The 72,089-nt window shown below is 44.0% G+C and overlaps 1 protein-coding gene across 5 annotated transcripts; it reads right to left on the bottom strand.

Moving 5' to 3' along the window:
• Positions 1-29,636: 29,636 nt before the first annotated feature.
• LOC132386459 (zinc finger protein 850-like) lies at positions 29,637-65,703 on the bottom strand. Of its 5 annotated transcripts, XM_059958749.1 has the most exons (3): positions 62,772-65,703; positions 30,973-31,443; positions 29,637-30,888 (listed from the first exon to the last, which is right to left on the bottom strand). In XM_059958749.1, the coding sequence occupies exons 1-3, from the start codon at positions 65,257-65,259 to the stop codon at positions 30,362-30,364; spliced, it is 3,486 nt and encodes a 1,161-aa protein (XP_059814732.1). In that variant the 5' UTR covers positions 65,260-65,703; the 3' UTR covers positions 29,637-30,361. The 5 variants fall into 5 exon arrangements, with proteins under 5 accessions (XP_059814732.1, XP_059814736.1, XP_059814733.1 ...); XM_059958753.1 differs by having other exon boundaries at positions 29,637-31,480; positions 62,893-65,703; XM_059958750.1 differs by lacking the exons at positions 29,637-30,888; positions 30,973-31,443 and having other exon boundaries at positions 61,850-63,362; positions 63,444-65,703.
• Between the last annotated feature and the right edge of the window lie 6,386 nt (positions 65,704-72,089).

The following is a 72,089-nucleotide window of genomic DNA, read 5'->3' as shown; positions in this document are numbered from 1 at the left end:
AACTGTTGAAAAGAGGGGAGCATGTGGTTCATAAATAAAATCCCTGGATCAAAATCCATGGTTGTAATCTCGATTTATGTGAGCCAAGGGTTCGGGGCTGAATGCCTTTTCAAAGTCGAATCCGGTGAATTGAGCTAGCCGCTTATTTGGGACAGTCTTTGAAAGCAAAAACAGTCGATACAAAACTCGGGATTTCTATTGTTTATTTGGGACATTGTACCACTTAATTGGGACAGGAGACTGTTGCTGGCAGTTTCTAACTTCTGTCAATCCCGTGTTTCATAACTCTTTAACCTGGGTTTGCATTTTGCAGAGAGAAACGCAACTGATATGGGTGTCATAATTTCATGCTTGGAAACTCTGCTGGAATGTTTCACGGATAGAGGAGATGATCGTGACACAAAATCGAGTGACAGTGAACGAAGATATTTGATTGAACGTACTCAACGCAGAGGAAATCCAGACGCAGGAGACATAGCCATTTTTCATGAACTGTCTCCTGTCAGCAGAGATGTTTCGGAACCGTCTGAAAGCTTTGGAAATAGAGCAGGTTAGTAGATTGCAAGTAGTTTTAAATTAGCCATTAAGTGATTTGTCAAATAACACATAAGAATACTGTCTAATTCTGAAATTGATGGAAGGGTAGCATACTATGACAACAGACTTATCAAGGGCCAGACATGATGGATTAGTCTGCTGGACATTTTCATAAAATACAGCTGGTGAGGTAGATGAGCGTGAGTCAGTGGACACGTCATACAACGTAATTCTCCATCCCCTATTCTCCATCCGCTGCTACGTATAGCAAGTCGTAAAATCCATGCCGCTAATTGTACACGTATGTCAAACTAACCTATTAGCCCAAACGTCTTTGGAATATGTCAGAAAACCGGAAAAGTATAGACACTTCTGTTCTTACATCGTCGAAGTTGAAGACCTCGACACCATTTGATGATGGTGTCGAGACTAGCTCGGGATTTGGATTTAAGTGAGGGAGAGTTGCGCAACGTCAGGCTCAATCTCTCTTCCCAAATGCCATCTGGTTCCATTGGCAGCACAAGAGTCGAGACGGCTGGAGACCAGGACAACTTCTGTGTCTTGTGCTCTACGCGTTCCGCGACGCTTGAAGAGATCGCTTCTTGACCATTGGATCTTCCATTGGTCTCGTCGGCTCAGTCCGCCGGAGCCAGTCTTCACATGCTGGGAAAGACAACTCCCTATCTCACCGAGGGTTTGAGACCCATAAGCTATCCTTACCTGGTTTAGCCGGCTTGTCGAAGCCTTTGCCCGGAGTGTGGTCGCTGTCGCATGCAAACAGCTGCGGGGAGTCACAAGTAATAGTGTGGACCAAAGGTGGACAATGCTTCCTGAAATGGACGCGACATGTTCCCCCACCAGAGGCGCTACCCCTCCCTGACACCCCATGCACTCCCTGGCACAGTAGGACCAGGGATAATCACATGTCAAAGAATTAAACTGGCAGCTGAAAGGAGGAGAGAACTGTGTGGTGTTTTAAATAGCCGATATGGTGGCATTGTTGTGACTCTACAGTCCCATCAACGTTGGACAGGATACAGGTTCAAAACTCATCACGGGATTTGGAATAGTGATGTGAAGAAATATCATAAATCAGTGGTGAACGGTCAACGTCCATAATTTTCAGAAGCAAATTTGTTCATATAACCCACCCAAGGAACACGACCTGAGCCCGTTACCCCACATCAAATATAGCATTTAATCTAATGGCAAGAAATCTCAACTTTGCTTTAATCAGACTTAAAAACCTACGTCCAGTTGACTTCAGTCTCCCACATGCCTTTTGGCAAACTAGGTTAGATTTCATGTGAATTATTTTTTTATCAGTGCCTTTCTCTTTGACACTCTCCCATAAAGCTGTGAACTGTGAAGCTCCCAGGAAAAGGTGTTGTCTGCGCAGACTCTACTATCTCAGCCAGTAATGCTTGTGACTCCTCCGGAGTTGTCATAGGTCTGTTGGTGGCCTCTCTCACCAGTCCTCTTCTTGCACGGTCACTAAGCTGCTCTAGGCAGATTTACAGCTGTGCCATATTCTTTCTATTTCTTCATGATTAAGTTAACTGTACTCCAGGGGATATTTAATGACTTGGAAAGTTTCTTGTATCCATCTCCTGACTTGTGTTTTTAAGCTTGGAGTATTCTTTAGTCTATTGGGTGTAGATTTTGCCAGGATACTGACTCACCTGGACCTTACAGATACAGCTGTATTTTTCTACAATCAATTGCAACACCTGGACAACATGCATGCCTCCAAAATCATATATCCATAAAACTAATTATGTGAGTTCTAAAATCATTTGGCAGCTCCAGTATTGATTTGGTGTGTCATATCAGAAGAGGACGAATAATTACACAATCAGTTATTTTGTGTTTTATATATGTAATTAATTAAGATGACTTTGCAGAGATCTGGTTTTTACTTTGACATAAAAGACATTTTATGTTGATCAGCGTCATAAACACATGAAATCTACAGCAACATTACAGTTCCACAATGTTGTGCCGACCATGTGACCTACTCTAGCAACGGCCTACAACTTCAATACCTCATAGCGCTCAATTTTTCTGAGCTCCATGTACCTATCTAAGAGTCTCTGAAAACGTATTATTGTATCCCCCTCGACCACCGTCACTGGCAGTGCATCACACGCACCCTTCACTCTCTGTGTGAATAACCTATCACTGACAACCCTATTTTATCTGCTTCCAAGCATCCTATAACTATGCCCCCTCGTGCTAACCATTTCAGCTCTGGAAAATAGCCTCTGGCTATCCACAGGATCAAATCCTCTCATACCTCATACCTTTTACACCTCTATCAGGTCTACTCTCATTTTCCTTCGATCCAAGGAGAAAAGGCCATTCACTAAACTTTTTCTCATAAGTTACGCTCTTCAATCCAGGCAGCATCCCTGTAAATATCTTCTGCACTCTCCCTACGGCATCCACATCCTTCCTGTGTTGAGGTGACCAGAACAGAACACAGTACTCTGTGGGGCCTAACCAGGATTTTATATACTTTGAACATTGTCTCACGGCTCCTGAACTCAGTCTCACAATTGATGAAGGCTATCACACCATAAGCCTTCATAACAGCACTGTCAACCTGCACGACAGCTTTGAGTGTCTTATGGGCACAGATTTCAATCTCTCTCTGAACCTCCTCAGTGCCAAAAATCTTACAATTAATATTATATTCTGTCTTCAAACTTGACATTCTGAAAAGAACCACTTCATACATCTGGATTGAACTCCATATGCCACTTCTCAGCCCAGTTCCGCATCCTATCGATATCCCGTTGTAATGTCTGACAACCCTCCAGACAATTGCCCATCATTGCGTCATCAACAAGCTTACTAACCCACCCTTCTATTTCCTCTGAAAGAGGAGGGGTCCCAGAACAGATCCCTGCGGAAAACCACTGATCGCCGTCCTCCATGCATAATTCGAAACAGCTACAACTACCTTTTGTCTTCTGTGGGCAAGGCAATTCTGGATCCACAAAGTAAGGCCTCCTTGGATCCCATGCCTGATTACTTTCTAAAAGAACCTTGCATGGGAACCCTTATCAAATGTCTTACTGAAATTCATATACACTACATCCACTGCTCTATCTTCATCGATTTGTTTTGTTACATCCTCAAAATTTCAGTCAGGTTCAGTAGGCATGATTTGCCCTTGAAAAAGCCATGCTGACTATCATTAATCAGCTTATGCCTCTCCAAATGCTCATGAATCCTGCCTCTCAGAATCTTCTCCAATAGCTTGCTCAACACTGAAGTAAGGCCCATTGGTCTATAATTTACTGTCTTACCTCAATTCCCTTTCTTGAACAAGGGAACAATCTTTACAACCTTCAAATCCTCTGGTACGTCTCCCGTCAGAGGCTCAGCAATCTCCTTCTTCGCTTTCCAAAATAGACTGGTTTATATTTCGTATCAGCGGTTATCTAACTTAATACCTTTCAAACGTTCTAGTTCAAGCATTTTCCTAATGTCTATACACTCAAGTTTTCAGTCCACTGTAAATCATCCCCAGAATTGGCAAGGTCCTTTTCGTGGTGAATACTGAAGCAAAGTATTCATTAACTACCTCAGAATATTTAAAATTATCTGCAGATTCAGAAACAGCTGTTGAGAATGTAGCAATGAATTCTAACTAAACTAAGTTGCCCTTGCTGGCGAACCCACGGATTTATTACACTTGCATGACGTCCCATGAGCTCCAATAATGGTTGTAATAAAAGTCGATGCACAAGTGTAAGTTCAACGTATTTCAGTGGATAACAACTAAAGGTATGACATCCGTCAGTCCCCAGCTGTGTACCGCACAGAACAAATCACAAATATGTAACTGAGCAGCCACCCACCAGTCTGGGTGTCTTTTCACTCCTTTCTATCACAGGTTCAAATTCACATTTTTGTGATTGTATATATAGTATCTATTTCCCGGTTATTATTTAATCTAACTTGATATCCAAAGAATCAGAGTTCTGACACCTATCAGTCCTGTGATGTGTGAAAATTCAAACCCATTCTCCCTCCCACTCACCCGATGTTCCTCTCCGCTGAACTGATTCTCGGCCGTTAACGCCAGGCTCACTCCGTGCACCGCACCTTCCATCGCCTGCTCCAGCCTGTCCCGGTAGAAGTCCGTCAACTGCAGCAGCTGGAAATCGTCCCAGCTTGCCAGGAGCTCGGTGATCACTGAGCTCAGACCTGTGAAGGAAAATGGGGAGCATTAAAGAAATTACTGACACCATATAGGGAAGTAACTTTCTGTCTGGGACCTGAAAATGGTGCGCGCCAGGTCACCAAACACAGTCTGAAGTACATATGGGGGGAATGGGCGCAGTCAGGTGGGGGGGTGGTAGGCGGGGCGTGGATCGTGGGGTTATAGTTCCATCTTTTGAAGGCTGCTGTTTCTTGTCACCGAGAATAAACCACTCGGTTTGAAAAAGACTCAGCTTATTCCTGAGAATATCGAGACCCATGAACATCACTATCTTGGTACTGCCCATCGCCACCGCTTTGGTCTGGTCAGTTTCTAGTGCTCTGCCTGCCTGGTCAACCGCTTCCTCGGCAAATCTCTGGGATTTCTCACAAAATGCTGGAGGTACTCAACATGTCAGGCAGCATCTCTGGAACAGAATAAACAATCAATGTTTCGAACCAAAGTCATTCATTTGTACTGGATATGAGGGGACAGAAATTTTAGATATTATATAACCATATAACAATCACAGCACAAAAACAGGCCATCTTGGCCCTCCTAGTCCGTGCCGAACCCTTAATCTCACTTAGTCCCACCTACCCGCACTCAGCCCATAACCCTCCACTCCTTTCCTTTCCATATACCTATCCAATTTTACCTTAAATGACACAACTGAACTAGCCTCTACTACTTCTACAGGAAGCTCATTCCACACAGCTATCACTCTTTGAGTAAAGAAATACCCCCTCGTGTTTCCCTTAAACTTCTGCCCCCTAACTCTCAAATCATGTCCTCTAGTTTGAATCTCCCCTACTCTCAATGGAAACAGCCTGGTCACGTCAACTCTATCTAACCCTCTCAAAATTTTAAATACCTCGATCAAATCCCCCCTCAACCTTCTACGCTCCAATGAATAGAGACCTAACTTGTTCAACCTTTCTCTGTAACTTAATTCCTGAAACCCAGGTAACATCCTAGTAAATCGTCTCTGCACTCTCTCTAATTTATTGATATCTTTCCTATAATTCGGTGACCAGAACTGCACACAATATTCCAAATTTGGCCTTACCAATGCCTTGTACAACTTTAGCATTACATCCCAACTTCTGTACTCAATGCTTTGATTTATAAAGGCCAGCGTTCCAAAAGCCCTCTTCATCACCCTATCTACATGAGACTCCACCTTCAGGGAACTATGCACAGTTATTCCTAGATCTCTCTGTTCTTCTGCATTCCTCAATGCCCTACCATTTACTCTGTATGTTCTATTTGGATTATTCCTGCCAAAATGTAGAACCTCACACTTCTCAGCATTAAACTCCATCTGCCAACGTTCAGCCCATTCTTCTAACCGGCATAAATCTCCCTGCAAGCTTTGAAAATCCACCTCATTATCCACAACACCTCCTACCTTAGTATCATCGGCATACTTACTAATCCAATTTACCACCCCATCATCCAGATCATTTATGTATATTACAAACAACATTGGGCCCAAAACAATTCCCTGAGGCACCCCGCTAGTCACCGGCCTCCATCCCGATAAACAATTATCCACCACTACTCTCTGGCATCTCGAATCTAGCCACTGTTGAATCAATTTTATTACTCCAGCATTAATACCTAACGACTGAACCTTCTTAACTAACCTTCCATGTGGAACTTTGTCAAAGGCTTTGCTGAAGTCCATATAGACTACATCCACTGCCTTATCCTCGTCAACATTCCTCGTAACTTCTTCAAAAAATTCAATAAGGTTTGTCAAACATGACCTTCCACGCACAAATCCATGCTGGCCACTTCTAATCAGATCCCGTCTATCCAGATAATTATAAAAACTATCTCTAAGAATACTTTCCATTAATTTACCCACCACTGATGTCAAACTGACAGGTCTATAATTGCTAGGCTTCCTTCTAGAACCCTTTTTAAACAAAGGAACCACATGAGCAATACGCCAATCCTCCGGCACAATCCCCGTTTCTAATGACATATTAAAGATCTCCGTCAGAGCTCCTGCTATTTCTACACCAACTTCCGTCAAGGTCCTGGGGAATATCTTGTCAGGATCCGGAGATTTATCCACTTTTAAATTTCTTAAAAGCGCCAGTACCTCCACCTCTTTAATTGTCATAGGTTCCATACCTTCCTTACTTGTTTCCCACACCTTAGACCAGGGGTCAGCAACCTTTACCACTGAATGAGCCACTTGGACCCGTTTCCCACAGAAAAGAAAACACTGGGAGCCGCAAAACCCGTTTGACATTTAAAATGAAATAACACTGCATACAACGTTTTGTTTTGCCTTTATGCTATGTATAAATAAACTATAATGTGTTGCATTTATGAAATTGATGAACTCCTGCAGAGAAAACGAAATTACATTTCTGCATGCAACAAAAACTTTTTGAACTCCGAAAAAAAGACGTTGGGTTGAAGGTTACTTTTAAGTAAAATACTCAACGTCTATTTGAGTCCTTCTTGTATTTATGAAAAACGCCAAACTTAAATTTGTCGCCAGCAGCAAACCAAAAATAACGTCAGCCAGCTGTCAACCTGAAAAATAAAAGGACTATTTCACTGAACAATGAAAACATATGAATATACGTAAAATAATACGCAATTAAAATATTTATCATACTTCTTCAGGTTGACTCACACCTGACAATGCAGTCGTATTCAGTAGGAATGGATCGATGCTTAGGGGAGTGACCGGGAAGGATAATGTGTTTTTTTCCTCTCTGAACTCACAGAAGCGTTTCCCAAACGATGTTTGCATTGCGATGATTGCAGAATGTAAATACTCCGAATTTATCATGTCGTGACATTGTTTGAACTCTCTCAAATTGGGGAAGTGAGACAATGTGCCTTTCTGTAAATCTCTGGCAAGCAACGTCAACTTGCGCTCGAATGCAAAACATCCTCCAACATGTGCAGGGCTGTACGTCCTTACCCCGTTGAAGTGCTGTGTTCAGCGTGTTCAGGTGCGCTGTCATGTCTACCATGAAGTGTAGCTTTTCCAGCCACTCTGGCTGTTCCAGCTCAGGAAAGTTGAGCCCTTTGCTGCCCAGGAAAGTTTTCACTTCTTCCAGACGCGCGACAAAGCGTTTCAGCACCTCCCCTCTGGACAGCCAGCGATAAAAACACGTTGTAGCGGTTGCTACACGCAGTCAGTAAACTGCAGTCAAAGATAGCTTTATTCGAACTAAACAGCCTTGCTTTTAAGCCTCCCTCAACCCGCCCCCCATGGGCGCGGATGCTGCAAAAGACACGTACTCACAAACCCCCGTAGGCTATCTCCCTTAGCCTGAACGCTGGCTAATTGTGAGCCGGTTCGGATGTGTCAGGAAATGGGTCGCCACAACGTCTTATTTAGATTGTACAAGATCACCATAATCTTCAAATTTAGATTTACATTTCAAAAACTAACAAACTAACATAAAATACATATTAATTAAATACTGACCATGTCGCGGTGTGCTACACGCAGCGCTAAAATTACGACACGGAGTCGGTAACTGCAGTCGAAGGAAGAAAACTTTATTCGAAATCTTCAGCCTCACTTTTAAGCCTCCCTCAACCTGCCCCCCCCCCCCATGGCGCAGAGGCTCCAAAGCTCTGTGCTCGCAAACCCCCGTAGGCTATCTTATTGTGAGTCGGTTCGGATGTGCCAGGAAAAGGGTCGCCACAACCAATTATTTCCCAAAGCAACAGGGAGCCGCAGCACAGACGTAAAAGAGCCACATGTGGCCCCGGAGCCGCGGGTTGCCGACCCCCGCCTTAGACAATTCAATATCCTTCTCCTTAGTGAATACCGAAGAGAATAAATCATTCAAAATCTCTCCCATCTCCTTCGGTTCCACACATAGCTGACCACTCTGATTCTCTAAGGGGCCAATTATATCCCTCACTATCCTCTTGTTTTTAATATAACTGTAGAAACCTTTCGGATTTTCTTTCACCTTATTTGCCAAACCAACCTCGTATCTTCTTTTAGCTTTTCTAATCTCTTTCTTAAGATTCCTTTTACATTCTTTAAATTCCTCGAGCAATTCCTTTACTCCATGCTGCCTATATCTAATGTAGACATCCCGCTTTTTCTGGACCAAATTTCTAATATTCCTTGAAAACCATGGTGCTTTCAAACCTTTAACCTTTCCTTTCACCCTAACAGGAACATAAAGATTCTGTACCCTCATAATTTCACCCTTAAATGACCTCCATTTCTCTATTACATACTACCCATAAAACAACTTGACCCAATCCACTCTCTCTAAATCCCTTCGCATCCCCTCAAAGTTAGCCTTTCTCCAATCAAAAATCTCAACTCTAGGTCCAGTCCTGTCCTTCTCCGTAATTATATTGAAGCTAATGCTATTGTGATCACTGGACCCGAAGTGCTCCCCAACACATACATCTGTCAGCTGACCTATCGCATTCCCTAACAGGAGATCCAACACTGCCCCATCTCTAGTCGGTACTTCTATGTATTGTTGCAAAAAACTATCCTGCACACATTTCACAAACTCTAAACCATCCAGCCCTTTTACAGAATAAGCTTCCCAGTATACGTGTGGAAAATTAAAATCTCCCACAATCACCACCTTGTGTTTACTACAAATATCTGCTATCTCCTTACACATTTGCTCTTCCAACTCACGCGCCCCATTAGGTGGCCTATAATACACTCCTATCAGTGTTACTGCACCTTTCCCATTCTTCAATTCCACCCAAATGGCCTCCCTAGAGGAGCTCTCTAATCTATCCTTCCAAAGCACCGCCATAAGATTTTCTCGGACAAGCAATGCAACACCTCCTCCTCTGGCCCCTCCTACTCTATCACACCTGAAGCAACTAAATCCAGGAACATTTGGTTGCCAATCACACCCTTCCTGCAACCATGTTTCACTAATAGCTACAACATCATAATTCCAGGTATCAATCCACGCTTTAAGCTCATCCACCTTTCTTACAATGCTCCTAGCATTAAAATAGATACATTTAAGATACTCTACATCTCCTCCTCTCTTTCCATCCCTAACAATGCATTCAAATTTATTATCCTTTTCTTTCTTCTCCCCTACATCTTCGGGCTGAGCGCATCCCTTCTCCATCACCTGCCTTTCCTCCCTCACACACTGTCTATTTACTTGCTCCACTTGTGAAGGATATTGCCTCATAAGTTTCTGTTCCTCGTGGTCCTGATCCGAAACGTCAGATGTTTATTCCTTTCCATGGATGTTGCCTGACCTGCTGAGTTCTGCAAATATCCTCTGTGTCTTTGTGTTGCTCGAAACTTTCAGCACCTGCAGAATAACTTTTGTTCTGGAACACCTCACTGTTTTAACGTGCATCACTGTATGCTAATAGGAACAGGATGTAAACAGTAACGATACTCAACAAATTATTCCCTCAATTTGTTTAAATTCAAACAGACTCTGATCCCTCCCATCGATCAAATCCCACTCGAAGTTTACTCAGGATTCTCAGTGAGTTGAAAGGTAAGTGAACATGCGTTAAAAATTGAACAGTACAACAAGGGATTAGGCCATTAGATGTATAATATTGTGCCGAACCAGCTAAGAAGTAAATGAAACTCACCCAAACTCTAATCGCTCCTTCCTACACTATGTCCGTGCGCCTCCATCTTCCTTACATCCATGTGACTGACCAAACGTCTCTTAAAAGCTTCAAAGAATTTGCCTCTACCATCTTACCAAGCAGTGCGTTACAGGCATCAATGACACTCTGATTTAAAAAAAAAGATCCCTCACATCCCCCTTAATCCAACCCCCTCTCACCTTTCCTGCAGTCCCTCCAGTAATAGACATTTCAACCACAGGAGACTGATTATCTAACTCCCCCAGTTCCTGCAGATGATCTTTTTTTAGAGTTGGGCGTCCACCGAAGTTCCAGTCACAGAATAATAATAGTAGCATCACTTTAATTAGAAAAGCAGGTAACATTCCAACTGGTCTGTTCAACCACAGAGCAGCAGATGAACCCCTCTGTGTTCACATCTGCACTCCCTAGTGCAAACACTGCTGCAGTGTTAGAGAGGGTGAGACTGGGGGATATATTCCTCAGCTCAGTCCACAGAAGCTGAAATTCCTGTCTGCCGGTGTTGTGTGATGGACACTGTGGAAGGGTGAGAGATGGAAATTAGGACAGGGAAACCGAGGGTTGTGGGATCGCGGCAAGTAAGGTGGAAAGGACTGAAAATATCTATAAATAATATTGCAATTAGTTAAATTGTGACCATCTGGATGGGAAGCTCACTACATCCATAAGCCCATCATGTCTGTGAAAATGGAGCCCGGGGCAGTGCATGGGCTCAGAGATCGTAAGACATCATCATCGCAGACTGAGTTGAAACACTCAACTGCACACTTAACAGAAGAGAGAGCGTAGGAAATACAAATATCTCAAAACTTAATTTTGCATCAGCCCATGTTGTTTTTTCTGATTATTCGAAGCTTTTAACAGAAATATAAAGATTTTCGGTCAGAACCTTGGTTCAGTCTGTCTCATTTACAAGAACAAATCCCAAAGATGATAATTTAAATATGGGACCAGAGCCATGTGAATCAGGAGGTTTACAAACTACTCGCGTCTCTCTCACTCCTGTTAATGTTGTTCCAGTCCACATACGGTCAATGACACCCCTCAGTGTCCCTAAACCATAGATTTGGTAAATCGCTACAAGCTTGTTCTTCACTATTCCTCATGTTGTTTGCCGACGGAACAGACACGACGTAAAATTCCCATACCCATTTCTGAATATGAAATAGATGCACTCCCTGATTCATTGAACATCATTACTGCCACATTCTCAAAAGTAAATATGTCCACAATCAATGTATTTCTACGTTCCCTATCACAACCGAATACATTGAATGGAGTCCCCACACATACCCGGCAGGGTCCTGACACATCTAAGACCCCACACACTCCCAGCAGGGTCTTGACAGACTGTGAGACCCCACGCACCCCTGGCTGGGTCCCGACACACTGTGAGACCTCACACACCCCAGACATACTGTGAGATCCCACACGTCCCTGACAGGGTCCCGATACGCTGTGAGATCAGACCTCAGCAGGGAGATTAAAATAAAATAATATTAATGTACTTCCTTTGGAGACAGCTAGGGACTGCATAAAATAAAAGGAAACGCAATATAATGTAGCAAAAGTGAGTGGAAAGTTAGTTGATTGGGAATATTTTAAAATCTAACAAAAGGCAACAAAAAGCATAAAGAAGAAATGAAGGCAAAAGAATTAAAATTATCGGCGAACACACAGAAAATGATGGAGAGACTCAGCAGTCCAGGCAGCATCTATGGAGAAAGTACATTCAACTTATCGGGCCGAGAACATCCGGTGGGGCTGGCGAAAAAACTTGGTGGTGGAGGGATGAGCTAAGAGCTGGGAAGTTGGTTGGTGAAAGCGACAGAAGGCCATGGAAGAAAGGAAAGAAGAGGGAGGTGTAGATGATCTCGGTGTGGCCTCTTGTATATCGATGAGACCCCACGTAGATTGCGAGACCGTTTCAAGGAGCATCTGCGCTGTGTCCGCCAGAACAAGCGGCATCTCCCAGTGGCCACCCATTTTACTTTCACTTCCCATTCGGATACGTCAGTACAAGGCTTCCTCAAATGTCGGGATAAGGTTGAAGGAACAACACCTTATGTTCCGTTTGAGTAGCCGCCAACCTGACGGAATGAATATCGATTTCTCAAACTTCCAGTAAAGCTTCCACTCCCCTTGCACATTTCCCTATGCAAGGGCATTTCCCTATGCCCTTCTATCTATGCCCATGCCGTCTCATGTTATCTCTTTGCCTGTCCATCGCCTCCCTCTGGTGCACAGCCCCACCCCCACCCTTTTCTTTCTTCCAGGGCCGTCTGTCAGTCAAGAATCAACTTCCTAGCTCTTTGCTTCATCCCTTCCCTCCAAGTTTCACCGATCGCCTGGCATTTCTCTCCCTCCACCTACCCCCCACCTTTCAAATCTACTCCTCAGCTCTTTGTCTCCAGGCCTGCTGAAGGATCTTGTTCCGAAACGTCACCAGTTCTATAGATGCTGCCTGGCCTGCTGAGATTCTCCTGCATTTTGTTTGTGTTGCTTGGATTCCCAGCATCTGCAGATTTACTCCTGTTTATTAAATTGTAGGCCAGTTTGTCTCACCTAACTAATTAGGAAACTGTTGGAGTCTATAAATTATTTTAAATTACTATAATTGCACATTGCAGATTTAGATGGTGACGTAGCGTAAAGGTTTTTACTACTCATGTATGTGAAGGATGTAAGAAATAAATCAATTTAATTAAATTATTAATGTAGAGGTTTCGAGATATTTGGAGCTTAATGATAAAATAAGTCAAAGTCAGCACAGGTTATATGAAGGAAAATCTTGCTTTACGAATTTGCTACAGTTCACTGAGTAAATACTGAGCAGGCTGGACAAAGGAGAGGTCGTGGATGTCATTTACTTGGATTTTCAGGAGACGTTCGATATGTTGCCACACATGAGGCCGCTTAACAAGTTAAAATACAATGGTGCTTCAGGAAAGACACTGGCATGGATAGAGGAATGGCCGACAGGCAGGAGGCAGGGAGTGGGAATAAAGGGGACCTTTTCTGGTTGGCTGCCAGTGACTGGTGATTTTCCTCAGGGGTCAGAATTAGGACCGCTACTTTTCACATTGTTTTGTCAGTGATTTAGATATTGGAACTGATGGCTTTGTGGCAGAGTTTACAGATGACTCAAAGATAGGCGAAGGGTAGGTATTGCTGAGGAAGCAATGCGATTGCAGCAAGACTTAGACAAATTGGGAGAGTGGGCAAAATGTGGCAGACGGAATACAGTGTTGGAAGATGTATGGTAATGCATTTTGGTAAAGGAACAACAATTTCTTCTGAGGAGAATGGGGAGAATGTTTAGACATCCGAGTTTAATGTGGCAACATGCTGACACCAACGTTGTGGGCCGAAGGGCCTATTCCAGTACTGTTCTGTGTTCTATGCAGGTCCTGTGACAGCTGAAATCCTGTACCACCTGCTACCGAAATTCCTCGGTCTCTGCTCTCGTCTACACCACCCGACCTGTATTCAGCATGGCTTTAAAACGTATTTAAAGTCATGGAACAGTAGCATCTCCCCTTTCTCTCCTTTCCACAGACGTTGTCTGATCTGTACTCACATCTACACTCCAGTCCTTTTATAGCTGTGCTGCGGAGGGCAGGTCAACATGCTGTATAACTGTGGCGGTCTGGAACGCCCGACAGCGGGTAGTCAAAATTACCCAGCGCGTCACCGGCGTGCCCAGCCTACCATCCATCAGGGACGTATATGCAGAAAGGCTCCGCAAAAGGGCCAGCAACATCAGGAAGGATCCCCCCTATCCAGCCTATGGGCTGTTTGCCCCTCTCCCATGAGGTAGGAAGGATTCCACCTATCCTGCCTGTGGATTGTTCCCCCCTCTCATGAGGGAGGAAGAAGTCCACCTATCCTGCCTGTGGGCTGTTTGCCCCTCTCCCATGAGGGAGAAAGCTACTTAGCATCCACAGCAGGTCTACCAGACTCAAAATCAGTTACTTTCCTCAAGCAGTAAAACTGATCAACACCTCCAATGATTAAGACACCCCTCCACAACTAACAACCCCTATCCCCCCACCTGCACGATTTAAAAATTTTCTGTCAGAAGCACCTGTCGTCAGAGTGACTCCTGTATCGTGTGTATTTATTTTTATTGTGTTTTCCATTGCGCTCATTAACTTTTTGTGCTGTACCATATCCGGGATAACAATTATTTCCTTCTCCTTTACACTTATCTATCTTGAATCTGTTGAGCGTTTGGAACACATATTGTTTTTGTGACACGGGCAGCATCTGTGCTGATGAAAGGGGGAGGACTGTCTGCATTTTGTGTGAAAATGCTGACTGTCTCAATCTCCCTAAATAAGACGTTGACATTTTCTCCCCCAATTACCCATGCACAGCGCACATGCTGATCAACAAAGGTAATTCCTGTTATTTTGAATCTGTGACGGTGTGATTCCCTGACCTGCTCCTTTGCCAAATGTCCACTACCCTCTTCTCTATCTCCATCCATCACATCGGCACTTGGCTTTCAATGTGTTGATGCGGCGTAAGGATAACTACCAGGGAAATACTCACCTTCACAGCACAATTATTGTGGAAATGTGATGATCTGGTGCTTATCTAGACCAGAATTCTCTGTCCAGTCAGGGGTCTGTTAATCAAATCTACTTTGCTGTACGAACATCCATTCATGAGTCCTTTAATACAATAGCTTTGAGCTAACTCCTGTGTGCTTAAATACTGAGTTCTGAGCTGAGGCATCTGACAGTTTGTCCACTGTCTGTTTCCATGGAAGATGTACAACAGAAACACAAGGAGACTCTGCGGACACAAACTGAAACACTGAGAGTGAACACGATCCTGATGAGGGAGAAGGTGAAGGTTTTCCAGCTGGTTGATCGATACGCTGAGCTCACGGTCATTTCTACTGTTCGAGACCGGAGACTGGTAGAACATGAGCTGCTGGCAAGAGGCAGAGACCACGAGGAGTGGAGAGAGAAACATCTCCGCGGAGAGCTGGAAAACATCCGGACTGATCAGTTGTTCCAGAGCAGCATTTCCCGGAGTAAATCCAAATCGGGGAGTTCGACAGCAGTGGCCGGAGTCCCGGGGATCGGGAAAACAACAATGGTACAAAAGATTGTTTATGACTGGGCCGGGGGGAAAATATACCAACAATTCCAGTTTGTCTTCAGTTTCAAATTCCGGAATTTAAACTCCATTAACTGCAGAGTAAACCTGAGGGAACTGATTCTGGATCAGTATCCTTACTTTGGGAATATCCTGAGAGAGGTCTGGAAGAACCCAAAGGGATTGCTGTTTATATTCGATGGTTTGGATGAATTCAATGACAGAATTGATTTTGCTGACAGTCAGAAAGACACAGAACCTCGGTCTACATGCACAGATCCTGAATTCAAGTGCAAGGTGTCTGACATTGTGTACAGTTTAATCCAGGGCAAGCTGATCCCAGGGTGTTCAGTGCTGGTGACCACCCGCCCGACATCATTACATTTATTGGAAAAGGCAGAGATCAATGCCTGGGCTGAAATCCTGGGATTTGTTGGTGAAGAAAGGAAAGAATATTTCTTCAGGCATTTTGAAGATCAGACGGTGGCAGCAGCTGTTTTCAAACACGTGAAGGAGAACGAGATCCTGTACACCATGAGCTACAACCCCTCCTACTGCTGGATCCTCGCTCTGGCACTGGGTCCCTTCTTCGCACAAAGAGTCAGGGACCTGCAGCGAGTTCCCAAGACCATCACCCAACTGTACTCCTACTATATTTACAACATCCTGAAAAACCACGGCCATGATTTTGAGAGACCCCGTGATGTGTTACTCAGGGTTGGTCAGATGGCCTGCAGAGGAGTGTCCGAGAGGAAGATTGTGTTTACAGATGGAGATTTGATCAAGTTCGATCTGCAGCCTTCCCAATTCCTGTCCGGTTTCCTGATGGAACTTTTGGAGAGAGAGGATTCTGCCCGGAGTGTGGTGTACACATTCCCACACCTCACCATCCAAGAGTTTGTAGCTGCACTCGCACAATTCCTGAATCCACATCCCGGGGATATCCTGAAATTCCTCACTGAAGCCCACAACACGACCGATGGGCGATTTGAGGTATTTCTCCGTTTTGTTGCTGGTCTCTCCAACTCAATGACAGCTCGGGGCCTGGAGGAATTTCTGGGTCCATTTCCTCATCAAACAACCTGCCGGGTGATTGACTGGGTGAAGGAGGAAGTTAAACGCCAGAGTGGAAACGCATGGAGTGAAGCTGGTAAAAGGAGCCTCCTGAACACATTGCACTACCTGTTTGAGTCTCAGAATCGTGGACTGGCTCAGGCCGCTCTGGGATCTGTGGAAACACTTTCATTCAGTGGAAGGACACTGACCCCGATTGACTGCGCGGTCCTGTCTCATGTCATCGGACTCTGTGATACAATAAAACACGTCGACCTGGGGAACTGCCACATTCAGTGTGAAGGAATCCAGCGGCTGGGACGCGGGCTGCACAAGTGCCAGGAGTTGAGGTAACTTAATTCGTTCTACATCTCACTCTGAACTGTGAAACTGTTCCATTGTGCTGTTTCAATGTTAAGGAATTGGTGTAAAACTGTAGTAAATGAGATTGTGAAGAATTGTGACAAATGCCCAGGGGATTAGTCAGTAATTCCCCAAGGACGGGAGGGTTCTGGTTCCTTGTGAAGGGATGGTGGAGACTTCATCAGATCAGTGAACAACAACCATTGGTTTAATGGTAGTAAATCACAGGAATCGCCGTGTTTCTCGCTGCCTGTGACACGTCCATTGACAATGTTCCTTCTCACTGTTACTGATACCCAGACCGACACTGACTGCAGCAGGTGGGTCAGAGATTCACACCCTCTTCCCGGTGAGGGACAAGAGACCGACGGCAGACTGTCCCAGCTTTACACCTGCGTGAATGTGCTCACCAAGAGATACCCAAAATCTATGGTGGTTCTCCTCTCCCGATTGTGGGCTTCAGTTCAGTCCAACTTTCCCGTGCAATCTGTTTCTGCATCCTCTCGTCTTCTGGGATTAAGATTTCCCAAATTTTATCCTCCTGTGGGATCTCTCTTCCGCAACCCCCTTCCTCCTGCAGATCCTCTCTTCCCCATCCCATGTCCTCTGCTGGAATCTCTCTTTCATATCCCCCTTCCTCCTTTAGGATCACTCTTCCCCATCCCCCTTCGTCCTGTGGAATCTCTCTTCCCCATCCCCCTTCCTGCTGAGGGATCTCTCTTCCCCAACACCCTTCCTCCTGTGAAATGTCTCTTCCCCACCCACTTCCTCCTGTCAGATTTCTCTTCTCCATTCCCTTTCCTCTTGCAGGTTCTGTCTTCCTATCCCTTTTCCTCAGGTGGAATCTTTTCCACGGTCTCCCGTCGGTACTTTCCCATTCACTAATCTTCTTCACTGTGGGACATTCTCCCACTGTTCGGGACAATTTTCAAACCTTAGGCCCTGTCCCTTCAGGTGCTCTCACATCAGGAACTGTTTTCTAACTATCAGGGAATGAGTTAAAATATGTGGAGTTTAAAGAGTCACACCGACAGACTAAGGATTTCGCCTCCGCTCTCAGTACAAACCCATCACTGACGGAGCTGGACATGAGTGAGAATAAACTGGGAGATTCAGGAGTGAAACTGGTGTCTGTGGCTCTGAGGAACCCGGAGTGTAAAATACAGAAACTGCGGTAAGTACCGGACTGTGGGAGATTGTGTTTACAGTCACTGGGTGTCTGACACTGAACATTAATGTGATCAGTAATAGTGTTACTGATAAACATTGGGGATTTGTACCGTCTCCTGTCTCTGTGTCCTTCACCCTCACTCTCTCTCATCTCCAGACTGTGGGAGATTGTGTTTACAGTCACTGGGTGTCTGACACTGAATATTAATGTGACCAGTAATTGTGTTACTGATAAACACTGGGGATTCGCACCGTCTGCTGTCTCTCTGTGTCCTTCAAACTCACTAGATCTCTTCTCCAGGCTGAGCAATGTCGGTCTCACTAATTCTGGTGCAGAGGATCTCGTCTCCGCTCTTAGTTCTAAACCATCACTGACGGAGCTGAACCTGGGATTGAACTATCTTACAGACCGATGTGTCCCCGCTCTCCGCCACCTCGTACTGACACTCCCGAGTCTAACATGGATCGAGTGAGTGTGTTAATGTTCAAAGTGATAAAATATCAGCGGATATTCTGGTGATATTCTGGTTCTCTGATGATATTTTACTGCCACTATTGTGCAATCTGTTTATTTCTTCTTTAATCTTCCATCTGTTTCAGGCTAGTGAGGAACCGGTTCAGTGAGACCGGGGAGAAGAAACTGAGATCTCTGCAAGTACCCAGACCTGGACTGACAGTGTTCGTGTGAACATCTGAATGTGTGAACATCCCCGCCTGCGGGATGATTTCAAATTGCAAAATACCTTGGCAGTGACTGAATCTACAGCGATCTCGGACTCAGCCCTGAAGTGTGATTTTATAATCATCGGTTCCCCGATGCAGGATGACGGTGAGAAACGGGACTGATCATTCAACCGGTCAATCGTTGTCGCCAGTCAGTTAATTGTGTGTGACTGTGAGTGAGTCGGGAGCAGCTTATTTATTCCCGCACGTCAGCAGCTCACACATTGTTTAATTTACATTTGTCATAATGAAATGAATAAACCGCTGTAACTTCCTGTCTTGCAGTCGGACTTGAGTCTCATTGGAGGAGAAACAGTGACCTGGGGTTGCTGGTCGCACCCCTCGCCCCCGCACCCAGTGAACTGCAGTAATAACAGGTCTGAGCTCCTCACACTGGTACAGCAGCGTCTCAGCTCCAGGCTGAGGGACATCAGTCCGATGGTGTCTGCTCCCCAGGATATCCTCACTCCCCATCACCATCCAGGCTGACCACCGCCTCCTCGCACTCCAGATACGTGCACTATCCTGGCCCCCACTTTCCTGCGCGCTCTCCTTGCTCTCACGGACAAAAATGATAAAAGAGCTTGGAAGCTCATATACTGTATAATATCTGACCTGTGTCCACAAAGGTCACAAAATAGAGAATGGAACAGAAGCAATCAACATGGGGTGTCAGACTCAGACTGCAGCTCTGTCTGCCTCGTCCCATCAATCTCACTCCGGGATGTTGAATTGCAATATTCCTGAATCAAACACAGAGTGAAGATCCCTCCTCATCATCACATCACACACTCACTGGCTGAGAAGAGTGAATCTCCCATCGCAACACCTTACCTCACACTCCCCGGATCTGAGCGAGAGTGAAGCTCCCTCCACACTGTCCCATCTCACGCACCCCAGCTCAGACGCAGAGTGAATCTCCGTCAAGTCCGTCCCATTTCAGAATCCCTGGATTAGACACAAAATGAATCTCCTTTCACATGCTGTCATCACACTTAGAGGCACAGACACAGAGAATTCCCTCCACACCTTTCCATGTTACACTCCCAGGATCAGACACTGGGAAAATCTCTCTCCAGGCTGTATCATGACAAACGTCCTGCGTCAGACACAGAGTGACGCTCCCTCCAAAACGTTACATCACACAGTGATAGTGTCAGACTTTGAGAGAATCTCCCACCACACCGTCCATCCCTAGATCAGACACAGGGTGAAGCTCCCTCCATATCTTCCATCAATCATTCCTGATACAGACCAAAACACTCTCCACAAAGAGCAATCAAACGTTCCCGAGGTCAGAAACAGAGTGCAGCTTCCTCCGCCATGTACCGTCACACGCTCCGAGGGTTAAAACACAGAAGCTCCCTCTGCATCATCACATCACACACTCCCTGGTCAGAAACCGAGTGAAGCTCTCTCGACGCAGTCCCTTCACACATTTCCCGGATGAGACACAGAGTGAATATCCCTCTGTCCTGTCGGATCACACAGTCACAGGGTCAGACATAGAGCGAGCTTCCTTCCACAACGTCACATCACACTGTCACAGGGTCAGACATTGACCGGATCTCACTCCGACCGGACCCATTACAATCCTCCTGTGTCAGACATAGACTGTAGCTCACTCCACACCATTCCATCACAGAGTCCCCCGATTATACATGGAGAGAATATCCTTCCACAGCACCCTATCTCCAGTCCCCGGATGAGACACAATGTTTAGCTCCCTCCGCACCGTCCCATCAAACTCTCTCTGGATCAGACACAGAGTGAAGCTCCTACCACACTCTTCCATCTCTAAGTATCAGCGTCAGACACAGAGTGAAATTCCCTCAACACCGTCTCATCACACAGTCACGGGGTCAAGTATTGAGAGAATCACTCCACACCACCCTACCTCACACTCCCTGGATCAGACACAGGATAAAGATCCCTCCACACAGTCCGATTACACACACTCGGGATCAGACACAGAGTGAATCTGCCTCCACACCGTCCCATCACACGCTCCCAATGTCAAACACACAGTGAAGTTCCGTCTGCACATTTCCATCACTAACTCTCATGGGTCAGACACAGAATGAAGCTCCCTCCACGCCGTCCCAACACACGCACCCACGCCTGTACCCAGAGTGAAATTCCCCTTAAACCCGTCCCATCACCCACTTCAGACTCAACGTGCAGCTCCCACCACACTGTCGGATCACACACTCACAGGGTCAGACACAGAGAATTCCCTCCACACCGTCCCATGATACTCTCCCAGAGTCAGACTGAGAAATTATAACTCCGATTCAGCCCCTTACAAAATTCCTGTCAGATACTGAGTGAAGCTCCCTCCGCACCATCCCATCACACAGTCCCGGAATCAGTAACAGACTGAAGCTTCCTCAACACAGTCCCATTACACACTCCCCGGATGAGACGCAGAGTGAAGCTCCATCCACACCATCCCATCACACAGTCTACGGATCAGACACAGCATGAAGCTCCCTTTAACCCGTCCCATCACATACTCCAAGGATTCGACACAGTGTGGAATTCGCTACACACAGCCCATGGATCACACACAGAATGAAGCTCTCTTTAACCCGTCCCATCATCCACTCCAAGGATCAGACACAGCGTAAATCTCGCTCCACACTGTAGGATCACACACTCACGGGGACAGACACAGAGAATTCCCTCCACACCAACCACTCCCATGGCCGGATATTGAGAATATATCACTTCGGCCTCTACCATTACAAAATTCCTGTGTCAGACACAGAGCAAGCCTCCTTCCACAACGTCACATCACACAGTCACAGGGTCAGACACAGAGCGAGCCTCCTTCCACAACGTCACATCACATAGTCACAGGGTCAGACACACAGCGAACCTCCTTCCACAACGTCACATCACATAGTCACAGGGTCAGACACAGAGCGAGCCTCCTTCTACAACGTCACATCACACAGTCACAGGGTCAGACACAGAGCGAGCCTTCTTCCACAACGTCACATCACACAGTCACAGGGTCAGACACAGAGCGAGCCTCCTTCTACAACGTCACATCACACAGTCACAGGGTCAGACACAGAGCGAGCCTCCTTCCACAACGTCACATCACATAGTCACGGGGTCAGACACAGAGCGAGCCTCCTTCTACAACGTCACATCACACAGTCACAGGGTCAGACACAGAGCGAGCCTCCTTCCACAACGTCACATCACACAGTCACGGGGTCAGACACAGAGCGAGCCTCCTTCTACAACGTCACATCACACAGTCACAGGGTCAGACACAGAGCGAGCCTCCTTCCACAACGTCACATCACATAGTCACGGGGTCAGACACAGAGCGAGCCTCCTTCCACAACGTCACATCACACAGTCACAGGGTCAGACACAGAGCGAGCCTCCTTCTACAACGTCACATCACACAGTCACAGGGTCAGACACAGAGCGAGCCTCCTTCTACAACGTCACATCACATAGTCACGGGGTCAGACACAGAGCGAGCCTCCTTCCACAACGTCACATCACACAGTTACAGGGTCAGACACAGAGCGAGCCTCCATCCACAACGTCACATCACACAGTTACAGGGTCAGACACAGAGCGAGCCTCCATCCACAACGTCACATCACACAGTCACAGGGTCAGACACAGAGGGAGCCTCCTTCCACAACGTCACATCACACAGTCACAGGGTCTGACACAGAGCGAGCCTCCATCCACAACGTCACATCACACAGTCACAGGGTCAGGCACAGAGCGAGCCTCCATCCACAACGTCACATCACACAGTTACAGGGTCAGACACAGAGCGAGCCTCCTTCTGCAACGTCACATCACACAGTCACGTGGTCAGACAGAGACTGTAGCTCCCTTCACATCATCCCATCACACAGTCCCCCGATTATACACGGAGGGAATCTCCTTCCACATCGCAACAACCTCCACTCCCCGGATCAGACACAGAGTGAAGCACGCTCCACACCGTTTCATCACACGCTCAAAGAGTCAGACCGTCTTATAGAGCTCCCTCCACAGAGTCTCATCAGACTGTCACAGGGTCAGATATTAAGAGAATCTCCCTCCACTCCAACCCACAGGATATAGCTCATTCCACACTGTCCTGGAGCCCTGCACCCAGAACTTAGCAGTTAGTAGTAAGCAAAGGTATTGAATAATGTAAACAGAGAGGAGACCAGGCTCTTTCACTCTCAGCAGGCTGCCAGTGGATCCCTAGGACCTCCGTTGCTGGAGTCCACCTCGTACCTGCCTCCTGGGGAGGGTGATATACTCTGCAGGCCGGCGCCATGAAATTATGGCTCGCAGGGAGTTATTGGGGATTATCCCTCCATTGTTGTAACTGTGGATAAGACTGACGCGACGGGGGAGCGGGAAGGTTAGAGTGAGGTACCCGCTGCGCAGTCTGGGTTACAAGTGCAGCTACCTTCCAGAACACACGAGGAGGAAGATGGGGAATCTGTCTGCAGTGAGGGGTTGGAGGCAGACTTCTTTGATAGTGAGACAATGGACATCCTCACCCCTGCTGAGAAATCCCTGTTGATACCTGTAGAGCAAATCAGAGAGTTCATTCTCACCTCTGTGGGTGCAAAGCACCGGCCTAAACTAGCCTCGCTTCGTTGGTCTAGCATGCCGAGGCTGGTGAAATCTCTGCGTGTCATCCTCGGACGGAAGGGGAAGGGGAAGAGGAATGCTGTATCGGGGAAATGACAGACGGCAGCTGAAATCCTTTCTGGATGACCTGGTGAGGGACATCACAGTGGGAAGCAGCCTCGCTCCTTCGGGAGACGGTGGGTCACAGGGTGACGTTGACACCACTCGGGCCCGGAAAGCAAAGATCATTCGTGCTTCTTCTCAGGATAGTGTGGTTGAGGGCGCCTCCGCTCTCACCGGGAAGGGTATTGTTGCTGAGGCCTAGTAAACTCCCAACATGAAGCTCACTGTAGCTGGTCTAAATGTCAATGGTAGCAATGGTTCTCTCCGCAGAGAAAACAATTTCGCAGTCTTCAGGGATGGGAGATACGCGGTGAATTTCCTGTAGGGAACCCATACCATCCCGGGGGTCGAGTCCGCTTGGCTACTGGAGTAGCAAGGAGGGGTCTACATGAGCCTCCTCAGCTCCATCTCTAGCGGGGTGACGATCCTGTTGTCCTCGACCTTCCAGCCGGAAATGGTTAAAGCTGGAGATGTCGAGCCCGGCCGCCTGCCCCATCTGGCCGTGCGCCTGGCTGCTGTACCTCTGCATTTCAACAACGTGTCTGCCTTGAGGGGCGGGGTGATGCTGACGCACCTATTCCCTATTCCGTCAGCAGTCCACTCTACTGAGCTCCATCGATCCTGGGGTTGGGGACTTCAAATGTACCTTCGAGGTGGGGAACCTCTGCAGTCTCCAGCGCGACACAGCATCGGCAAAGAAGCTGAAGGAGTTAGTCGGCTCCTTTGACTTGGTGGACGCCTGGCGGTATCTACTTCCTGACTCTGGAGCCTTCTCCAGAAGGTCTAGAGGGGGAGATTCCCGAATAGATCGCCTCTATGTTTCTCTAGCATACAGCTCCCTGCGATGGCAACCTGAATGTGGCAAATGCCGTCCTCGAACCATCACCTGGTGTGGATGGAATTTGCCCCTCGGCACTCCGAGGCGGGGCCGACTGGTGGCGTCGTGGACTCAGCGCCGGACTCTGGAGCGAAGGGTCACTAGTTCAAGGCCAGCCGGCTCCCTTGCACGCTTTCCATCCGTGCTGGGTTGAGCGTCGAGCTGGCAACTCGACCCCGTAAAAATAAAACTGGAGAATGGCACAGAAACGCCATGAGCAATCACCAGAGAGATCGGTACAAAAGCTTGTCATGACGGCGCCCGATGACTCCACCAGGAGTTAAGGACATTCTTCCTCATCTACTCTGAGCTGGGATCCAGGCACTGGCGCTGTGAGAACCAGCTGCTGGAGGAAAGCCGTCTCCGAGCGTTCTTGGTCGCCTGGAGGGAAAGACAGGGTTAATTGTTTTTATTTCGGGAGTACACAGAGACTGAACGGTTTGAGAGAACTTTGCCTAACCCAGTGTATCGGAGGGGTCGTGACTGTCACGTGACATCACTGCCCACTGCCCGGTCGGAAGGCACGTCACCTGCCAATCAAGGTTTAACCCCTCCTCGCCTATCAATGCACCGTTACGGACCCGCAGGTTTCGTTCACTGTGGACTGTCATTTTAACAGAGCGCTTCAGTGAGGCAGGACTATGATGTTGTTCACTGACCGACTCGCAGCTTGTTTACCTTTAAAACAAGGACACAGACAGTCGCGGTCAGGAGTCGGAAGAAGAGAGAGAGAGAGGAGCGAACCTGGAAAAGGCAGCAGTTCCAGCTTGTCGAGGCTGGGGATTTGGAACTCTGCTACACCCACAAGGGTGGGGTGATCATCGATCCGGTGCACTTCGGATGTGTGGCTGTCACTCCGTATAGTCCAAAGGAGTGGATCTGGGAATGTCCTGTGGGGCCACTCGAAGTTACCCCCTGCCTGGGTGAGTGATGTGGTAACTCCTTGAAGACGGCATCCCTGTGACAGATCACTCTGGTGGTAATTCGTGTGTGGCTTTGGAACGGCTCGGCGGAGGATCTTCCACCACTGATATTTATTAATTACCACCGTGGAATTCGGCGTGATTGCCTTCTCTCTACGTTTTACCTCTCGTTATCATCGCTGTGTGCATGTTATGCTCTGCTTGCCAAACCATTCCGAGCACGTCTGCCTTTCTTTAGTTCTGGACAGTCACATACAGCGTTTACCTTAGAAATAGTTAAGTGTAAGACTTCCATTAAGATATAGCACTTTCCTTCTCACTCTGTTACATGTAATGCTTGGCGAGTGGCGTGGATCCGAGGGGTAGACTGTATTGGAGGGGTTGTGACTGTCACGTGACAAACCTACCCACTACCTGGTCAAGGCACACCACCTGCCAAATACACACCTCACCATTGGCCCCTTTAATTAGCCTTGTACTTGGCCTCGAGCAATTGGCCTTTGTAATCTGCTTAACTCTGCTGGCACGGAGCCTTTGGCCGCTCTATAAATTACCTGGGCAGGACCCTCCATCCCTGTGCACTATAAAGGGTGCCGCGTGTGCTTTCCCTTTGCCATCTCCGAGAGACCACCCTGCTTCACTCCAGGCTGAGAACCGTGGAACGGCGCTGGAGAAATTGTCAGTGAGCTGTGCATTGAATAGGGTTGGGAGCGTTGATTACTCTCTTTAATAACACAGAGCTGTGCCTGCACAGGGTCAAGGGCTGGCGGATATCGTATAGAATTTTCGCTTGTGTGTGCGGGTGTTATGCGCGTGCACTTTGTTCCCAGGCGATTTTCCCACGTTCGTTAGTAATTGTCCGTGAGTGCTTTATTGCCGAACCGACTTTCCCCACGACAGCCGTAAATTGTGCGTGTTGCTTCTGTTGCCGTTTTCCCACGTTTGCCTTCTGTAAATAAAATCATTTTCTGTCCAAAGTCCTTGCTTCTGAGACATATCGAATCTGTATCCCCACTTACAACACTTGCTCAGCCAATTTACATATCATGCAATATGGGTGTTGTTTAATCGGTTTGGCTTGACCAATATCTACGTCATGTACTGCAACCGCGGTTTGCTTGGGAACATCGGGAAATAAATCCTTAAACTTCAGAATTAATTCTTTCAGCTGTTGTTGCTTTTGCTGCAGATGAGCCAACTTGTTATCAATGTTTTCCAGAAAAACCGAGTTCATTAGCCTAACTGGGACCATGTTTGGCTTGCGAAAAGTCTCAGATGAGTCAATTGTTTCATTCTCAGGGTTACCAGATTCATATGTTTTGACAACAACACTCACAGACGGTGCCTGCTTGTCAAAATTAGGCTTTATCATATTTATGTGTACCAACTGTGTTAGTTTATGTCAGTCGGGCGTTTTAATAACATAATTCACATCATTAATTTGAGAGACTATTTCATACGGTCTGTTGAATTTCGCCTGAAGTGGATTTGTCAACATTGGAGAGGAGGTAAGCACCTTATCCCCCACCTGGTATTTTCTTTTGCAAGCCCGCTTATCAAACCAACACTTCATTTTGTTTTGAGAAATCTTTAGCTTTTGTCTCAATAGACTACAGGCTTGATGTAGTTTATTTCTGAACTTCAAAACATAGTCTAACAAGTTAACATGTACATCCCCATCAATCCACTGTTCCTTTAACAAGGTCAAAGGTCCCCTCACTCTCTGACCAAATACAAGTTCAAATGGACTAAAGCCCAGTGATCTCTGTACCGACTCTCTTACTGCAAACAAAAACAAATATATACCTTCATCCCAGTCTTTTCCATTTTCAACATTTTAATGTCATAATCATTGTTTTGAGGGTAGAGTGAAATTTTTCTAAAGCCCCTTGTGATTCTGGATGGTATGCAGATGTTGCAATTTGTTCAGCTCCCTGCTGATAAACTACCTGCTGGAATAATCCAGATGTAAAATCACGTCCTTGATCAGACTGGATTTCTTTAGGCAAACCAGAAAATGTAGAAAACTTGGTAAGAGCCTTCACCACAGTTTTAGCTTTAACATTTCTGAGAGGTATTGCCTCTGGGAATCCGGATGCAGTACACATAATAGTTAGCAGATATTGATGGCCAGCTTTAGTCTTTGGCAATGGGTCAACACAATCCACTATAAATTTTGAAAAGGGTTCACCGAATGCAGGTATAGACCACAGTGGGGCACTGGGGTGACCTGATTAGGTTTACCCACAACTTGACAAGTGTGACAGGTTCTGCAAAAGCTCGTAACATCTTTCCACAGATTAGGCCAGTAGAATTATTTCGTAATCCTGTTTACCGTTTTATTCACTCCAAAATGGCCACCTAAGGGTATACTGTGGGCCAAAGTTAAAATTTCAGCCCTATAAACTTTAGGAACTACAACTTGGTGAACAATTGCCCATTCCTCACTCGCTGGTATAGCAGGTGGCCTCCACTTCCTCATTATCACTCCATCCTTGAGATAAAATCCAACTGGCACTTTCTTATTCTCATCATCTGAGAGAGCTGTTACTTTTAAAGCTTCAATCTCAGGGTCTCGGTTCTGTTCTGCTGTTAGCTCGTCTGCGTCGGCAGACATTTTAGCCATACTTCGAGTTCCTGTGCAGGAAGGATAAATGTTAAAATCCATCTGTGGGTCGTCAGTGGTTGGGTTAGTTGTCAACTGCACTGCAGGAACAACTTTACAATCTGCCAGGTCATTCCCTAACAGCAAACTAACATCTTCCACCGGTAAACTGGAGCATAATCTGATCTTAACAGGTCCTGAAACCAACCCTGACAGTAAAGTTACCTTGTGCAATGGCACGGAAACCATGTCGCCCCCAATGACTTTAATAAGATTTACCTCACCAGTGTTAGAATCATCTCCAAACTTTAGAACGCTGTCTGATATAAGTGACTGAGAAGCCCCAGTAACTCAAAAAATATTCACTGTTACCGGGGTTGACCTTTCCTTTACTAATATAAACCCATCTGACATAAAATGATCTAATCCCTTCTTAACTTGGTCAGACCTCTCAGACCTCAAATGAGCCTCAATAGAATGTTCAGGACCCTGCGGATTTATAGGTGCTTCAACATACTGACCACGGGCATTTGGGACTGACTCCTTTTCCTTTTTCATCTTCAGGACAGAACAATCAGCCATCACATGACCAGCTTTCTTACAATAGTAACAAGTAAGACCAGAATATTTCTCCTTCAACTGTTTCCCAGACTCCTGCAAAGTGGCAGCATCCTTTCTATCTAAATATGTCTTTATGTCATCAGGGACGCACCTTTTGAATTCTTCAATTAAAGCCAACTCTTTCAAGCTGTTAAAATCATCATTCACATTTTTATATGTGCACCAGCAGTCAAAACACACTATCTTCTCATAAGCAAATTCCATAAAAGTCTGGTTCACGGATTTCCTCAAATTTCTAAACTTTTGCCTGTATGATTCTGGGACAAACTCGTAGCTTTGAGCACAGCCTGTTTCACTATGTCATAATCAGCTGCTTCATCAACTGTCAAAGCAGAATAGGCTTGCTGAGCCTTCCCCTGAATTACACTTTGTAAGAGAATAAGCCAAACCCCTTCTGGCCACTTTAAACTCTGAGCAACCTTCTCAAAATGCTGAAAGTATTTATCAATCTCTGCCTCGTCAAATGGAGGGACCAATTTAACTTCCCAACTGGCCTCAAATTTATCACCAGAGAAAAACGCTGGACTCCTTTGCTGCAACCTCTTTATCTTTTCCAGCTCAAACAGCCTCTGTCTTTCTGTTTCCTCCCTCTATTTTTCTGCCTCTTCTCTGTTTTTTCTGCTTCTATAGCCTCAAACTGCCTCTGCCTTTCCGCAGCCTCCAGTTTAATTTTTCTCACTTGTACTGGAGCTCAAGCTCACTAGGTTTACTTTCAGGAAACACCTCCAACTCCTCCACTTTAAACACACCCTCAAATTCATAATGTTCAGCTATTATCCTCTGCATCTGTGCCCTCCATTGTCAATTTCACCTTAGCAAGTTTTAACCTTCTAGCAAGGCTCAACAACTCAATCCTTCTGGCGTCCTCCAATGCCTCAGAGGCTGGTGCTTCCAGACATCTATCAACATCCATTGCTGCTGATTTTCCACACACAAATAAATGAAAAGGGATGAAATTGATAATTAATGAATACGCCCCCAAATCTGTTCATATACTGGATGCAGGCCCCAATTTTGTTACGAATCATAATGTTTTAGAAACGAACCAGCAGCAATAGACTATACCTGGAGTCTGTTTTTAATGTTAAAACTATCTTTATTAGAATCTACTTGTAATATAGTAACTTATGCAAGATAAACAAAAGTTAATAATGTTATGTGTATATATGTGTTTAAATAAAACTCCCAAACTATTGAGCTCTGGAGAAACAAGGCTTGGATTCTTGAGATAGCAAAGTATGAAAGTTCAGGTGATGAGAGAGATATTTGTAATCCAGGGTAAATGTTGAGAGAAGGCAATTATGTTGAATTCCACAGGTTCCATGGTGGTAAACCCACACAACAGTCGCTGTCGATTTTATTTGTCGTCATTCCAAACCCTCATAAGATTTATCACCGAAAGTGACTTGTCACAAGCGGTATCGTCTTCAAGTGAATTACCACACCACACCCAGGGAAGGGTTAACACATCTGTGGTCTTCATAGGACACCCCAAATCAGATCCACTCCTATGGATCAAACGCGGTGACAACTACACATACGATGTATGGTGAATCGATAATTAACCCACCCTTGTGGGCATAGGAAAGTTCCAAACAGTGACCCTTGGCCTCTAGTTCCCTGGTTTCGATCCTTCCATTTTTCCTCCTTCGTCTCCGTCTGACTCTGATTGTCTGTGTCCTTGGTTAAAAGGAAACAAGCTGCGAGCAATGTAAACAAGCTGCAAGTCAGACTGATTCACCTTCTTAATCTCTCTCGCTCTCTCTTAAAATGACAGCCCACAGCAAACGAAACCCAGGGATTCATAACTATGGCCACTCCCCATTGTGAATTGACTGGTGAGCCAGTAGTTGGGACGACTGAGTGAATCCCTTCCCACAGACTGAGCAAGTGAACGGCTTCTCCCCAGTGTGAACTTGCTGATGTCTCTGTAGGTTGGATGATCCAGCGAATCTCTTCCCACATTTTGAGCAGGCGAACGGCCGTTCCCCTGTGTGAACTCGCTGGTGTTTCAGTAGTTGGAATGACAGAGTGAATTGTTTCCCACAGACTGAGCAAGTGAATGGCTTCTCCCCAGTGTGAATTCGCTGGTGTGCCTGTAGGGTGGAAGATTGAGTGAATCTCTTCCCACATTCTGAGCATTTGAATGGCTTCTCCCCAGTGTGAACTCGCTGATGTCTCTGCAGGTGGGATGACTGAGTGAATCCCTTCCCACATTCTGAGCAGGTGAACGGCTTCTCCCTAGTGTGAACTCGCTGATGTACCAGTAGGCAGGATGAATCCGTGAATCCCTTCCCACATTCTGAGCAGGTGAACGACTTCTCCCCAGTGTGAACTCGCTGATGTTTCTGCCGGGTGGATGAATCAGTGAATCCCTTTCCACAGACTGAGCAGATGAATGGCTTCTCCCCAGTGTGACCTCGCTGATGAACCTTCAGATGGGATGACTGAGTGAATCCCTTCCCACATTCTGAGCAGGTGAAGGGCCTCTCCCCTGTGTGAACTCGCTGATGACTCAGTAGGCTGGATGACTGAGTAAATCCCTTCCCACATTCTGAGCAGGTGAATGGCCTCTCCCCAGTGTGAACTGGCTGATGATTCTGTAGGTTGCATAAGTGAGTGAAGCTCTTCCCACAGTCTGAGCAGGTGAACGGCTTCTCCCCAGTGTGAACTCGCTGGTGTCTCTGCAGGTGGGATGACTGAGTGAATCCCTTCCCACATTCTGAGCAGGTGAATGGCTTCTCCCCAGTGTGAACTCGCTGATGATTCTGTAGGTTGGATAACTCAGAGAATCTCTTCCCACATTCTGAGCAGGTGAACGGCTTCTCCCCAGTGTGAACTCGCTGATGACTCAGCAGGTGGGATGATTTAATGAATCTCTTCCCACAGACTGAGCAAGTGAATGGCCGCTCCCTGATGTGAACTCCCTGGTGAGCCATTAAGTCAGATGACTGAGTGAATCCTTTCCCAGAAATTCAGCAGATGACCAGCTTCTGCCTGGTGTGAACTGACTGGTGTGTCCACAGGTGGGAAAACTGAGTGAATCCTTTCTCACCCACAGAACAGGTGAATGGCCTTGCCCAGTGTGAACTTGCTAATGTACCTTCAGTTGAAATGACCGAGTGAATCCATTCCCACTGTCTGAGAAGGTGAATGGCCTTTCTCCTGTGTAAAATGATGGACATGCCAGTTGGTCAGTTAACCGAGTGAATCTGTCCCCACTGTCTGAGCATGAAGAATGGTCGATTGGATCCCTTGCTCCACTTCTTAAATATCTAGACAGAGAGAGCAAAACTGGCATGTCATGTTTGAGCTTCCTGGAGACAAATTCCTTCTTGTATTTAACCTGTAAAAAGATTTGCAAAATCCATCAATGGGTGTAGGACAACATTTCAGATGAGATTACTTGAGTTGCCAAGGTTTGATCTGGTATCACACTGTTACAGTGAGGTTCAAAACAAGCTGGACAGAGATATCATCTCCTGACTGGGCAGAGTGCTGGTATCTGGAATGACCATCAATTCTCTGATGCTCTTCCTGTCTCTATAAGAATGGGGCTTTTGGCCATCTCCAATTTGAACCTACGCTCAGTTTGACTCTCTCCATTGGTATTATTCCCTCCTCCTGCTGAGCTGCATGGGTGCCTGGCCCCACAGTAACTGAAACAGTCTCACACAAATAGTCTTTCTTGACGTGCAACTGGGATTTTCTTTTATGTATTATTAACTTAACATGCCACAGTTTTAACACCACATAAAAAATTCCTGCTGAGATGAACGGTTGGTCTGCACGTCTGTTAAAAAGGATTTAGAGTGAATTTTTGTATTATTTCAGGTTCTTGTCACAGTCATAGAAAATTACAACACAGAAACAGGCACATTGGGCCATCTAGTTTATGCCAAACTATTTAAATTGCCCACTCCCATACCCTTACCATCCAGGTACCTACACAAACCTCTTAAATGTTGAAATCGATCTCGCATGCACCAGTCATGCTGGCTGCTCATTCCACACCCAGATGACTGTCTGTGTGAAGACGTTTCCCTCATATTCCACATAACATTTCACCTTTCACCCTGAACCCATGGCCTCTGGTTGTAGTCCCACTCAATCTCAGTGGAGAAAGCCAGCTTGCATTTACTCTATCTATGCCCCTCTATCACAATCAAATCTCACCTCAATCTTCTACATTCCAAGGAATAAAGTCTGGACCTGTTCAATCTTTCCTTATAACCCAAGTCCTCCAGACCTGGCAACATCCTTGTGAATTTTCTCTGAACTCTCTGAACCTCTTTTACAGCTTTCCTGTAGGCAGGTGAACAAAACTACACACAATACTCTAAATTAGGCCTCACCAATGTCTTCTACAAGTGAACATAAAATCCATCTATTGTTGTCAGTACTTTGGTTCATGAAGGCCATTGGGCTGAAATCTTTTTTTCCATCTCTATCTGACTGTGATACCAATTTCAGTTAATTAAGGACCTGTACTCCCAGGTCCCTTTCTTCTACAACACTCCTCCGTGCCCAGCCAGTAACTGTGAAAGACCTCCCTTGGTAGGTCATACCAAAGTGCAATAACTCACACTGGTCTGCATTAAATTCCATTTTCCCTTTTTCAAACCATTTTCCCAGCTGGTCCAGATCACACTGCAAGCCATGATAGTCTTCCTCACTGTCCACTACACCACCAATCTTGGTGTCATCCACAAATCTGATGATCCAGTTAACCACACTATCATCCAGATTACTGATATAGATGACAAACAACATCAGATCCAGCACTGATCCCTGTGGCAACCACTAGTCGCAGGTTCCAGTCAGAGAGGCAACCATCTGCTATCACACTCTGGCCTCTCCCAAAGACGGTGTCTCATTCAATTTGCTATCTCATCTTGAATGCTAAGTGACTGAATCTTCTTGACCAAACTCCCATATGAGACTTTGTCAAGTGCCCTGCTAAAGTCCATTTAGACAACATCCACTGCCTTGCCTTCACCCACTTTCCTGATAACTTCCTCGAGAGACTCTGTAAGATTGGTTAGACATGACCTATTATGCACAAAGCCATGCTGTCTATCCTTAATCAGTCCACATCTATCCAAATACTTATATATCGGGTTCCTGCACATAACATTCCAAGACCTTTCCCACTACTGATGTCAAGCTCACCAATGTACAATTTCTCAGTTTATTTTTAGAGCCTTCCTTGAACAGCAGAACAATATCGGCTGTCCTCCGATCCTCCAGTACCTCACCTGCCACTTAAGATTATTTAAATATCTGTGCTTGTGCCCGTACAGTTTTAGCACTTGTCCTCCGCAGGATCCAAGGGAACAACTTATCAGGCCCTGGGGATTGATCCACACTAATTTACCTGAAGACAGCAAAACCCTCCACCTCTGTAATCTGTACAGGGTCCATGAAGTTGATGCTGCTTTGCCTCACTTCTACAGACTCTGTGTCCATCTCCTGAGTCAATACGGATGCAAAATAAATCTCCCACATCGATTTTGTCTCCTCATATGGATTATCATTCTGATCCTGCAGAGGATTAATTTTTTTCCCTTGCAATCTTTTTGCTCTTAACATATCTGCAGAATCCCTGAGGATTCTCCTTCACCTTGTCTGCTGGGGCAACCTCATGCCTTCTTTTATTTCTTTCATATGTGTTCACTTGAATTTCCTGTATTTCATAAGTACCCCATTTGTTCCTATCTGCCTGCACCTGGTATGCACCTCCTTTTTATTGATCTGGGAGAGGAAAGCCAAAGGGGTGATAGATCTGCATGGTGGGAGGTGGGGGTAAGGAGGGTTAAACCAAAGTTGCAGGGGGAATGGGAGCCTGAATAACAGAACAGGTAGTGGAGAGGTTGTGGAGACAGATGTTGTTCAGTCCTCAAAGTCAGGAATGAAAACGTTGAGCATGGTGCAGTGAATATGCCGAGCCCTGTATATTTCAATACAAGGAGCAGCGTAGGAAAGGCAGATGTGTTCAGGACATGATCAACACCCGGAATCAACACTAGAATCTGGCAACTGTGGATTGGGACAGGCTGCCTTATGGCAAAGGTGTGCCTGGTAAATGAGAGGCCTTCAAAGCAAAATTTTGAAAGTACAAAGCGGGTATCTCCTTGCCAGAATAAAAGGTAACGATAGAAAATGTAGGGAACTTTCGTTTGCAAGAGATATTGAGACCCTGGTGAAGCACAAAATGGAATTGCATAACACGGATCGACAGGCAGCTTCTTATGGAGTATAAGAAATGCAAGAGAACACATAAGAGATAAATCAGGATGGCTAAAAGAAGGCATGAGGTTGCCGTCATAGAAAAGATGAAGGATAATCCTCAGCGATTCTAGAGATAGATTAAGAGCAAAAGGATTTCAAGACACAAAGTTGGTCCTCTGGAAGACCGGAATGGCAATCCACGTGTGGAACCAAAGCAGATGGGGGAGATCTTAAATAATCTTTCATCTCTATTTACTCAGGAGATGGACAAAGATTCTATGGGAGTGTGGAAAAGCCGCATTAAAATCATGGACCCTGCACAGGTTAAGGAAGAGAAGTTAATTGGCTGTTCAACATAGAAATCTACAGCATATTCCAGGCCATTCAGCCTAAGATGTTGTGACAGCCATGTAACTTTCTCTAGAATCTGCCTAGAATTCCCCTCTAGTGTTCTGTGCTATAAGAAATAAATCAGGATGGCTAAAGGAAGATGCCGAGCGCATCATTGGAGCCTCCCTGCCCTCTATTGTGGACCTGTACTCTTCCAGGTTGAAGAAGAGGGTGGGGAACATCATAAAGGACTCCTCCCATCCTGCGCATGGACTGTTTGAACTGCTTCCGTCTGGTAGGCACTTCAGATCCCTCCAGACTAAGACTAATAAGCACTGGAGAAGTTTTTTCCTTACTGCGGTCACTTTGCTGAACAGTTGACTGCCAGCTAACTGTCGGCTAACTATTACTTGGATTGCACTACTTGTATGTATAATCTATATTTTCATTTATATTTATCATTATTATTGTTATGAGCAGAGAGGCAACATCTGCTGGAAGTAAATTCCTTGTGTGTGTACAGGTACTTGGCGATTAAAGTCTGATTCTGATTCTGAGGTTGCCCTCACAGAAAAGATGAAGGATAATCCTCAGGGATTCTACTGATAGATTAAGAGCAAAAGTATTGCAAGGGAGAAAGTTGGTCCTCTGGAAGACCAGCGTGGCAATCCATGTGTGGAAACAAAGCAGAGAGGGAGATCCTCATATTCTTTCATCTCTGTTTCCTCAGCAAATGGGATACAAAGTCAATGGAAGTGTGGAAAAGCAGCATTAACATCGTGGACCCCGTACACACTAACGCAGAGGAGGTGGTTCCCATCCTGAGGCAGATTACGGTGGATAAATCTCCAGGGTATGGCCAGGTGCTCCCTCAGACCCTGTGGGAGGCAAGAGCAGAAATTGTAGGGGCCCCAGCAGAGATAATTAAGTCATCTTTAGTGACGGGGGTGTTAATAGAGGATCGGCGAATAACCAAAGTTGCTTTGCTCCTTCACATAGAACAGAGATATCTAGAGCACATTACAGGCTCTTTGGCCCACAGTCCTGTGCCGACCATTTAACCTACACTAGAAACTGCCTAGAATTTCCCTAGTGCACAGCCCTCTATTTTTCTATGTTGTTTTCTATGTTGTTAAAAGACCCCATTGTATCTGCTTTGTCAACCACTGCTGGCATACATTCCACGCACCGACCACTATCTGTGTAAAAAAAAACCTTACCCTTGACATTGCCTCGGTATCTATTTCCAAGCACCTTAAAATTATGCCCCCTCGTGTTAACCATTTCAGCCCTGGGAAAAAAAACCTCTGGTTATCCACACGATCAATGCCCCTCATCATCATATGCAGCTAAAAAAGGCTCCAAACATACACAAAGAAATTATATATTGGACGGACGACTTGTTAGAAGTATAGAATACCATGAGAGTATAGATAGGGTAAATGCAAGCAAGAGCTGAGTGATCAATATATCCCAAAGAAGTGAAAACATTGAGGACACAACAGTGGCTGGAATGAGAAGCCAGAGCCAACATAAAAGTCAAACAGAGGGCAAACAAAAGAGCAAAAACTATTCGGAAGCTTTTAGAACCTAACAGAAGATGACAACAAAAAAGTCAGATGAGCTCAGTGTGTGGAATTGTGATTTGTAGTCATTAATGGATCTCAGTAGCACCCAACATTCTGAGGCTTTTAGAGGAACAAAATATCCGGGGCTTCAATTTCTCTTGAAAATCAAGGTTCCCTGGACCAGTCACCTTTCAACTTTTACTTTGGCTGGCACATGCAAGCTCTATATCCTCAAAATTTCACTTCTGAAGGCCTCCCACTTACAAATACTCCGTTGCCAGGAAACAGCCTGTCCCAAACCACACTTGTCAGATCCTTTCTGATACCATCAAAATTGACCATTCTCCAATTTAGAATCTCAACCCGTGGTCCAGACCTCTCTTTTTCCATCTTTACTTTGAATCTCATGTTACGATGTTTACTAAATTCTGTCAGCAGCCCTGGATCATTTCCTAACAGCTTATTGCACACTTCTACGTCGGGAATTCTACGTACTAAGGGCACATTTGACAAACTTTACTCCATCTAGTCCTTTTACAGTATGGGAGTCCCAGTCAATATATGGAAAGTTAAAATCACTTACTGAATTATCCTTTGTTCCTTGGCATGGTATGTGATCTCTCTACAAATTTGTTCCTCTAAATTCCTCAGACTGTTGGGTGTAAACAAGTCCCAATAATGGCTACAATATCACAATCCCCTGTCCTGAGCTCATCTGGCTTTCTTACGAGGCTTCTTGCATTGTGCTATACACAGCTCAGCACATTCATCGCACCATGCTCAACCATTTCATTGCTGACTCTGCCAGCAATTATTCTGACTGGTGTCAAGAAAACAAACTCTCCCGCACTGTCACCAAAACAAAGGAGCTGATTGTGGATGACAGGAGGAATGGAGACAGGCTGATATCATTGGATCTGCGGTTGATACTGACATCATTGGATCTGCGGTTGAGAAGGTGAACAGCTTTAAGTTCCTCGGCATAAACGTCAGCAGGCATCTCAGATTGTCTGTACATACCGGCTGTGTTGTGAAAAGAGCACAGCAGCACCTCTTCCACCTCAGATGGCTGAAGAAGTTCCGGATGGGGCGAAATCCTAGGAATTTTCTACAGGGAAACAATTGAGAGCACCCTGACTGGCTGCATCACTGCCTGGTATGGGAACTGTACTTCCCTTAATCACAGGAACCTGCAGAGAGTGGTGTGGACAGCCCAGTGCATCCGTAGTTCTGAACTTTCTGCCATTCAATACATTTACACAGACACGTGTGTAAAAAGGGCCCAAAGGATATTGGGAGCCAAATTCACCACAACCACAAACTGTTCGTGCTGCTACCATCCAGGAAACGGTATCACAGCAAAAGGACCAACAGGCCCTGGGACGTCATCTTCCACCAGGTCATCAAACTGATTAATTCATGCAGATACAATTGCATTTCGATGTTATATTGACTGTCCTATGTACAAACTATCTATTATAAATTACTATAAATTACACATTGCAGATTTAGAAGGAGATGTAATGTAGTTTTCTCCCTCTCATGTTTATGAAGTATTTATGTAATAAAGTGAATTCAATTCGATTCACCCTCTCCACTATCTGTTCTGTCATTCTGGCTCTCATTCCCCCTACAACTTATTTTAATCATATCACCCCCCCCCCACCCCACACACCACGCTACATCTAGCAAGCCTAAGATATTAGTCGCCTTTTGTTCTGTCCCCCTAACTAACGAATCCCCTATCACCCCTTTGATTTTCCTCTGCCAGTTAATTCTCCCCACAACACTTTCTAAAGTGGTCTACCTGTTGTTGTGGGGGATGGCCATAAGATTATTCAATGATGACCATTTAACCGCATTCCCCTTCCTGACTCTCACACAGTTTCCTGTGCCCTGCACCTTAGGTGCAACTCACCTCACTTCATGTCACATCCATCACCACATCCAACTGCCGGATGATGTGGAATTCATCTACCTCAAGTTCCAACACCTTAAAGTGCAGGGTTACAAGCTGCAGCTGGATGCACATCTTGTCAGTGAAGGCATCAGGGACACTGGATGTCTCCCCTCCTTCCCTCTAATATCTCCTCTAATTTGGAATAACCAGTGTGCACATAAATCTTGTACTGTGCATTTTGTTGCCAGTGACAATATGTGCACAGTGAGTTTTATACAGAGAGGTATTCATCTTATGAGCTAGCAAATCACTGTCAATAGGAACTTTGATCTCCTCTGGGTCCAGTCTAGTTCATCTGCACTCTCACACAACCTATGTAGCAGGCTTGTAACTGGAAATGAAGGATTTTCTCAACAAAACTTTTGCATACTGTCCATATGTAGTTTGCTTGCTAAATTATGTTTAAAAAGTCAGATTTCCAAATATAACTCCACTTCTTCCACCTTGCAAATTCTCCAGCAATTTTTCATCACCAACAATGCACACAGGTATCACCAGTTTCTGTATTCTACATAAATATTTTCCCTGAAGTCTCCCCCATGTGACTTACAGTGATGGTAAAGCCAATGAATATGAAGGGAAGGGCAGTAGTCTGTCTCATTGGAGTCCGGCACATTTGTGATGTGAAAGTTACTTGTTGCCCAGGACAAAGGTGTTTGATATCATTATGTACCCAAAGAGAATGGGACAAAACATATTCTCACCGGTAGAAAAGTCCAGAACAAGAACACACACAAAATGCTGGAGGAACTCAGCAGGCCGGGCAGCATCTATGGAAAAGTGTACTAAAGCTGAGTTCATCCAGCAATTTATGTTGCCAGCAATCCAGATGCAATCCAGCATCTGCAGATGTTCTCTTGTTTGTGATTGAGGAAAGAACAAAGGTGATATTCTCAACTGGTGATGTAAAAGATTTTGTTCCCTTTCTCCGAGTTCCTGATCCTTGCATTTAGATAGCTGGAGCTCAGCTCTGTCTGAGAGATCCATCGGTTCCCATTCCCTCATCAGCCGGAAGCATCCCGGGGTCCGTGTACGGATCGTGGGGCTGAGAGAGGGGAGAGAGCAGGACTGTCCCGGGATTGCGGGTAAGGGTGTCCGGATTTCACAGGAATCGTCCCTCAGTCGCTGTTTACTTAAAAACGTAGAGGATCGCTCTTACCTGCACCCGGTATTTGCAAGGCCTTCTGTGCACTGTGCGCATGCGTGATACTTGGGGACGTCATCAACCCTGACGCTTGCGCATTTGTTCGGTGCTTCAGAGTAAGCGAAATTTTAAATGCACTGCCTTATGGGTAATCACACTGCCATTAAAGATTTCTGCAGGCACTGTTTCAATATACATACCTCATTTTTTTCGTGTGTGTATAGAAAATTCTGCAGCTGTTTTAACGCAGAAAGCGGCTCCCATAAACAATATACTCAATATCAACGTGTATCATATGCCAAAGTAAAATGCAGTTATAAAACACAGGAGATTCTGCAGTTGCTGGGAATACAGCGACGCACACACACACAATGCTGGAGGAATTCTGTAGTTCAAGCAGCAACTAAGTAGCGGAGTACACAGCCTAAGCGTGCAGAAGCGGCGCGGCCTAAACGTTGTCCATTTCTTCCTCTCCACATTTGCTTCCGGATCTGTTGATTTCCACCAGAGTTTTGCAGAAATTAACCACATTTCTTTAGGTCAACCAGTTTCCAAATGTTTCTGATCTTTCTTTTGTAGCCACATCCTGCTGGTTTGACTCCTCCTCTTAAACTCTAGACCCCATCTCTCTCTGGAGCCCCAAAGCCCCGACTCAGGCTGGCAACACTTTGGTTTCTGACTCGAAGTTTCACTCGCTAGTCTGCTGTCAGAATTTAGTGGAGCATTGTGTTGCGAGACCGCAGATTCGTTCACTGTGAATGTCGCTTTAAGTGCCTGAGTGAGGCGGGACTGTGACGTCAGTCACACACTGCGGCAGCGAGAGAGAGAGAGAGAGAGAGAGAGAGAGAGAGAGAGAGAGAGAGAGAGAGAGAGAGAGAGAGAGAGAGAGAGAGAGAGAGAGAGGAGAGACAGACACACACACAGGCACAAGCTGTTGGAACTTCAGCTTGCCACTTCTAAAGTTGGAGCTCTTCCACGCCCAGAAGATTGGGTTGATTATCGGCACGCAGTGCACAACGGATGTGTGACTGTCACTTCGTATCATCCATATGTGTGGATTTGCTGGAGTATCCTGTGGTATCACTTTTGTTGGCCCCTACCTGGAATCGGGGTGTTCTGTGGTAACCACTTGGAAACGATATTCCTGTGACTGTCACCTGGTGATATTTCTAAGTGGATTTCGGAACTAATCGACGGATAAGATCATCGGCGACTGTTATTTTGTTTACCCAGCGTGGAATGTGTGTGGAATTCTTCGTAATTGCTTTCTCTCTACATCTTCGTGTGGATTTACAAATCTCTCCTTTCACTCACTTATTCCGTGGATTACTGAACTTTTCCACGTTACCATCTGGAGACATTAAGCATTGTTTCCCAAGCTTGATAGTTTGGGAGCTATATATACGCATTACACTGTTAACTTCTGTTCATTTCGTTTAATCTTTTATATTTGGAGTAGATACTAATAAAGATAGTGGGTTTCACATCGAAACCAGACTCCATTAGTGATCTATTGCTGCTGGTACGTAACAATTGCAACAACCCAGCTGTCTGAGGCACAGTCCTTTAAAATTGGTGAAAATGACCCAAAACGTTGAAAAGAGCGCCGAAGAAGGAGTTTAATCAACTTCGTCCGGAGCCCTGAACAACGTCACAACCACAGTGAGCTCATCGTCTTGTTCAGCCCGGAGACAATCATGCAGGGAATTCATGCTGGTGTATAAGATGATGAGAGGCATTGGTCGTGTGGATAGTCAGAGGCTTTTTCCCAGTCTGAAACAGCTAACGCGAGGGGGCATAGATTTAAGCTGCTTGGAAGTAGGTACAGAGGAGATGTCAGAGCTAATTTTTTTAAGCAGTGGTGTGTGTGTGGAATGCACTGCCAGCGACGGTGGTAGAGGCGGATACAATAGGAACTTTTAAGAGACATTTAGATAGGTACATGGAGCTTAGGAAAATAGGTGGCTATGCGGTAGGGTAATTCTAGGCTGTTTCTGGAGTAAATTACATGGTCGGCACAACATTCTGGGCCAAAGCATCGGTAATATGTTATAGATTTCTGTGATTTTATGAAATTCAAGGGAAATCTCCTATCCCACAGAGTGGTGACTAGTTGCAACCTGTAATCTCAGAGAGAGTGAAAGGGGAACGGCATATACTGATATGGAAATGAAACTTGGGCAGGAACCAGATGGGCCGAGTGGCCTTCCTAGTATACAGTGTGAGTGTGGTGGAGACAGTAAGTACCTGAGACGCGGGATTTGATACAGAGCTGATTTACCTTTCACAGATCCACAATATTAAACACCAGTCTAGTTTAAGGCTAACATCAGCAGAACAGACTCCTCCAATGCTCAGTGACCAGGGTTCAGTCCTGGGTGCGATGAGCAGCCGCCAGAACTGCAGAATCTGACAGTAATCCCTCATGAACCTGCAGCTGTCTTCAGTCACCGTGATGGTTAAACATTTAACACGGAGCTGATTTGAACTTCCTCCCTGATGTGAAGTTGCTGGTGTTGCAGCAGCTGGGATGATTGAGTGAAACTCTTTGCTCACTCCGGACAGAAATGTGGCCTCTTTTTATTGTAAACACACCGGAGCGTCACAAGGTGGGTTAACTGAATGAGTCTCTTCCCACACACGGAGCAGGTGAACGGCCGCTTCCCAGTGCGATAGCTGTTGGTGTATCTGTGATGGCCAACTGAATCCCTTCCAAAATGAGAGCCAGTGATTGACGTCACTGTGCTCGGAACGTCATGGCGATGTATCCAATCAGATCACGGACATGGTCACGTGTTCGGGCTCTCCTTGTCGCGAGTGGGGCGCTGTCTTCTCCAGCATCTCCGCCTCCACATTCAAGGATCGGCGGCATTCAAGCGCTGGTGAACTGACAGATACAGCGGAACTAACGTGTTGTTGTGTTTGTGATTCCCATACACAAATCCTTTGCCTTTTCTACACTGTTAAAAGTTTACAAAGCACGTCAGTGGGTGAAGGACAACATTTCAACTCAAATAACTTTAGCGTCCATGGTGCCTTCGTATAAATAGAACATTTTCACAGTTCAAAACAAGTTGGAGGAACAAGACTTCTAACTGGCCACAGTTCCGGCATCAGGCACAACATCAAACTCTCTGCTTCCCTCTCTGTATCAAAATGGATCATTCCTCCCCTTCATCAGTCTGTGACTTGGCTCAGTCTGTCTCTCTCCTTCGCATTCTGAGCATGCGCCACACACCCACTGAGATCACATTTTATTTACACGGCTGTGACTAGAGACTTTCTGATTATTATGACCCTCCCGGCATTTGACGGTGGTAAACTCAGAGACAGCAATGGTATTAAACATCGGGAATAGGTGATTAGGCGTTTTCGTTGGAGATGATAAACTGCCGGTAGTGTGTGTCTGGATGAGTGAATCGTTTTCAGACTGGAAGGAGGTAGCGTTTGGAGTACCCCAGAGATCAGTCCCTGACCACAGTTGTTCACAATTTAATATCCTGGCGGAGGCAGCGAGATGTGTGATGCCCCAGTCTGCTGGTGACGCAGAAAGAGTGGAGTTGGGGGAGGGGAGGCTATTCACATGCAATTTCGTAGCTTTGCAATCAGTACATAGTGCACTGTGGGTCTGCAGTGGCGGGTTCCAATCTGCTAATTAGATTTGCTGACCACAAAACATTGATCGACCGAATCCCAAATAATAACGAGGCAGCCGACAGAGAAGAAGTCATCACCCCGACACAGTGGTGTCAAGAAAACAACCTCTCTCTCATTGTGACTGTAACGTTCTCCTTCGGGTGTACTAATAACGCCGAATTCAACGTCCGGATAAACCACAGTCAATGAAACCAGATCGCAGTAAGATTAACCATTTACTGTTCACTCTTCACATTAACATATGGTGAAAACTGTTGATAAAACAATACAAGATTGATACAGTATTTGTTCCTTCCTTAATATCACATTTCAAGTGTAAATACTTGCAAAGGTGACTATAACTACATTACACTAAGGTGCAGTATACAGGGAGAGTTTACCTGCTCCATTGACTACTTTAAATACACTTCCATGCAAACTATCCGCGACTCTTTAACTAACGAAAGCATAAACATTATCTACCGTCGTTACTTCTAACAGGATCGGCATTAACATCTTAGTTCAATATATCGATTATCTATTAACTTACAGCGTTGCTCTCACTGTGATTTCTCATGCCTGCAAAACTACTTGTGCTCAGGTGAGCCTCGTGGAAAGCCCCCACCCTCGCGCTAATTTCAAACCGGTATTTTCCCACAAGACGCGGCGAAACCGGATGTGACGTCATCACATGCCGATATATTTTACATGCAATGAATATACTTTAAACACTCCTAATTCTAACTAGAAAATACTATTGAATGAATTACTAAGCGAAAATATTATAAACTAAATAACTGTCGTAAAGACAGCACACTCCCCGCTTGACCTTCGTAAGGTCACAATGAGCAGAGTACAAAACTTAGTCTCTTAATCAGTCATTGGGTAGAAGTAGAATAACTTCTGTAACTGGCCCTTGGTAAATTTTCACATCGCCTTGGTCGGTAGTCTTCAATTCGATCTTCCTGACATGTCCATCCCCGCTAGGGAATGTAGCAGTGATTCTGGCCGTTGGCCAGCTGTTGCGGGTGGCTTGCTTGTCCCTGAGCAGGACTAAGTCTCCAACTTGAAGATTCCTGCGGGGTTCTGTCCACTTTCGTCTCTGTTGCAACGAGGGTAGATATTTCTGTCTCCAGCGGGACCAGAACTGATTTGCCAGAGCCTGGACTTGTCTCCATTGCTTTGTGTACAAATTCTTGTCTGAGAAGTCTCCTGGTGGAGGAGGTGCTCCTGCCTTCTGCGTAAGGAGCGTTGATGGCGAAAGTATAAAGGGGTTTTCTGGGTCAGAAGACACAGGTAGGAAAGATTGTGCGTTTATAATGGCTGTGACCTCTGCCATTAGGGTGCACAGTACCTCGTGGGCCAATCGGGTGTGTTGCTGCATCTCAGGTTTCCTTTTCCGGGTTTTCCGTAAGGACGTGAACCGTTTCACTGCCTGCTCTTTGTTATCTGGTGAGCGCTGGCATGGTTCTCTGATAGGCAATGGGGCAACCCCATTATTTGCTTCATCTCTGAAGACCTTGGTGTCTTTGGTTTTTAAAGAAATGGTATCTTGAGCTGATTGTGCAAGTTTGTTGTCATACTTCGTTAGAGCGAAGACTGACTGGCCCAGCGACTCGTCGCTTGCCTCGCGCTTGTTAACGCCTTGTTGTGCTTCCTTGATGCACGGGACACTCGGGCAGAGTTGAAAGATTGAATGGCGGCCACTCTCTAGCACATTGGTCTTGAGTGTGTTAACCATCGGTTTGTGTACGTCACCGAGACACACCTCTCCTATCACCACCCAGCCCAGATCCAGACGTTGCGCGAATGGGGCGTCGAGTGGTCCATTGATCTGCTGTCTAACCATGTGTACCTGGATAACATCTCTTCCTAATAGCAGGAGTATTTCCGCTTTCGGATCCAGTTCTGGGATGTGTTTGGCGATGTGGTGGAGATGCGGCTGGTGTAGCACCGCACTTGGTGTCGGGATCTCAGCGCGGTTATTCATGATTTCATTGCACTCTAAGAGCGGAGGGAGACAGAGGACGACTTTACCATCCAGGGACTCGATCTGGACGCCTTCTGCCTTCCTTCCTTGGGTTTCCATGTTGCCTGAGCAAGTTTTGAGGTAGTATGGGAACCGCTCACTCTCAATGTTGAACAATTTAAAGAACTCTGGACTGACTAGTGAACGATTGCTCTGATCGTCCAGAATCACATAGGCTTTGATGGCCTTGTGTTTGGCTCCTTTAGGGTACACCTTAGTGAGGCAGATCTTGGAACAAGAACGACTTGACTGAGCTTGACCACAAACTTCTGTACAGTTCGTGCTGACAGCTGTTAACCTAGAGTGAGCCTCTCCCTCCCCGCCGTCCTGTTGTGGGGGTGAAGGAGCGCTCTCGGTTTGCGGTGACAGGTCGGGATGCATGGCCTCGACGTGATCTGGGCTATCACATTCCGGACACTTCACGGCGATCGTACACTCTCTGGCGAGGTGAGAGGTTGAGGAACAGCATCTAAAACATATTCTTTTCTCCTTGAGAAGAGCCGTCCTCTCTTCAAGGGGTTTTTCCCTAAACATTCTGCATGCTTTCAGGGGGTGAGGTTTGTTATGCAATGGATAATACTTGCCAGGGTCGTTGTTAGTTGTAAGGGCTTCGGTCTTGAGCACTGACACGGGTTTATCAATGTTGAAAACATTCGAAGAGGATCTACCTGGACCCACGAGGCTAGGGTCGTTTCGCCTCTTCGCCTCCTTGCACACAAACTCAGTGAGGTGCTCAAAGGGAGGAAATCGACCACCGTGTTCTTCCTTGTACTCTGAGGCAACAGTCAGCCACTTGTCCTGCAGCCCAAATGGAAGTTTGTCCACAATTGGTCTAATCCCGGATGGAGTATCTAGGTATACTAGACCAGCTGAATAGCCATCTTCTTTGGCGCCTTGGATCTCCATGAGTAAATCTCCGAATTCTCTTAACTTAAAGTGGTCTTTGGCTGACACCTTAGGAAAGTTTTCCAGACGTCGATATAGCGCCGCTTCAATAATGTCGGGGGCCCCATATCTCTCCCAAAGTCTCTCCCACGCTTCGCTTAAGGCTAGCTCAGGTTTGTTGATGTACACTGAACGCATGCGTCTCACCTGGTCGCATGATTCTTTCCCCAGCCATTTCGCCATAAGGTCCAACCTTTGGGTTGCACTGAGCTGGACCCCGTCGATCACGTTGGTGAATGTGGAGTGCCAAGCACGGTAATTTTCGGGTTTATCGTCAAACTGGTACAGTCCCGAAGTGACGAGATCCCGTCGTGCTAAATACTGCAGCGTGGGATCGGCTGCAAGCGGCATGCGGGCTGGAGAAGTACGTTGGCGCCTATATGACTGAGAACGCGCGTTTCTCATGGAATTTGCCATCCTGGATTCAACCTCCGCGTCTCTTCGCATCGAACTTCGTAACTTTGGTGTCAAAGAATATCGGTTGTCAGCTCTTTCATTCTTGACTTCATCGCGGAGCCGCGAGGGTAAATTCTCTTCCTCGTAGCTGGGGAAGTTATCGAATAGGTATGGAGAGGGGAGACGAGCCTGCCTGTCTGCTGATATTGTACATAGTCGCTTGTGCGTTCCAGTCTGGTCCTTTCTAAAGCAGAACTTGTTTCGGTCAGATCACGCGACCCTTCAGCTTCTTCTATGTACTCTGCTTCCACCATGGCAGCTTCTCCTTCTCCTTCCAGCTGCAGCACATGCAACTCTGTCGATATTTTTGTCATTTCCAACTGGGTTTCAGCTTCTCTGGCGGCCTTTTCGGCTTCTTTGGTGGCCAGTTTCATTTTCAAAACTGCTTCTTGTTTGGCGTAATGCAGTCGCACCTTGGCGGCTTCTGCCTTGGCTCTTGCCTGTGTGGACTTACTTGATGTCGTTCTACTGTCCTTGTCGCTGGGCGCCATTGACTTGATCCCGGATCGAGCTGACATTGCAGCACTTGGAACACCTGATAACGCCCGGGGGGCTTACCACGAGGCTCACCTGAGCACAAGTAGTTTTGCAGGCATGAGAAATCACAGTGAGAGCAACGCTTTTTCACTGTAACGTTCTCCTTCGGGTGTACTAATAACGCCGAATTCAACGTCCGGATAAACCACAGTCAATGAAACCAGATCGCAGTAAGATTAACCATTTACTGTTCACTCTTCACATTAACATATGGTGAAAACTGTTGATAAAACAATACAAGATTGATACAGTATTTGTTCCTTCCTTAATATCACATTTCAAGTGTAAATACTTGCAAAGTTGACTATAACTACATTACACTAAGGTGCAGTATACAGGGAGAGTTTACCTGCTCCATTGACTACTTTAAATACACTTCCATGCAAACTATCCGCGACTCTTTAACTAACGAAAGCATAAACATTATCTACCGTCGTTACTTCTAACAGGATCGGCATTAACATCTTAGTTCAATATATCGATTATCTATTAACTTACAGCGTTGCTCTCACTGTGATTTCTCATGCCTGCAAAACTACTTGTGCTCAGGTGAGCCTCGTGGAAAGCCCCCACCCTCGCGCTAATTGCAAACCGGTATTTTCCCACAAGACGCGGCGAAACCGGATGTGACGTCATCACATGCCGATATATTTTACATGCAATGAATATACTTTAAACACTCCTAATTCTAACTAGAAAATACTATTGAATGAATTACTAAGCGAAAATATTATAAACTAAATAACTGTCGTAAAGACAGCACAGTGACAAAAACACAGGAGCTGGTTGTGGATTACAGGAGGAATGGAGACAGGGACCAAATTCAACATTTCCAAGTCTGTTATTGACACAAATGCACATTTTAGTATTGATCATGACACAATGTATTTTAAATATCGTTAATGACATAAAACATATTTATAAACTGTTACTGACAGAGAATCGTATAATTTGTGTTCCGCGTGTTATCTGAATGTACTTGCCTGTGATGCTGCCACAAGTCAGTGTTTCTCTGTACCTGTACCTTCCCGTACTTGTGCACTTGGCAATAAATTCAACAGGACCTGAGAAATCTCAGTGAGATTTGATTAGTGATGATCATCTTGGCAGCTCGCAAATGTATGCGACAGTACACTGTTAAACGCAAAACATTGAACATTGTCGATGATCGTATAATCGTATAATTGAATCGTATAAGAGAATCGTATAATTTATGCTCCGTGTGTTATCTGAATGTACTTGCCTGTGATGCTGCTACAAGTCAGTGTTTCTCTGTCCCTGTACCTTCCCGTACTTGAGCACTTGGCAATAAATTCAACAGGACCTGAGAAATCTCAGTGAGATTTGATTAGTGATGATCATCTTGGCAGCTCGGTAGGTCGAATGTATGAGACAGAACACTGTTAAATGTAAAACCCTGAACAGTGTTGATGATCAGAGGGATCTTAGACTCCAAGTACATCGCTCCCTGAAAGAGTCTGCACAGATTGATCGGGTGGTTAAGAAGGCAAATGGCATGGTTGTCTTTATTAGTTGAAGCACTGAGTTCAAAGGTCGGGAAGTTGTGTTGCGGCTGTTACGAGCCTGCGGTCGTACTGTGACTGTTTCTTTAAGAGCGCCGGCGTGAGGAGGCGGGACTATGACGTCAGTCACAGGCTGACAGCGCTGACTGTGGACTGAACCATCAGAGAGAGAGGGAGAGAGAGAGGAGAGGGAGGGGGAGGGAGAGGGAGAGAGAGAGACTGGAAAAGCTGATCGCTTCAGTTAGTCGCAGCTGAGGCTTGGAACTCTCCTATGCCCACAGGAGTGGGATGATCATCGGTACACGGAACCACAACGAATGTGTGTGGCTGTCACTTCGTATAATCCATAGGAGTGGGTTTTGGAATATCTTGTGTTAACCCTTGCCTGGGAATGTTGTGTGGTAACCCCCAGAAGACGGTATTCCTGTGACAGGTCACTTTCGCTGATAACTCGTCGGTGGACGGATTCAGCGGATAAGAACTTCGACGGTGGTTGTTTTGAGGTAACGGCCTTTTCTCTACGTTTCACCCTGGATTACAAATATCTCTCTCCCATCATTTATTCTGTGTATTACTGAACTTTCCTACTTTACCATCTCAAGACTCTGAGCATTGTTCCCTCACGCTCGATAGTCTGGGAGTTATATTTACACATATATACACATAACACTGGTAACTTTCCTTTATTTCGTTAAGTTACTATATTATCAGTCGATACTACTAAAGATAATGGTTTTAACATCAAAACCAGACTCCAGTGTGAACTCTATTGCTGCTGGTTTGTTTCTAAAACGCTACAGTTTGTAACACAATTTTATAAAACTAGTTAGCCCACATCTGGAGTGTTTCATACAGTTCTGGTCGCCCCCATTCTCGGGAGGATGTCGGGGCTTTGGAGAGGGCACAGAAGAGGTTTACCAGGACACTGCCTGGATTAGAGAGCAGGAGCTATAACGAGAGGCTGGACAAACTTGTGTTGTTTTCTCCAGAACGGCGCAGGCTGGGGTGAGACTGGATGGACGTTTATAAGATTACGAGAGGAATAGACAGAGTGGACAGACGATATATTTTTCCTGGGGGTTGAAATGTCTAATACATTTAAGGTGAGTGGAGATGTGAGCGGCGTTTGCGTCTTTCCACAGAGTAGTGGGTAAACGGACATCTGTCTGGGGGTGAGAGACCAAAGCGGCCATGTGATCCCGTTTCCTGTTCACGTTTCTCTGCAGATCTGCAGCATCTGCGGGTCACTGCTCTACCTATACGTGTAGCTTCATCTTTCCCCGTTCAGACAAGGCAGTGAGATCCGGATCTGTCACGTCCTCTCGTTGTGGTGGACAATATGGTTTTTTTCCGGCAATATTTTCAGCATGTTTCATTCCACTGTTTTTACCTGCTGAAGTGCTGCCGATGTTTCTGGGTGTCTGACCCACTTATGTGAGAATTTAGCTTTTTATAATTATCTGAGCTTCTCATAAATGTGTGCAGTTCAGTTAAGCTTCACTCCACTACTTCCAAAGCAACAACCCAGTCAGTCAAATAGTTCCACACAATTAAAATAGTTTATTACATCTTTTTTTCATTTTGTACTATTTATATAATTTAACAATGTGATATTTATATTCTTATATTAAATCACAATTGTTAAAATCTATGGTTAAAAATTAGGTTCTACTTCTGAACGAATTTCATGACATATGCCGGTGCTATTAAACCTGATTCTGATATTGATATGGGAGACCCACCACCAGTCACCTGATCCCACTTACCGCAGATCGTAATGAGAGATTAACGCCTTTTCTATTCATTTGCGTTCCTCAGAAAGAGAACTGTTCAGTTTCCTTCTGTGGTTCCAGAGCAGAAGCTCAGTCTGTCTAATATTTGCACACAATTAAAATGGGGAATTTGTTTATTATCAACATGTACTGAACGACAGTTCAAATCTTCCCTGACGTACCATCCACACAGATCGATACATAACAACGGTACATCGGTCTGATATACGATAAAACAATAACTGTAACAAAGCATTATGGCTGCAGAGAAAGTGCAGTGCAGATAGACACATGGTGCAGGGTCACGTCGAGTTACATTGTGAGGTCGAGTCCATTTAATCATTCATTTGGCTTATAACTGCAGACAGGAAGCCATCCTTCAGCCTGGTGTTACGCACTTTAAGGCTTTTGTATCTCCTCCCCGATGGGGGAGCGGGTTTGCAGCGAGAATGTCCAGGTTGTGAGGATCTTTGAGTACATGGCCTGGTTCTCCGAGGGAGTGGAAGTGTAGGGAGAGTCCATGGAGTGGAGGCTTGTTTCTCTGATGTTCTCTGCTCTCCAAAGATCTCTGCAGTTCCTTACAGTCATGGGCAGAGCAGTAGCCATACGAATGCGTGAAGTATCGACAAGAAGCTCAGAGACCTCGGCCTTAACCCTGCCTTGTGTAGCTGGATCCTGGACTTCCTGTCAGATCGCCGGCGGGTGGTAAGAGTGGGCTCCATCTCCTCTGTCTCTCTGACCCTCAGCACACATACCCCACAGGGTTGTCTCTTTGGCCCACTCCTTTACTCTCTGTGCACCCATAACACTGTGTTGCCACCCACAGCTCCAACCTGCTAATGAAATTGGCTGACAACACTACATTAATTGGCCTAACCTCAAATAATAACTTTCAATCGATCAAATGCCTCCTGACAAGGTTCACTCCAAACAAACTTTTCACGCTTCTTCAGGAGATTGGACAGAGGAAGAGCGATAGCAGCAAAGTTCTTACAATAATATCCATCCATTCCCAGAAACCTTCTAAGAGCCTTCTTAGCAGTCAGAATAGGAACTTGAGAAATTGCCTGGACTTTTGCCCCAACAGGAGCCAACTTGCTTTGACCAACAACATAGCCAAGACAGGTCACAGTGGCATGGCCAAATTCACTCTTAGCTAACTGTAAGGTTGTCCTGGGAAAGCCTGTCAAACGGCTTCTCTACTGCAGAGATATGCTTTTCCCAAGTGCCACTCCCTGTGGCTAAGTCATCAATATAGGCATCTGTATGTTCTAACCCTCGAATTAGAGAATCAATCATCCTCTGGAATGATCCTGGACCATTTTTCCTTCCAAAAGAGAAAATATTGTATTCACACAACCCAGAAGGTGTCACAAATGCAGAAATTTCTCTACATCTGTCCATCAATGAAACACACCAATACCCTTTCAACAGATCAATCTTTGTAAGAAATTTAGCTTTTCCAACCTTATTGATGCAATCATCCTCCCTAGGGATAGGACAGAATTCTGTTTTTGTTAATGAATTTACCTTCCCATAATCAGTGCAATATCTAACACCACCATCAGGTTAAGGCACAATAATGCAGGGTGAGCTCCAATCTGATGCTGAAGGACTCATAGTACCATTTTCAGCATATATTCAATTCCTTGCTCAGCCAATTTACATTTTTCAGCGTTCATACAATATGGATGTTGTTTAATCGGTTTGGCTTGACCAATATCTACATCATGTACTGCGACCGTGGTTTGCTTGGGAACATCGGGAAATAAATCTTTAAACATCAGGATTACTTCCTTCAGCTGTTGTTGTTGCTTTGGCTGCAGATGAGCCGACTTGTTAACAATGTTTTCTGGAACAACCGAGTTGATTAGCCTAACTGCGACCATGTTTGGCTTGTGAAAATTCTCAGACGAGTCAATTGTTTCATTCTCAGGGTAACCAGATTCATATGTTTTGACAACAACACTCACAGATGGAGCCTGCTTGTCAAAATAAGGCTTTATCATATTTATGTGTACCACCTGTGTTAGTTTACGTTGGTCAGGTGTTTTAATAGCATTATTCAGATCATTAATTTGAGAGACTATTTCATGCGGTCTATTGAACTTAGCCTGAAGTGGATTCATCAATATTGGAGATAAGGCAAGCACCTTATCCCCCACCTGGTATTTTCTTTCCAAAGCCAACTTATCAAACCACCACTTCATTTTGTTTTGAGAAATCTTTAAGTTTTGTCTCACTGGACTACAGACTTGTAATTTATTCTTGAACTTCTACACAAAGTCTAACAAGTTAAGATGTATATCCCCATCAATCCACTGTTCCTTTAACAAGGACAAAGGTCCCCTCACTATAAATTTTAAAAAGGGTTCACCGAATGCAGGTATAGGGCAGAGTGATTCAGTTTACCCACAACTTGACAAGTGTGACAGATTCTGCAAAAGGTCACAACATCTTTCCTCAAATTAGGCCAGTAGAATTATTTCATAACTGTTTACAGTTTTATTCACTCCAAAATGTCGACCTGATGGCAGACTGCAGGCCAAAGTTAAAATTTCAGCCATATAACTTTAGGAACTACAACTTGGTGAACAATTGCCCATTCCTCACTTGCTGGAATAGCAGGTGGCGGGGGGTGGAGTTTCAAGATGGCGACGTAAGCATCTGCCTTTTAGGCGCTCTTTATTTTTTCAACTATAATCACCCTTTAATTAAATCTTTTCGAACTTAATCATATGAGTTGCTACTTCTGATTGACCCTTTTTTCCTAAAATAATATTTGATCTAATTTTGTCAAACTTAAAATGGCTACAAGTAAGAAATCGGCTAAGGATCCTTTATCTATCGATACAGTTGCTAACCTTCTGGATTCTAAACTTGCGGGTTTGGAAGGCAGACTAGAAGGTAAATTGGATAGTAAACTGTCAAGTTTGGAAAAAAGGCTTACCACGAAAATATCCGATCTTGAAGGAGTTGTTAGATCGCTTGAAATTAAGTTTCAGTCGCAGGCGTTAGATGTTCAGCAGCATGAAAATAAGATCACGACTCTTGAACAATCAATTTGTGAAAAAGCACGTACAATTGAAGTGTTGGAGAAGAAGTTAGAGTCGACTGCTAAAACTTTGGATCAGTATAAGTTTAAAATTACTGATCTTGAAAATCGATCTCGCAGACAGAATTTGCGCATCATCGGATTTCCCGAAAAAGTTGAGTCCGGTGATTTAACTGAATTTTTCTCTAAATTACTGTGGGAAATTTTCGGTGGTGAAGGTTTGCAAAATGAACCTGTTATCGACCGCGCTCACAGAGTTGCGAGGTTTTCGTCTGCGACTGATAAACCACGAGCGGTGATTGTTCGTCTTCATTATCCTCGTGAGAAAGAGCTTCTAATTCGATTAGCTCGTAAAAAAGGTATGATCTCCTACAAAAACTATTCATTTCGAATTGTTGAGGATTATTCTTATGAAGTAATGAAAGCCAGAATCGCTTTTAAACCAGTGATGGCAGAGTTTCATTCGATTGGACTTAAACAAGTTTTAATGTATCCAGCGAAGCTTAGAATTGTGCTGAACGACAACAGTCTACGATTTTTCAACACTCCGGAAGAAGCGAAGAAATTTGTTGAAGAATATCGATCCTCTAGTGCAACTTGAACTATGAGTTACATTGAAGATTTTTTTTTTTGGAGAGAGGATGCCATTTCATTTTAAGTTTTAACCCTTGAAGTTGGGTTATAACTTCTTATTTTGAATTATGGGTCTGGGTTTTTTTTTACTACTATTATCATTGCTTATAGATGCTGTTTTAATTTTTATAATATCCTTTTTTATACACGTTTGTATTTTGTAATAATGAATTATTTTTTCAAAATGTCGTTTCTTCTGCCCATAAGTCTTTGCTTTTTGATAAGCGTTTATTTGCTTGCCTGTATTTAGAAATGGAACAAAGGTTTTGAATTCTTTTTTTTAGTCTATTTTTTATATATATGTTGTAGTGTCTATTAAATCTTTTTTTAAAAAAAAAATTTATTTTGATAACTTTTTTTTACTAAATTGTCTTATTAGATTGCTGAACTTATATTCATATTTTGTAATATGGTTTTCTCAAAATGTCGTTTCTTCTTCCCATAAGTCTTTGCTTTTGAAACGCCATCTTTGTATTTGAATATGGAATTTTTTTTAAAGGTGTATTACACTTATAAATTTTAATGTTCATTTTTTTTATTAATGATTTTTCTGGTTTTACTATTTTAGTTTTTTTTTAACTTGACTGATATGTGTATGTATGTGTATGTGTATGTATATATATATATGTATGTATATGTATATATATATATATTTTTTTTTTGCAACTCTATATTTTAATTTGGGTGTTATATAGTTTTTTCTTAAAAAAATTTTCTTATGGAGCTGCCATCTTGAAATGGGGGTAATATTAGTATTAGTTTATGCGCTTGCCGCTTGGCTTTCTTTCAAAGGGTGGGGGGAGGGGGGAGGGATCTTTTTTCACGCTTTTGCTTTTTATTTTTTTGCTTTTAGTTTATGGGCTGACTTTAAATGATTAATATTGTTGAGGTGTCAGGATCTCCGGTTGCTCCTGAATCAATTTTCCTTCTTCCTAAATTGTGGGTTATGTGTCTTTTTAACCTTTTATGATACACACAATTAATATTGGTATGATGGATAAATCTATTAACTTTATCTCGTGGAATACTAATGGTTTAAATCATCCGATTAAACGTAAAAAAAATATTTAAAGTATTCCATAGATTGAACGCTAATATTATTTTTGCACAGGAGACCCATATTAGGAGGGAGGATAATCAACGTTTTTTTAGGTTCTGGAAAGGTCAACAATTTCACTTGAATTGTACCGCTAAAATTAGGGGTGTGTCTATTTTTATAGACCCCTCAATTTCGTTTACACACTATGAAGTTATTTCTGATCCACAGGGTAGATTTTTGTTGATAACTGGTTCACTTTTTAATCGGAAAGTTGTTTTAGTTAATATTTATGCTCCAAACTTTGATTGTGCTGAATTTTTTAAACGTTTATTTACTTCCCTTCCTAACTTGAATGAATATATGTTGATAATGGGTGGAGACTTTAATTGTTGTTTGAATCCTTCGATGGATAGATCTAAACCTATTCGAACTCTTCCGAATAGATCAGCTTTACTTATTAATTCTTTTATGGTTGATTCTGGAATTACTGAAATATGGCGGTTTTTGAACCCTAAAGATAAAGAATTTTCATTTTTTTCACATGTATATCATAGTTATTCTAGAATTGATTATTTCCTTATTGATCATCGTTTATTAACAGATGTTATTGATTGTAAATACGATTCTATTGCTATTTCGGATCATGCACCTTTGAAGTTATCTATCAAGATTCCGGACTCTTCTATCAATACTAGATCTTGGAGAATTAATGCTACTTTGCTTCAAGATCCAGAATTTATTACCTTCATAAAACAACAAATTGACTTATTTTTTTCAACAAACTATACAGAAGAGATTGATAGAGGAATACTTTGGGACTCTTTCAAGGCTTTTATTCGTGGACAAATTATTTCATATTCCGCTGGTAAAAGAAAACAAAGATATTCAGATATAGCTTTATTGGTGGATAAAATTAAAGAAATTGATAAGATTTATTCCGTTACTCCTACCAAAGAACTTTATAAGAAGAGAGTTGAGCTTCAAATGGAACATAGTTTATTATTATCTTTTTCAATTGAGAATCAATTAATTAAGACCAGGGCTCAATTTTATATTCATAGTGATCGAACTGGTAAATTGTTAGCTAATCAATTAAAAGCTATTTTGACTAAGCGACAAATTATTAAAATTCGTAAACAAGACGGTAATTTAACTACTGATTATAAAGAAATCAATAACACTTTTCAAGATTTTTATAAATTTTTATATCAATCGGAATTTGACGGTGACCGGTTTATGATGGATAATTTTTTTAATAACTTGAATATTCCTAAACTGATAGATGAAGATTGTAGCTTGCTTGATGCTCCTATCTCTATGGATGAAATAAGAGAGGCTATCTCATCAATGAACTCAGGGAAATCTCCTGGTCCTGATGGTTTTATTGTAGAATTTTTTAAAACGTTTTCTTCATTGCTTTCTCCTTGGCTATGTGAAATCTTTAATGATGCGTTTGTTAAGAAGAGATTACCTCAATCTTTTTATGAAGCTACTATTTCTCTAATTCTTAAAAAAGATAAAGATCCTACTTTATGTGCATCTTATCGCCCTATATCATTATTAAATGTAAACTCTAAGATTCTTACAAAAATTTTAGCCATTAGATTAGAAAAGGTACTACCACAGATTATTTCAGAAGATCAAACTGGTTTTATTAGGAATCGGTATTCCTTTTTTAATATTAGAAAATTGATTAACAGAATTTATACTTCATCACTTACAACCCCAGAATGTGTTATCTCATTAGATGCTGAAAAAGCCTTTGATAGAGTTGAATGGACATATTTATTTAATGCATTGAGAAACTTTAATTTTAGTCCTAATTTTATATCATGGATTAAATTAATATATTATAAACCTGTTGCTTCTGTTCTTACAAATAATTATAGATCCTCTTTTTTTCAATTATCTCGTGGTACGAGACAAGGTTGTCCTTTAAGTCCTTTATCATTTAATATTGCATTAGAACCTTTAGCTATTGCTATTCGTGAGTCTCCTAATACTTTTGGTATTATCCGTAATGAGAAGTTATATAAATTATCGCTTTATGCTGATGATTTGTTGTTATATATTTCTAATCCTAGTAGGTCTATTCCTGCTATTTTATCCTTGTTGGCTCAATTTGGTAGCTTTTCTGGTTATAAGCTAAACTTAGATAAGAGTGAGTTATTCCCTTTAAATGCGCAAACCTTATTGAATGACAGGATGCCATTTAAAGTTGTTACTGATAATTTCATCTATTTAGGTATAAAAATCACCAAGAAATATAAAGATTTATTTGGACTGAATTTTTTACCTATGCTTTATCAAATTCAACAACTTACTACAAGATGGTCTCCCTTATTTTTATCATTAGTTGGTCGGATTAATGCTATTAAAATGATGATTTTACTGAAATTTTTATATTTATTTCAAGCTTTACCAATTTTTATTCCTAAATCTTTTTTTGATAATATTGATTCAGAAATTTCCTCATTTGTGTGGCAAAATAAAAACCCTAGGTTAAGCAAAAGGCAATTACAAAAGTCTAAAAAAGATGGTGGTCTAACTTTACCTAACTTTAGATTTTATTATTCGGTGAATAATATTCGTAACCTTATGTACTGGAAATTAGATCTGGATTCACCTGTGTGCCCACAGTGGGTAAATTTGGAATGTAGTGAGGTAAAGGGATATTCTATATTTTCCGTTCTTGGTTCTGTTCTTCCTATTGATTTAGCTAAATTCAATAAACAGATATCTAACCCTATTGTCAAACATACACTACGAATTTGGTTTCAATTTCGCAAATTCTTTAATCTGAAAAACTTTGTTCTGGACAGCCCTATTTTATGTAATTTTTTTTTCAAACCTTCACTGACAGATCAAGCTTTTAGCATATGGAAAAGGAAAGGTATAAAATGTTTTCGTGATCTTTTTTTTTAAGGTACTTTGATGTCTTTTGATCAACTTTCCAACAAATTTGAATTACCTAAATCGAATTTTTTTAGATACTTACAAATTAGAAATTTCTTACATAAAATTCTTCCATCTTTTCCTAATTCAACTCCATCGGATTTTTCAGATTTGATTTTTACTGTTAATCCTTGTCAGAAGGGATTAGTAGCTTTTATTTATAACATGATTATGAAGATACAGCCAGAAATATCGGATAGAATTAAACAAGAATGGGAAAAAGAACTTCGATGTAATATATCAACAGATAAATGGGAAAAAAATTTACAAATGGTTAATTCCTCTTCTATTTGTGCTAAACATGTTTTAATACAATTTAAAATTGTACATAGAGCTTATATGTCTAAAGATAAGCTTGCCCGATTTTACTCGCATATCAACCCTCAATGTGACAGATGTCACTTAGAAGTGGCTTCATTGACCCACATGTTTTGGGCATGTCCCACTTTACATGACTATTGGAAGGACATCTTTGATGTCATTTCCTCAGTATGGAATATCGATTTACAACCCCATTTTATTACTGCAATTTTCGGTATACCAAATGAAGATGGCAATCAGCTTTCCCCTTCAATCAGACGAATGATTGCCTTTGTAACATTAATTGCCAGAAGGTCTATATTACAAAACTGGAAAGAAGTAAATCCTCCTACTACATCTCAGTGGTTCTCCCAAACTATTTCCTATCTGAGTTTGGAAAAAATTAGAAGCACTATTTTTGATTCTTCAATTAAATTTGAAGAAACCTGGGGACCATTTATTCGACACTTTCATATGAATTAATTTGGCCTATTTCAGATCCTTTTCTCTACTTATCCTTGTTCAGGTATGGAGTTCCGGAGTTTTTTTCTTGACACTATCATATATTTATAAACTGTTATTTATTGCCCATGTTAGTTTAGTTTAGTATTTTTTTTCAATATATATTTTCTTCTATATATTTTCAATTTCTTTTTTCTTTTTTGATGATTATTTTTGTTTTTTTCTTCATATATATTTATATAGACTTGATTGATTTATGTACCTTTTGTTGATTGATGTTTAATAGGATTATTATTATCCTATTACTAATGTAATTTCAAGTTTATTGAATTTGTAATCTATTCATTATCATGTGTTGTTTTTTTTTATGTATGTGAAATTTAATAAAAAGATTGAAAAAGAAAGAAAGAAAGAAAAGCAGGTGGCCTCCACTTCCTCATTGACGCTCCATCCATGAGATAATACCCTACTGGCACTTTCTTAATCTCATCATCTGAGAAAATTGTTTCTTTTAAAGCTTCAATCTCAGGGTCTCGGTTCTGTTCTGCTATAAACTCCTTCCGACACAGGGATAAATCTTTCTCATCAGACTTACGACCTGAATCCTGTTGAAACAATGAAGGCAGAAATTCCCTGACATCATAACCTGAATCCCGATGTTGGCTATCATGGATATCAGAATCATGCTGCACAGAACCGTCTGCATCGGCAGACTTCTTAGCCATACTTCGAGTTACTGCGCAGGAAGGATAAATGTTAAAATCCATCTGTGGGTCGTCAGTGGTTGTCTTAGTTGTCAATAGCACTGCAGGAACAATTTTAGGTCATTCCCGAACAGCAAACCAACATCTTCCAATGGTAAAATGGAGTATAATCCGATTTTAACAGGTCCTGAAACCAACCCTGACAGTAAAGTTACCTTGTACAACGGCACAATGCCTTTAATAAGATTTACCTCACCAGTGTTAAATCTCATCACCAAACTTTAGAATGCTGTCTAATATAAGTGACTGAGAATCGCCAGTAACTTGAAGAATTTTCACTGGTTCTTGGGTTCACCCTTCCTTTACTAATACAAACCCATTTGACATAAAATGATCAAAAGCCTTCTTAATTCGGTCAGAACTCTCAGTCCATAACTGAGCCTCAACAGAATGTTCAGAACCCTGTGGGTTGATAGGTGCTTCAACAGACTGATCACAGGTATTCGGGACTGACACCTTTTCCTTTTTCTTCTTCAGGACAGAACAATTAGCCATCATATGACCAGCTTTCTTACAATAGTAACAAGCAAGACCAGAATATTTCTCTTTCAACTGCTTCCCTTCATCCTTACACTTGTCACTAGTCCCAGCTATAATTTCGCGTTTACCCTGGTGATCCCTGCTACTCTTTTGGAAGCTCTTATTCTGGGTAAACTTAAACTTATGAGTTAAAGCAAACTCATCTGCTAATCTAGCAGACTCCTGCAAAGTGGCAGCATTCTTTTCATCTAAATATGTTTTTGTGTCATCAGGGACACACTTTTTGAATTCTTCAATTAAAACTAACTCTTTCAAGCTATTAAAATCATCATATATTTATCATCATCATATATATCATCATATATGTGCACCAGCGATCAAAACACACAGACTTCTCATAAGCAAATTACATATGTCCGGTTCACAGATTTCCACAAATTTCTAAACCTTTGCCTGTATGATTCTGGGACCAACTCATAAGCTTTGAGCACAGCCTGTTTCACTATGTCATAATCAGCTGCTTCATCAACTGTCAAAGCAGAATAGGCTTGCTAAGCCTCCCCCTTGTAAGAGAACCAACCCTCTTTTGGCCACTTTAAATTCTAAGCAACCTTCTCAAAATGCTGTAAGTATTTATCAACCTCTGTCTCATCAAATGGAGGTACCAATTTAATTTCCTGACTGGCCTCAAACTCATCACCAGAGTCTAACGCTAGACCCCTTTGCTGCAACCACTGTATCTTTTCCAGCTCGAATAGCCTCTGTCCTTCTGCTTCCTCCCTCTGTTTTTCTGCCTCCTCTCTGACTTTCTGCCTCGATAGCCTCAAACTGCCTCTGCCTTTCCGCAGCCTCCATCTTTAATTTTTCTCACTCGTACTGGAGCTCAAGCTCACTAGATTTACTTTCAGGAAACACCTCCAACTCCTCCACTTTAAACACACTGTCAGAAACATAATGTTCAGCTGTTATCCTCTGCAACTGTGCCCTCCTCATTGTCAATTTCAACATAACAAGTTTTAACCTTCTAACAAGACTCAACAACTCAATCCTTCTGGCATCCTCTAATGCCTCAGAGGTTGCCGCTTCCAAACAATAATCAGCATCCGCTGCTGATTTTCCACACACAAATAAATCAAAAGGGACTTCCCCAATGAAATCGATAATTAATAACGACGCCCCCATAGATGTTCATATCCCGGATGCAGGCCCCAATTTTGTTATGAATTGTAAAGCTTTTGAAACAAATCAGCACCAATAGACTACACCTGAAACAACACTCACACAAAATGCTGGTGGAACACAGCAGGCCAGGCAGCATCTATAAGGAGAAGCACTGTCAACGTTTCAAGCCAAGACCCTTCGTCAGGACTGCCTGAGACTGCCTGACGAAGGGTCTCGGCCTGAAACATTGACAGTGCTTCTCCTTATAGATGCTGCCTGGCCTGCTGTGTTCCACCAGCATTTTGTGTGTGTTTGAATTTCCAACATCTGCAGATTTCCTCGTGGAGACTACAGCAGGAATCTATTTTTGATGTTAAAACTACCTTTATTAGAATGTACTTATAATATAGTAACTTAAGCAAGATAAACAAAAGTTAACAGTGTTATGTTTATATATGTGTGTAAGTATAAATCCAAAACTACTGAGCATGGGGGAACCAAGGTCTGGAGTCTTGAGATGGTAAATTATGAAAGTTCAGTTCAGCCATGGAATAACTGATGAAAGAGATATTTGTAATCCAGGGTAAATGTAAAGGGAAGGCAATTATGTCGAATTCCACAGGTTGCATGGTGGTAAAACAAGAGAACAGTCACTGCAGATTTTATCTGTCATCCTTCCAAATCCACATACTAATTATCACCCAAAGTGACTTGCCACAAGGGGTATCGTCTTCAAATGAATTACCACACCACACACAGGCAAGGGTTAACACATCAGTGGTCTTCATAGGATACCCCAAAACAGATCCACTCATACGGATCAAACGACGTGACAACCACACATTTGTGTACGCTGAATCGATAATTAACCCACTTTTGTGGGCATAGGGAAATTCCAAACAGTGACCCTTGGCACCTATTTCCCTTGTATAGATCCTTCCATTTTTCCTCCTTCATCTCCTGACTCTGAGTGTCTGTGTCCTCAGCTAAAACTAAACAAGCTGGGAGTGATGTAAACAAGCTGCAAATCAGACTGATTCACCTTCTTAATCTCTCTCTCTTAAAATGACAGTCCACAGCAAACAAAACCTAGGGATTCATAACAACTGACTGGAGTGCCAGTAGTTGGGATGACTGAGTGAATCCTTGCCCACATTCTCAGCAGGTAAAAGGCTGCTAGCCAGGGTGAACTCGCTGATGTCTCTGTAGTGTGGAAGAGCGAGTGGATCTCTTCCCACATTCTGAGCAGGTGAATGGCCTCTCTCCAGTGTGAACTCGCTGATGTTCCAGTAATCTGGATGACTCAGTGAATCTCTTCCCACAGACGAAGCAGATGAACGGCTTCTCCCCAGTGTGAACTCGCTGATGTCTCTGTAGGCTGGATAAATGAGTGAATCTGCTCCCACAGTCTGAGCAGGTGAATGGCCTCTCTCCAGTGTGAACTCGCTGATGACTCTGTAGGTGGGATGACTGAGTGAACCGTTTCCCACATTCTGTGCAATTGAACGGCTTCTCACCGGTGTGAACACGCTCATGTCTCAGTCGGGTGGAAGATTGAGTGAATCCCTTCCCACATTCTGAGCAGGTGAACGGCTTCTCCCTAGTGTGAACTCGCTGATGACTCTGTAGGTCGGATGACTGAGTAAATCCTTTCCCACATTCTGAACAGGTGAACGGCTTCTCCCCAGTGTGAACTCGCTGATGACTCTGTAGGCTGGATGGATCAGTGAATCTCTTCCCACATTCTGAGCAGGTGAATGGCTTCTCCCCAGTGTGAACACGCTGATGGCTCTGTAGGTTGGATGACTCTGTGAATCTCTTCCCACAGACTGAACAGATGAACGGCTTCTCCCCAGTGTGAGCTCGCTGGTGTCGCTGTAGGGTGGATGAATGAGTGAATCTCTTCCCACAGACTGAGCAGGTGAACGGCTTCTCCCCAGTGTGAACTCGCTTATGACTCTGTAGTTGGGATGACTGAGTAAATCTCTTCCCACATTCTGAACAGGTGAACGGCTTCTCCCCAGTGTGAACTCGATGATGACTCTGCAGGTTGGATGGATCAGTGAATCCCTTCCCACAGACTGAGCAGGTGAATGGCTTCTCCCCAGTGTGAACTCGCTGATGATCCAGTAATCTGGATGACTCAGTGAATCTCTTCCCACAGACGAAGCAGATGAACGGCTTCTCCCCAGTGTGAACTCGCTGATGTCTCTGTAGGCTGGATAAATGAGTGAATCTGCTCCCACAGTCTGAGCAGGTGAATGGCCTCTCTCCAGTGTGAACTCGCTGATGACTCTGTAGGTGGGATGACAGAGTGAACCGTTTCCCACATTCTGTGCAATTGAACGGCTTCTCACCGGTGTGAACACGCTCATGTCTCAGTCGGGTGGAAGATTGAGTGAATCCCTTCCCACATTCTGAGCATGTGAACGGCTTCTCCCTAGTGTGTACTCGCTGATGACTCTGTAGGTCGGATGACTGAGTAAATCCTTTCCCACATTCTGAACAGGTGAACGGCTTCTCCCCAGTGTGAACTCGCTGATGACTCTGTAGGCTGGATGGATCAGTGAATCTCTTCCCACATTCTGAGCAGGTGAATGGCTTCTCCCCAGTGTGAACACGCTGATGGCTCTGTAGGTTGGATGACTCTGTGAATCTCTTCCCACAGACTGAACAGATGAACGGCTTCTCCCCAGTGTGAGCTCGCTGGTGTCGCTGTAGGGTGGATGAATGAGTGAATCTCTTCCCACAGACTGAGCAGGTGAACGGCTTCTCCCCAGTGTGAACTCGCTTATGACTCTGTAGTTGGGATGACTGAGTAAATCTCTTCCCACATTCTGAACAGGTGAACGGCTTCTCCCCAGTGTGAACTCGATGATGACTCTGCAGGTTGGATGGATCAGTGAATCCCTTCCCACAGACTGAGCAGGTGAATGGCTTCTCCCCAGTGTGAACTCGCTGATGACTCTGTAGGTGGGATAACTGAATGAATCCCTTTCCACATTCTGAGCAGATGTACGGCTTCTCCCCAGTGTGAACTCGCTGATGTCTCTGTAGGCTGGATAAATGAGTGAATCTGCTCCCACAGTCTGAGCAGGTGAATGGCCTCTCCCCAGTGTGAACTCGCAGATGACTCTGTACTTGGGATAACTGAGTAAAACTCTTCCCACATTCTGAACAGGTGTACGGCTTCTCCCCAGTGTGAAGTCGCTGATGACTCTGTAGGGTGGATGAATCAGTTAGTCCTTTCCCACATTCTGAGCAGGTGAATGGCTTTGCCCCAGTGTGAACTCGACGATGTCTCAGTAGGCTGGATAACTCACGGAATCCTTTCCCACATTCTGAGCAGGTGAATGGCTTTGCCCCAGTGTGAACTCGACGATGTCTCAGTAGGCTGGATAACTCACGGAATCCTTTCCCACATTCTGAGCAGGTGAACGGCTTCTCCCCAGTGTGAACTCGCTGATGTACCAGTAGGTTGGATAACTCACTGAATCCTTTCCCACATTCTGAGCAGGTGAATGGCTTCTCCCCAGTATGAACTCGCTGATGTCTCCGTAGGTTGGATGTCTGAGTGAATCCCTTCCCACAGACTGAACAGGTGAATGGCTTCTCTCCGGTGTGAACTCGCTGATGTCTCCGTAGGTTGGATGCCTGAGTGAATCCCTTCCCACAGACTGAACAGGTGAACGGCTTCTCCCCAGTGTGAACTTGCTGGTGAGCCATTAGGTCAAATGACTGAGTGAATCCTTTCCCAGAAATTCAACAGATGACCAGCCTCCGCCCGGTGTGGTGTGAACTGACTGGTGTGTCCACAGGCGGGAAGACCAACTGAATCCTTTTTCACACACAGAACAGGTGAATGGCCCTGCCCAGTGTGAACTTGCTGATGTACCTTCAGTTGAGATGACCGAATAAATCCCTCCCCACAGTCTGAGCAGGAAGGATGGTTGATTGAATATCCTTGCTCCACTTCTTAAATATCCAGACAGAGACAGCAAAACTGGCGGACTGTGTTTGAGATTCCCGGTGACAAATTCCTTCTCATTTTTATCCTGTGAAAAGATTTACAAAATCCATCAATGGATTTAGGACCACATTTCAGATGAGAATTCTTGAGTTGCCAAGGTTTGATCTGGTATCACACTGTTACAGTGATGTTCAACCCAAGTTGGACAGAGAAATCATCTCCTGACTGGGCAGAGTGCTGGAACCTGGAATGACCATCAATTCCCTGATACTCTTCCTGTCTCTATAACAATGGGGCATTTCTGCCGCCTCCAATCTGTGACCTGGCTCATTTTGACTCTCTCCGTTGGTATTATTCCCTGTTCCTGTTGAGCAGTATGGGTGCCTGGCCCCACAGTAACTGAAACAGTCTCACGCAAATTGTCTTTGTGGATGTGCACCTAGGATTTTCTTTTATGTATTATTAACTTAAACTGCCACAGTTTTAACACCATATAAAAAAAAACTCGTGCTGAGATGAATGGTTGGTCCGCACAGCGGTTAAAAGGGGTTAGAGTGAATTTTTGTAATATTTCAGGTTCTTGTAGAAAATTACAACACAGAAACAGGTCCTTTGGGCCATCTAGTCTGTGCTGAACTATTTAAACTGCCACTCCCACACCCCTACCATCCAGGTACCTACATGAACCTCTTAAATGTTGAAATCGAGTTCGCATGCACCACTCGGGATGGCTGCTCATTCCAAACCTAGATGACCATCTGTGTGAAGAAGATTCCCCTCATGTTCCCCTCAACATTTCACCTTTCACCCTTGACCCCTGGCCACTGGTTGAAGTCCCACCCAATCTCAGTGGAGAAAGCCAGCTTGCATTTACACTATCTGTGCCCCTCTACCACAATCAAATCTCACCTCGATCTTCCACATTCCAAGGAATGAAGTCCTGACCTGTTCAATCTTTCCTTATAACCAAATACTCCAAACTTGGCAACATCCTTGTGAATTTCCTCTGAAATCTCTGAAACTCTTTTAAATCTTTCCTGTAGGTAGGTGACCAAAACATCACACAACACTCCAAATTAGGCCTCTTTTACAAGTCAACATAATATCCATCTATTGTCAGTATTTGGTTCATGAAAGCCAATGGGCTAAAATCTTTCTTTCCATCACTATCTAACTGTGATACCACTTTCAGTGAATTAAGGACTTATATTCCCAGGTCCCTTTCTTCTACAACACTCCTCCGTGCCCGACCAGTCACTGTGAAAGACCTCTGTTGGTAGGTCAGTCCAAAGTGCAACAACTCACACTTGTCTGCATTAAATTCCATTTTCCATTTCTCAAACCATTTTCCCAGGGGCTCCAGATTGCACTGCAAGCCATGATAGTCTTCCTCGCTGTCCACTACACCACCAGTCATAAATCTGCTAATCCAGTTAACCACACTATCATCCAGATTACTGATCTAGATGACAAACCACAACAGATTCAGCACTGATCCCTGTGGCAACCACTAGTCACAGGCCTCCAGTCAGAGAGGCAACCATCTGCTACCATACTCTGGCTTCTGCCAAAGACAGTGTCTCATCCAATTTACTATCTCATCTTGAATGCTGAGTGACTGAAACTTCTTGACCAACCTCCCATATGAGACTTTGTCAAGCGCCTTGCTAAAGTCCATGTAGACGACATCCACTGCCTTGTCTTCATCCACTTTCCTGATAACTTCCTCGAGTAGCTCCATGAGATTGGTTAGACATGACCTACCATGCACAAAGCCATGCTGCCTATACTTAATCAGTCCACATCTATCCAAATACTTATATTTCCGGTTCCTGAACATACGTTCCAGTAACTTTCCCACTATTCACTACTAGTCACCACTCCGTGGGTTTGGAGATTTCCCTTGAATTTCATAGAATCATAGAAATCTGTAGCACATTACAGACCCTTTGGCCCACAGTGCTGTGCCGACTATGTAACTTACTCTAGAAGCTGCCGGGAGTTTCCCTAGCGCATAGTCCTCTATTTTTCTGAGCTCCATGTAACTATCTAAGAGAGTGTTAAAAGTCCCTGTTATATCCGCCTCGACAACCGCTGCTGGCAGTGCATTCGACACATCCAACACTCTCTGTGTAAAAAACCTACCCCTGACATCCCCTCCGCATATATTTCCAAGCACCTTCAAACTATGCCCCATCCTGTTAGCCATCTTAACGCTCGGAAAAAATCCTCTGGCTATCCACACACTCAATGCCCCTCATCATCTTATACACCTAAAAAAGGCTCCAAACATAAACAAGGAAATTATACATTGCTCTGAGGATTTGTTGGAAGTAAACAAAATTATGAGGGTATAGATAGGGTAACTGCAAGCAGCTTTTTCCACTGAGGTTGGGTGGGACGACAACCAGAGGTCATGGGTAAGTGGGGAAGGTGAAAATTTAATGGGAACATTTGGAAAAGTTCTTTGCTGAAATGGTCGTGAGAGTGCAGAATGAGATGTCAGCACTAGTGGAGAATATGAGCTCGATTTCACCATTAAGAGAAGTTTGACAGGTACCTGGATGGTAGGGGTACGGAGGGTGATGATCCCAGTGCAGGTAGTTGCAGGTAGCTTAAATTTTTTTGTGGCATTGACTAAATGGGCCAAATAGCCTGTTTCTCCACTGAACTTCTCCATGTTTCTGCGACAGAGAAGCTGGCCAAACTTGTTTGGAAGAGAAAAGGTTGGAGTGACAATGGAGCAGCAATGGCTGGAGTTTCTGGGAGCAATTCGAGAGCTGAGTAATCGATACATCCCAAAGACGTGGAAGCATTGGAAAGGCAGCAGGGCACAACCGTGGGTTAAATGAGAATCCAAAACCAACATAAAAGCAGAGGAGAGGGCAAACAAAAGAGCAAAAGACCATTAAGAAGCTTTTAGAATCCAACAGAAGACAACTAAAGGAAAGTCAGATGAGTTCGGGAGTGGAATTATGAAATGGCTGTCATTAATGAGTTTTGGTTGCACCCAACAGTCCGCGGCATTTAGAGGAACAAGTTATCCAGGGCCTCAATATCTCTTGAAAACCAAGATTCCCTGCACTAGTTACCATTCAACTTTTATTTTGTCAGACACATACAAACTCTACACCCTTAAAATTTCACTTCTGAAGAACTCGCACTTACCAAGTACTGCTTTGCTAAAAAACATCCTGTCCCAATTAACACTTGTCAAATCCTTGCAAATATCATAAAAATTGGCCTTTCAATTTAGAATCTCAAGAGAGGTCCAGGCCTCTGCTTTTCTGTATTTACTTGGAATCTCATGATCAGTAGATACAAAGTGTTCCCATACACTAATTTCTGTCACTAGCCCTAGATCACTTCCCAATAGCTTATTGCACACTTCTACATCGGGAATTTTATATACTGATTAAGGTAGATTTGATAAGCTCTACCCCATCTAGTCCTTTTACAGCCTAGGATTCCAGTCAATAAACAGAAAGTTAAAATCACTCACTTTATCAACCTTTGTTTCTTGGCATAGTCCGCAATCTCTCTACAGATTTGTTCCTTGAAATCCCTCAGACTGTTGGGCGCAAGCAAGTCCAAGTAATGGCTACAATATCATAATTTCATGTCCTGAGGTCTGAATGACATCTGTTTGCTGTCAAAAAAACAACCTTGCCCTCAATGTCACTGAAACAAAGGAGCTGGCTGCAGACTACAGGAGAAATGGAGACAGGCTGACCCAGGATCTGGGGTTGAGAGGGTGAACAGCTTTAAGTTCCCTGGCACACACAACACCGAGGATCTCACCGGGTCTGTACATACTGGCTGTGTGGTGAAAAAGGCACAACAGCACCACTTTCACCGCAGGCGGTTCAGGAAGTGTGGGACGGGGCCCCAAATACTAACAACTTTCTACAGGGGCACAATTGAGAGCATCCTGACTGGCTGCATGACTGCCTGGTATGGGTGCTGTACTTCACTCAGTTGCAGGACTCTGCAGAGAGTGGTGCAGACAGCCCAGCGCATATGTAGATGTGAACTTCTCACTATTCAGGACATTGACAAAAACAGGTGTGTAAAAAGGGCCACTGTGTAAAAAGGATCATTGGGGACCAGAGTCACCCCAACCACAAACTGTTCGAGCTGCTACCATCTGGGAAACGGTACAACAGCCTGAAAGCCCGGACCAACAGGCCCAGGGACAGCTTCTTCCACCAGGCCCTCTGATTGATTAATTCATGCTGATACAATTGTACTTTTATTTATCCTGACTGTCCTGTTGTACATACTATTTATTATAAACTATTATAAATTTCACATTGCAACTTTAGACAGAGACGTAACATAAAGATTTCTACAACTCGTGTATGAAGAATGTAAGTAATAAAGTCAATTCGATTCAATTCACCCTCTCCACTATCTGTTCTGTCATTCTGGCTCCAATCCTCCCTGCAACTTTAGTTTAACCACCCACCCCACAGGGGAGCACCAGCAAGCCTTGCCACTAGGATATTCGTCCCTTTCTAGTTCTGTTCCACTAACTAACAAATCCCCTATCACCCCTTTGACTTTCCTCTGCCAGGTAATTCCCCCCAACAGTTTCTAAAGTGTCCACCTGTTGTTGTGTGGGATAGCAACAAGAGTACTCGGCGATGGCTATTTAACCTCACTCCCCTTCCTGACTCTCACCCAGTTTCCTGTGTCCTGCACCTTGGGTGCAACTCACCTCCCTGCTCGTCATACCTATCACACCCTCTGACGCTTGGATGATGCGGAATTCATCCACTTCCAGCTCCAACTCCTTAAAGTGCAGCTGGATATACACCTTCTACGTGAGTGCGTCAGGGACACTGGAGGTCTCCCCGCCTTCCCACCAATGTCCCCTCTAATTTGTAGTGACCAGTGTGTGCAAAAACCTTGTACTGTACAATTTTTACCCACTGACAACAACATGTACAAACTGAATTTTACATAGAGAGATATTCATTTCAACAGCGAACAAGTCACTGTCAGTAAGATCTTTAATCTCCTCTGGTTGAGTCTTGATTGAGTTCATCTGCACTCTCACACAACCTGTGTAACAGGTTAATGAAGGATTTACTCGCCACAGCTTTTGCAAACCACCTATTTGTGATTTTCTTGCTAAATGATGCTTTCAACTTCAGATTTCCAAATATCACTCCACTAGAAAATTCTCCAGCAACTCTTGCATCACCACAACACACACAGTATTGTACATAAATATTTCCCCTGAAGTCTCACCCAGGTGACTGACAGTGGTGAACAGTGATGGTAATGCCAAGGAATACTGCCTTTAAGGACAGTAGTCCGTCTCCCTGGAGTCTGGCACATTTCTGATGTGAAAGCTACTTGTTGCCCAGGGCAAAGGTGTTTGATATCATTACGTAGCCAGACAGAATTGGTGGAAGCGTGTTCTCACTGGTAGAAAAATGCAGACCGAGTGGAGGTAGAACAAGCAACAGACACAAAATGCCGGAGGAACTCAGCAGGCCAGGCAGTATCTATGGAAAAGAGTACTAATGCTGAATTCCTCCAGCAATTTGTGTGTGTAGCTTGGATTTCCAGCATCTGCAGATTTCCTCTTTGTGATTGGAGGTAGATCAAAGATGATTTTCTCAACTGGTGATGTAAAAGATTTTAGAGCCATTGAATAGAACACGACAGCACAGTACAGGCCCTTCAGCCCTCCATGTTGTGCCAACCCATATAAACCTTAAAAAAAAGAACTAAACCCACACTACCCCGTAACCCTCCATTTTTCTTTCATCCATGTGCCTGTCCAAGAGGCTGTTAAATACCCCTAATGTTTTAGCCTCCACCATCACCCCTGGCAAGTCATTCCAGTCACTCACAACACTCTGTGTAAAAAAAAACTTACCCCTGATGTCTCCCCTAAACTTCCCTCCCTTAATTTTATACATATGCCCTCTGGTGTTTGCTGTTGGTGCCCTGGGAAACGGGTACTGACTATCCACCCTGTCTATGCCTCTCGTAATCTTTTAGCCCTCTATCAAGTTCTAGACCTTTCATATTATTTCACATTTCATAAAGATTGAAACAGAATAGGCTGAAACACACTGTTCAAAAGTGCTGGCGTTCAATCCACTTGGTGCATTGACTCATTACATTTTTTGGGTTTATGTTTGTCAGAAACACATCCAACAGATTTCCCATCAGAAGTGCAGGTAAATTCTGGACCTGATTTCAAATGAACCACTGAGCACTCTGAAAAAAAGGTGCGGCAGAGGCCGATTTCTCCCCTGTGCTTTTATTTTTCGTGTGAACTATGTAACATTGATGGTGATTAATGATCATTACTTTCAGGCGACAGCCCTCCAAACATGTGACGAACCACAGTAAAACTTAGTGAACCTGCCATGGTTGGGTCTTGGGTGTCGGACCAGCAGATTTTCTGTATTATTAGATGTTCTCATATTAATATATCATACCTCACTTCCAAATCACTGTTTTTAGACATCACATTACAGAATGATGTGTTCCACATAACCTCCAAGTTTAAAAGACGCTCAGAAAATAAGGTCAAAGTAAGTTTCAAAGTCATCTGGGAAAC

The sequence above is a fragment of the Hypanus sabinus genome, unplaced genomic scaffold (assembly GCF_030144855.1).
Source record: "Hypanus sabinus isolate sHypSab1 unplaced genomic scaffold, sHypSab1.hap1 scaffold_117, whole genome shotgun sequence".
In the NCBI taxonomy this organism is placed as follows: Eukaryota; Metazoa; Chordata; class Chondrichthyes; order Myliobatiformes; family Dasyatidae; genus Hypanus; species Hypanus sabinus.
This window is presented reverse-complemented; position numbering and strand designations above follow the sequence as displayed.

What these genes read in the sequence shown, in the direction of transcription:
- LOC132386459 (XM_059958749.1), bottom strand. Translation starts at nt 65,259, where the DNA reads ATGGCTCACCAGCAAGTTCACACTGGGGAGAAGCCGTTCACCTGTTCA. An exon ending in GCCATTCACCTGCTCAGAAT is followed by an intron (nt 31,444 to 62,771) that starts GTGGGAAGAGAT and finishes TCACTTGCTCAG; the next exon opens with TCTGTGGGAAGAGATTCATT. An exon ending in TCTGAAGGTTCATCAGCGAG is followed by an intron (nt 30,889 to 30,972) that starts GTCACACTGGGG and finishes AACATCAGCGAG; the next exon opens with TTCACACTGGGGAGAAGTCG.